The sequence below is a fragment of the Polyodon spathula genome, chromosome 3 (assembly GCF_017654505.1).
Source record: "Polyodon spathula isolate WHYD16114869_AA chromosome 3, ASM1765450v1, whole genome shotgun sequence".
In the NCBI taxonomy this organism is placed as follows: Eukaryota; Metazoa; Chordata; class Actinopteri; order Acipenseriformes; family Polyodontidae; genus Polyodon; species Polyodon spathula.
Window position 1 is genome coordinate 39,646,828 of NC_054536.1, and position 72,089 is coordinate 39,718,916.

At 38.6% G+C, this 72,089-nt stretch overlaps 1 protein-coding gene across 2 annotated transcripts; it reads left to right on the plus strand.

Annotated features, from left to right (window-relative positions):
- The first annotated feature begins 10,350 nt into the window (after positions 1-10,350).
- On the plus strand, positions 10,351-39,690 carry LOC121313082 (V-set and transmembrane domain-containing protein 2A-like). Of its 2 annotated transcripts, none has more exons than XM_041245229.1 (5): positions 10,351-10,712; positions 12,027-12,193; positions 31,832-31,882; positions 32,519-32,858; positions 38,746-39,690. In XM_041245229.1, exons 1-5 carry the CDS (start codon positions 10,634-10,636, stop codon positions 38,820-38,822), a joined length of 714 nt encoding a protein of 237 aa, XP_041101163.1. In that variant the 5' UTR covers positions 10,351-10,633; the 3' UTR covers positions 38,823-39,690. The 2 variants fall into 2 exon arrangements, with proteins under 2 accessions (XP_041101163.1, XP_041101162.1); XM_041245228.1 differs by having other exon boundaries at positions 38,866-39,690.
- The last annotated feature ends 32,399 nt before the right edge of the window (positions 39,691-72,089 follow it).

A 72,089-nucleotide genomic window follows, 5' to 3' on the forward strand; every position in this document is an offset into this window, starting at 1 on the left:
CCATCTGCACCGACCACAAGCCACTGATTTCTCTACTCAATGAGATGAAAGCTGTACCACAGATGGCCTCTCCAAGAATCCAGAGGTGGACAATGACACTCAGAGCCTATGAATACGTCATAGCGTATAAAGCAGGTAAAGGTAACGGAAACGCTCATGCTTTAAGTCGTCTTCCATTACATGGTTTAGCAGTAAAGGATTCCCAAGAGGACCGGGTGCTAATGTTGGACCGCATGAACACCTCTCCTGTGACTGCTGCACAGATCAGGACTTTCAAAGATTCAGTATTATTCAAAGTTTGTGAGTATATTCTAAGGAGGTGGTCAAATAAGATTGCAAAAACTGAGTTCACTCCATTTGCCTAGAAAACATGAGCTCAGTGTACTGGATGGATGTGTTTTATGGGGGGCTTGCACTTTGTAGTGCCAATGCAAGACTTATGTGATAGAACAATTACATTAATCTCACCCGGGCAGCACTTGGATGAACGGGCTTGCAAGAGGCTATATGTGGTGGCCAAAGATGGATGTAGAGATTGAAAAATATGTCCAAGCTTGTGTAACATGCAAAGGAAGGCCCCAGCAGCAGCCCCACTCCATCCTTGGGAGTGGCCAGACAAACCTTGGAGGAGGTTACACTTTGATTATGCTGGACCATTTCTGGGCAAAATGTTTTTTGTAATTGTAGATGCACATTCGAAATGGATGGATGTGTATCCCATGAACACTTCGACTTCCACAGCAACTATAGAAAATCTAAGAATCAGCTTCAGCATCCATGAACTACCAAAGATGATAGTGTCTGACAATGGAACTCCTTTTGTCAGTGTGGAATTCAAAGAGTTAATGAGTCTGAATGGAATCACTCACGAGACTTCTGCTCAATATCATCCATCTTCGAATGGATTAGCTGAATGTGCCGTACAGACATTTAAATAGTGCATGAAGAAGGTATCAGGAGGCACCCTAGAAACAAAATGATATTGTGCCTTGTTTAGCTACAGGATAACACCTCAATCCACTACGTGATTGTCTCCAGCTGAGATGTTGCTGAGTCGGATAGTGAGATCCACACTTGACCAGCTCTATCCTGATCTCAAAGGAAAAATAAAACAGAGACAGTCAAAGCAAAAGGAAGTCCATGATGAGCATGTAAATGAGCAAGTTTTTTGACAGGAGATTCAGTATATACACGAAATTCCAGTCATGGTCCAAAATGGATACCTGCAACTGTGATGGGCCAAGTTTCCTATACACTGTTGTTAAGAGATGGCAGATGGGTGTGCCGTCACATTGATCAAATCCACAAAAGACAGGAAGACCCAGACAGAGCTGTGATGGAAGAGCTAGAAAATCCAGTTGACGAGACACTCAAACATGTACATTCCAGTCTGGTGGGTTTACAAAAGACTCTAAGTGGTGCTGCTGGCACAGATTATGAATAGTGGTGAAATCTATTATTTATTTGCAAGAATGTGCCCCAGAGATCACCGGGAAGTTGATCAGACTGTGCTCTTCCCAAAAATATATAGTGAATAAAAAAAATAAAAAAAAGTAAAATAATAGTAACAGCTTAAGGAGGGAGGGATGTTATGATTGTACTGCAATTGTAATAATTATAAATGACTACTTGGGGGCAACATCTCTGTTAGATACTTTAGCCTTCTTAAGGATGTGGGGAAGGTAGAAGGTTCCAGAAATGGTGATGGCTGCTCTGTTGTGTATGTTGTGGTGTTGCAAATAAAAAGTAGTCTGTCATCAAGAATACGTATTAGTTTTAATCAAAGATGTAACAATATTGTTAATAAAGTTAATGCATAAGACATTTAACAATGCTATAGCATATAATCACTGTATTTCATACACTTCAAGTAAAAAAGACGATCTTACATAGAAAACATTTTTTTTTATACAATTTCATAAATGCTGTATGATTACTGACTCAGGTACAGTATATGATTGTACAGTTCAGCTTTCATCACCAACATCGCTTGTAAGCTCAAAACTGATTGGTCCATCACAATTCATGGTGTCCATGGAAACATAAGCCCAGAAATTAAATGCCCTCAGAGAAGGAGTGTTTCACAATTGTGTCCTCGACAATTACCATTAAAGAAAATACCCATTATAGCTCATAATGCAATTATTAACCATAATAAACACAATACCTCAATCCTAGCAGGAGGAGAACAGTTTACTAAGATCGACATTAGCTACGCTTACCTGCAAACTACGCTGGATGAGTACTCTAAGAAGTTTGTCACTGTGAATAAACACAAGGGTTTGTTCAGATATAATCGATTGCCTTTCGGCGTCTCATCCGCACCTGTCATCTTTCAAAAGACTATGGAAAGCTTGCTACAAGGGATTCCGTATGTGTCAGTGTAGCTGGACGACATCCTAGTGACCGGACTATCATAGAGGGAGCATCTTCGCAACTTGAAAGCAGTGTTAAAAAAGCCTAAAAAAGCAGGACTTTGGCTGAAGAGAAGTAAGTGCACGTTCTTAGGAAAGGAAGTAGTGTTCTTGGGACACAAAAGAGATGCCACAGGGCTACACTCTGTTAAAGAGAAAGTGAAAGCAGTTCAAGAGGCACCTTCTGGCATAGTTATCCCTAGATTCATGATGAAAAAAGATTAACAACTAATATTAAGTATGTTTAAGTATTTCAAATCAATCATAAATGTATATTTGTTATAAGACAAAACAAAACCTAACAATCCAAATTATTATTACATTTATTCATATTCTCAAAGGAAGAAGAATAAAGGTTAGGCTTCATAGTTAAAACCATATGTATAAAGAAGAAACAAAATAAAACATTCAAGGAAAAGTAATGTATTTTTAAATGTTCATAATGAATCCTTGATGTGCTCTCAAGTCATAGAGTTCTGCATTAGTGAAGCAGTCGTAATAGTTCATAATGCATTGTTCGGTTCAATCACGTATTACCTATACATGCGCTAGCTTCCAAGTGGCTAAGTGTGTATGTACAATGTTCCAGCATCTAGTTGAATTACTTATTGTCACGATATCAATAACATGGCTTCAGTTCAGTTACTTGTAAACACACAATATAAGTTTGATACTTATTCTGTTAGTGTGATGTTTAATACAAAGTCTTCTTAACATGGTCTTCCTCTATGTAGAAGTTAGTTGTGCAGCAGCGCAGTGCAGTATCTCCGTGAAGTCTGTAGGCAAAAGCTTTCGTCGTTCAGGAGGTAGCCCATCTTCTCCGGGACAGCTTTGAAGATTACATCACTGCGTCTTTGTTGAAGAACTTCAGAGTTTGATGAGTTGAGAGCAATGAGATGTTTTGAACAAAGAGTGAATCCATTTTGAGTTTAAATAACACGATATATAGGCGTTCCCTTGTACTGTAAAAAAAGTCTTTGTCGGTCCTTCCATTGTTTCACAGTATTTGATAGACAGTTGCGTGTCACACAAAAGGGTGTGTTAAAAATGGAATGTATTCACCTATTTTGTTATCAAAGGATTTTACATTTATCATTTAAACCTCCTATTCAATATAACTTATGTAACAACATAACTGAAGATTACTGCAGTGCAAGTGATGCGACGTGTATCGTTTATTTCAAGACCGCAAAAATAAATAAAATATTTGATCAAAAAAAACCACTGCTCACAGGGCGAAAAATAAAAGTTCAAACACAAATAAAATCACGAACACCAAAACAACCCTTACAGTCTGGCTGGGCCTTCACGGATCCCTTAAGTTTAGTTTTTGTTTACTTTCTTTTTGTTTTCTCCTCGCTCCCTCACGTTCACTCCTCCTCGCTCCCACCCTGACTGCAGAGAGCTGCAGGCTTTTATGCAGGTGACCACCTTCTGCACAATGTTTTTTTTTTTTTATAATTACTGGCAGAAGTCGAGCTGCCAAAACTTAAAATACAATAAATAAAGCATACAACAAAACACACGGTTTTCGCCAACATTTAAATAAATAATAAATCATAATACAAAAATACAAAGTAACACGGGTGGAGGTGGAGACCCTGTTCTAAAAATAAATAACTAAATAACTATACAGGGCTCCTCACCCTGTTACAAGGTGTTTACTTATATAAATATAATTCTGTGTAACAAAGCTGGTGATTGCTAGTGGTTGAATAAAGCAGATATGTAACTCCTAATCAAACAGCTTCTTATTGGAGATTCCGATTTTTGGGGTGGATATATAAACCAATAATGAAGTTGCCCAAGTGTACACTTCTAGGACCTGATGTGTTGACCCATCATAGGTTTGAGTGATATTTGGGGGAAAAAATAAAAATAGATGTGCAGACCTATCAACATTGAGTTTTCAAAATAAGGGAGTTTGTAAACTGCAAATGTAATGGCCTGAATTGAAGTGAATACCAACATAAGACAAAGGCATACTATTCCACAATATTACCTGGTAGAATGTTAGGCTGTGATACCGTGCTCCTTCTAAATTCTTTTAAAAAGGAAACATATCAAACAGTGGCGGAGAAATAGCAAGATGGTCCCCAGTGCAGGACCTTATTGTGGGCCCCCCTCCCCAAATGTTAATTTAACCCTTGTTTATAAACATCAAACCTACCAAATCAAGTGTTCAATATAGAACTATAATTAATTGTCAGAATGTTAGCATACTGTATATGAAACACTACGTAACCATTATTTTTATTTTGCGTGCATCTTAACATCCAACACTACACTATTTTTTAATCATAAACGAACAGGTTTAATCACCATTCCTACCAGGATTCCCCAATTCTGCGATCACAGAAATGATTACAGAATTCACAATTCTGCACAGACATTTGCAGAAATTCTCACATAGGAATAATTTCTTTAATTATTATTATTTTTAAATCAGAAATGCAGGCATGTTGATTTGCTGTAGTTTATTTTGGTGCCCGCAGCAGCACCCAACAGCTACTGACTAAACTGCAGGATGAATTGTGCACACAGAATATAACTGCAAATGCCTGTGCTGAATAGTACCCCGAAACCTTCCATGAAGACGTGCCTCGTACCAGCCTCCGGGGGAAAAATGTTAGCATAATTAAGATAATAGTGATACCTGTTGAAATGAGGGAGAATGCAATCTGAATTACTGGCACCGCACACCGGCAGATACAGTGATAAAATTGTGTAACATCTGCAAATACAAATGCAAAGGATAGTATCATTGTTAAAAAATAAAATCACAACTTTCAAACCTCTCTGGGGGCCTCTGTGTACATGAGTCAGAGTGCAGTTGCACCTGCTGCACCTGCTATTGCTCTGCTACGGTGGCCCTGAAGTGCAAAACACAAACACAAAAAGAAATGCAGAAAAACAAAAAAGAAAAACACAACAACATTAAGGAAAACACAACAACATTAACTTTAAATAGGAATGAGTAGGTACATAGGAAAAGGGGTTCCACATCACTGATTGGAGGAACAACCTGTCAATCATTGTGCTGTGGAACTGTTTGACGAAAACAGTCCATATTAATACAATATAATTTCCCAGCGCTTTGTCCTTAATCTCATGTAAGTTATTTTACATATATATGTGCTATGTCTGCTGTGGACAAGGAGGAATCGATTTGTGTAAGATTTGAGATGCTCACACCCCCTTTTGACACGTCCGGTGGTTCGGTTGCATTTTAATGAATAGTAATAATAATAATAATAATAAATAAATAAATAAATAAATAAATAAGTGCTATGAAGATGGTTCTTGTTTCTAAGCTGGCAAGGAGGAATCGATTGATGCCTGTTTAAAGACCATCGGAGCAAGTTAAATGCTTTTACCCGTTCCCTAGTAGCACAGTGATTGATAAGCTGTTCCTCCAATCAGTGATGTGGAACCCCTTTTCCTATGTAACTACGCATTCCGGTTTAAAGTTAATGTCGTTGTGTTTTCCTTATTTTCGTTACATTTTTCTTAATGTTGTTGTGTTTTCCTTAATTTTGTTATGTTTTCCTTAATTTTGTTGTTTTTTTTCTTTTTGTGCTTGTGTTTTGCACTTCAGGGCCACCTTACTCCACCACTGATATCAAAACAAAAACAACCATGACATGCTTCAAAATCCAATTCTGTCTTGGCTGCTGTGGTTTTTATTGAATTGTAGTTGTAGGTGGCTGATTTGGCAAGAGCAAATACTTTTTAAAAAGATCCACTGTGTAGTTGATTTTGCAGGACAGTAAAGCATACTGTAGCATTTCACAGTCAGCCAGAAAACAGGAGAGATAGACATGTTGGCTTCTCATTCCAAAAGCTTTATTCAGCACTCAGTCACACACAGCTGCTCTGGAACCATGGTAACCATGACATAACAATCACAGCAGGGCGTTATAGCACCTTTTATAACCCCAGCCCCCTGCTACTCATACTAAAACTTACAAATCCCGTTGATCCTCAGCTGCACACTTCGGGACAATGGGAACACACCGAACACATGAACACACAGTGATTTACAGATGGGACAAATCACTGGGGAGACACAGACCACGCACTACACGACAGATACAACGGGAAGGGCCAATCACAGGGGAGACAAAGAACATGTCCCTGTGCGCAGGCTAGGGTCACACAGCAAAACAGACAGAGGTAAACAATGGCGGGAAATACAGAGGGGGAAGGGAACATAATTACAAACAATGGGATCGACAAGACACACACAGCATGTAAACACACATACACAGAAATATATTACAACACAATGCACAGATTGTTACACTGCCCCCACCTCATCTCTTTTCGGGGCTCCTTTCCAAGCATTGGCAATGCTGTCGGTGGCACGCTTGGGCAGCTCGGCAGTGGTGGCGTGGGACTCTCAGACGGCGGCTCTGTGCAGTCAGACGGCAGCTCCGTGCAGTCACGCAGAGGTGCTGGGCATTCAGTGGTACAGTCTCTCACCTCGTGCCCTTTCCAAGAGCCCTTGAAAGGTGGAGGCGCTGGACAGTCAGAAGGTGGTGCTGGGCAATCAGGCGGCAGCTCTGTGCAGTCAGGAGGCGGCTCTGTGCAGTCAGGCGGTGGCAGTGTGCAGTCAGGCGGTGGTTCCGTGCAGTCAGGTGGACAGGGGAATGCACTGGCGGTCGTCGCCACTCCTGCTTCTTGCTCACGCCCTTTGCAGGAGCCCTTGAAAAGGCTGCCGCTTGCAGCAGCTCCTATCTCCCTTGCAGTCAGGCTGGCAGCATCTCCCTCTCTTCTCCCATGTTTACCTTCGGGGATGGCCGACTCTCTTCTGCTTTTGCTTTCAGGCAGGCATCTCCTGTCCCTCTTGCCACTATGTGCCTGAACTCCCCGCAGATTAAGCACCAACCTTGGTCCTCTAGGTCCTCAAAGATGTCCTCCCTCCCGCCATCCCACCGGATCCGGGAAGGGTAGGGATCCCAGCCACTCCACTGCTCCATCTCATTCTCCAGCACATGTGCTGCACTCTCTGGCGCCCAGACAGACAGCACCTCCCTCTCTGATGCTGGAGGTGGCACTGGTTCCATCGCTTGTCGGAGAGAACGGCTGCCTCTCCTCCTCTTTTACTTCGGGGCAGACGTTACCTCCTTGTGCCCAAACTTCCCACAGGCAAGGCACCAGTCTTGATCATCAAGGCCACTGAGGGGGTCTTCCAAGTTGCTATCCCACCGGGTCTGGGATGTGTCAGGGTTGCAGCGGATCCACTGGTCCATCTCTTCTCACTGCACCTGCTTGACGCTGTAGGTTTTGTTCTTATCCCGCTCTGACGCCAATGTAGCGTTTCACAGACAGCCAGAGAACAGGAGAGGCAAACACGTTGGTTTCTCATTTCAAAAGCTTTATTCAGCACTCAGTCACAGACACAGCTCCATGTCAGCTGCTCCAGAACCATGGCAACCACAACACAACAACCACAACAGCACGTCGCAGCGCCTTTTATAACGCCCCCCTCCACAACTCTATTCAAAACGTACACATCTCATTGGTCCTCAGCCGCACACTTCAGATCAATAGGAACACACTAAACATACAGTGAGTTACAGATGGGACCTAATCAGACCACGCACTACACGACTGATACAGCGGGAAGGGCCAATCACAGGGGAGACAAAGAACATGCCCCCCACATGCAGGCTAGGGTCACACAGCAACAGAGACAGTTAAACAATGGTGGGAAATACAGAGGAGGAAGAGAACACAATTACAAACAACGGGGACAAAATAAGACACACACAGCATGTAAACATGCATACACAGAGGTACAGTTCAACACAAATGCACAGACTGTTACAGTACACATTTGGCATTATTACATTCATCACACAACACATGTTAGATTGTACTGCACATTGACCTCAAAAGGACGAGCTATGGCACTTTAATATAACCTATAAAATATAACCTGTGGTGTTCCACAGGGCTCTATCCTTGGTCCTGTTTTATTTTCTCTATATATGTTACCTCTGGGTAAGGTTATTCGTAAACATGATGTTAGCTTCCTCTGCTATGCTGATGATACACAATTGTACATCACTCTGAAACCTGGTGACATATACCTGTACTATTGGACTGCATTTCTGATATCAAAATTTGGATGTCCCAAAATTTCTTACAGTTAAATTCCTACAGGCTGAGGTCTTAGTAGTTGGTTCTCAGAAACAGAGTTGCTAAGAGTCAAATTAGATGACCTGACGCCCCATCTAAAATCTGAAGTGAGAAATCTGGGTGTCGTTTTGGATTCTGAACTAAGTTTTGAGTCTCACATTAAAATAATTACAAAATTATCTTGTTACCATCTTAGAAATATTGTTAAAATCAAATATTTTATCTTGTTTACTGATGCTGAAAAATGAGTCCATGCTTTCATTTCTCCTAGATTAGATTATTGTAATTCCTTCTTTGCCGGACTCACTAGCCATCTGCATCTTGTGCAGAATGCAGCTGCTACAGTTTTAACTGAAACAAAAAAGACAGCCTACATTACTCCTGTGCTGGCATATCTGCATTGGCTCCCAGTAAAACACAGGATTGATTTTAAGATTTGAATGTTAACATGTAAAATTGTAAATGGAATGGCTCCAGATTATTTGACAGAGATGTTGACTCCCTGTGATCCTCAACGGGTATTGAGGTCTGCTAGTTGTGCCCTTCTCTGTGTTCCAAGGATGAGGATAAAGAGGAAGGGGGAAGCAGCCTTTTGTGTTTAAGCCTCTGGACTCTGGAACTCCCTGCCTGAGTCAATAAAAAGAGCTTCCTCCCTGGAAATTTTTAAGTCCAGGCTCAACACAGATCTTTATAGCCTTTAGAGCCTTTTAATTTCCACTTTTTAAATTTATTTGTATTTTATTCAAATTTTTATTGTATTTTGAAAATATACTGCTCTGTTTTTAACTGTCTGTAAAGTGCTTTGAACCATTGTGTATGAAAGGCGCTCTATAAATAACTTATTTATTATTATTATTATTATTATTATTATTATTATTATTATTACAAGAAAAAAAGTTAAGTCCATTATACTTTTCTTAAAGCCAAATGCACAACGTGGTGTTGCAGTGTTATTCATTACACTACACATAATGTGGCAGATCAATATCAAATATCTATAGTATCTATAATATATTGTGTCAAATATCTTTAATTTTAAACGAACACTATTGCTGTATATAAACACATGTTATCAATCAATCTGAATTTCTAAAGCAATGTTGATGCTTTTAGACTTTCCTGCAATATTTTGTAATATGTGGTCTGGGAACAAGTCTGTTACAGATTTGCTGAACTCGTCACAACATGTGAAGGTCTCTGCGTGTGCAGCTTTCTTGATCTCCGTTTTTCCTTTGGCAACGAACGTTTTATTTCATTGAATCACTGGTTTTCTGAGCGTCAGTCGCTGCCTTTTTGGTGTTAAGGTGATCCCTCGTGTTTAAAACAAACATAATTATTGCCCCTGTCCCATGTCCCACCGTTAAAATAAATCAGTCCTGCATATTTTACAGAAAGTATGGCTTTTTACAACGTTGCTTAAGATTGTGTGAAAATATGATGCTGCCCAAGAAGCTTGAAATTTGCATCAATATATCGATTGTCAAGTATGTGAGCTTGCCTCGCGCACTGAATGCATGCCTGCCACAGAGCTCCCCTGGGTCCTAAACCCTCCTCATACATATTGGGATTGTAACCACAGACCGTACATGACTTTTGCACAAATTAAAGGTTTGCTTACATAAATGGGGTTTAACAATAGAGCTATGAGCAAAATACGTGAGAAAATATGTCCGAGAGAAGTGCCCAAATAAGGGAGAGTTGACAGGTCTGCATGATATGTAGTATATGTTGGTTTTCTGTGGGCTGCTCTCTCCAATGTGAAGCTTTTCAGCGCTCGGAGTGGGCAGTGAGCACGCAATAGGGAGCCACAGACTGACGTTTCATCAACAGCCACGTACCGAGAGCAAGGAAGAGAGCCTAGCTTACTATTACGAGATATACTTCACAACACCTAAGGCAGGCAACAGTTGCAAGTCCTGCTTATTGAACCCATATGCTTTAAAAACTTCTGTAGCAGCATGTCACATATTTGGCATTCGGTATCAGTAATCAGCCTTACTGCAACAGTATAATTTGCTTAGCTGTTTTGGAAAACCGATTTTAATACCCGATGTGACATTTTCCCGTTTGGAATGATGTGGACCTTTCACGACTGTATTGGATTTGTTTTCTTTTTCAGTTTCTACATTCAGTTGGGGTTTTCCTCTCAAGGTAGGCAGTCTTTAATACATATGAATCAGTTTTTTCTAAGGAAAGTTGAAAATAGCACAAAGCTGTAAAGACATGTCAGCATAGCATTTGAAAATAGCACAATTATTGCTTATGTATTTATTTGTGTTACTAATTAAAATAAACTACTGTATAATAATAGCTAACGCTAAATCATTCAATAAGTGCATTGGAAAATAACCGAAAGAAAACATATACCAGTAATACAATTACTGTCTCAATTAAAAATGCATTGCATTAACTGCAGGTTGTAGAACCACATATTTTAGTAATATAAAAGGGTTGCCACAACACAAAACCGCTAGTAGATTGACAAAAAAACCAAAAAAAAAAAAAAAAAAAAAAAAAAAAAAAAAAAAAAAAAACCACAATAACTGTTGAATGTAAACTGAAGGATATTATTGTTTCATAAAGTGTGTTTTGAGTTAGTCTGAATCACTATCGTCTACATTTCCTACGTATTTATTTTCTTTTGTTCTTTTGGTTACAAAAGGTTAAATTCTTTCAAGAAACAGTAAGCGCGACTCGCATTCAAAGCAGATCAGCCGAGAGTGGGTTGCTTTGTGCTTTGACTTTTGAGGGCTGCAGTTATTTTTCAGGACGCTGGACAGTGGAGGTGTAAATAAATTGCAGTTTTCTTATAAATGTAAACTTAACACTAAAAAAAATATCACGCTGAAAACTAGCACATACTCCTTTAGTATGTGGTGATGTTCTTTATCTGCAGTCTTCTCATTAAATTGTAAAGCTATTTCTACATTTGCAGGAAGTCTGCGTAACTAACATTTACATGAATTCAACATTCAACTCGATTACTTATGACTTGACCGCAATACTTGTTTCAGCGTTTGCAATCTTATTATCTGGGCTTGCAAAAACGTGCAGTTTAGGGCTGACTAGGAGAGATCGATTTATAACACAAATTACATTTAAAAAAAAAAACGTATTTCTTTGGTAAAATACTGACTTTTCAACTCTGCAGTCATCAAATATACTACAACATACAGCTCACCACAGAGCAGATAGTATTAGGAAGCAGATACGAAAACACACAATTCATCAACTTTAGTATATAGGACGCAATGAATCGTAACCTGTGTCGCAGACTACTTTAAGTGATCACAGCACAAGTGACCAGTAACTGAAAGCTATGACCACAGACTTGTTCAAGAATCACAGAGGCGAACCTGTACAAAATTAGACGTTATTTAGATGTTTTGCTAAATGTATTCAGATCTATGCTATTAAACGGGTAAATGGATATTAAGTCAATATGTTTTGTTTTAATATCTGCAGCAAAGTTCACCGAACTACCAACAAATGTAACAGCAAAAGAAGGTCAAAACATAGAGATGTCGTGTGCTTTCCAAAGTGGATTGTCACCAGTCTATCTGGAGATTCAGTGGTGGTTTATAAGAACTCCAGAGGAACAAATCAACGGTGAAGAGGTTGCTGAGACTCAGGTACCGTAGAAAAAACGCATGTAGTAAATTAATAACCCATACTGCTATCGTTTACCACATCTTTCTAATTGGGTTCTAATTATGGTTAGTGAATGTAAATATTGGTACATACCAGTCGATTATTTCCTTTTTAATATTACAAAACATATACTGTATGGACAGCAATGTTATTATTTTAATGTATCCTAATCTTATACTTCGTAACATCGAATCAATACACACTTCAACTGTCTTTAAAAATTGTGTCACAGTGCAATAGATGTGCCCTATTTGAGGTGTTGTTTCTTTCTATAGGGTTAAAGTCTTTACACATAACATACACATACAGTGTTTGGGTATAATGTGGGTAATCATTTTGCGTCAGGTATCTGTCTACACTGCCTAAAAAAAACACAAATTGTTCCAGGTTCATACTCTGCCATCGCGTTTTTTTTTTTTTTTTACACAATTGACTGGAATGGCTTTCATTTCGCTTTCCTCTCCAGTTTGAGATACGAATGAACGAGCACTACATCAAATGTAACTTTTTTCAAGGTATTCTCAATTCGTGGTTCATAAATGAACATTTCATTACTATTCTGGGTGTTGTCGATTGATTGAACATGAGGCACTTTGTGTTTGAAAGTAGTCTTGGGGTGCCCAGGAGTCAATTATGGGTGAAAGGTGAAGAATATTCGGGAATATGCCATTTTGACGTCACTACTACGCTATTGTGTAAGCTATAAGACACGACAGGGTGTTGGTTGAGCTTGAATAACCGGCATCCCAGGAGCGTAGTAAGGTATGAGGCTGTAGGCCGAATGCCTTTAGCCCCTGGAATTGTAGTGTTTAAAATGAATATAGGTTTATTTTTTCCTAAATATATTAATACGCTAGAAAAATAGTTCCAATAAATGTAATAATTCCAATTTAATAGATAAACGAATTATTTTTTTAATAATAAATTAATTGAAAAATAAATTCAAATAAATGAAATAAATTATCAGAATATTTTCAGTATTTGTCTCATGAGTTGACTGTACCAGGGAATGCAGTTTTCTAAATTAAATGGCTGGTTCTGTAGTTGGACAGATTGTGCAGTAGGTGCCACTGTTTGGTGAGTAGGGGAGTTTGTTTCTGCCTTTTGTTTACGAGTTGACGGCAGTAACCCAGAGAGGATGTAACTCCACAATTTCCTGTCTTTCTCAGCTGGTGCCCAATAGCTTCTTAAACGACCTTATAAAATGGGTTGGGAGATATCTGCGTCCTGAGTACCGATGACTTAAGTTTGTTTAAGTCTGTTTGGGATACAGCAGGGTGATGTTTTGACTTGTCTTTTTGTTGTCCTCTGTAGGGTTTCAGGACAGAAATGAAGACGCTGTGTGTTCTTTTAAAGTGGGTATCTGAAATTAGTTTTATAGATCGTCCCACTGTGGGAGAATTTAAAAAACGACTCAGGTCAGCTCCCAAGCTTGTGTAGCTGCTAACTGAATACTGTGTGCCAGCTGATGTTCTCACCGCTTAAAACGATGTTTATTTCAGTCTTAGATGCAGTTTTCCAGTCCATGATATTTTTTGTTTGTGATGACCAATCATTAAAAACTGACACAGCCCAAGCGGTTACTTTTTTAGTATTCCGCTCTTCTTTATTGTCTTCAACTGTATTAATTTCAGCAGTACTGAGAGAGAGGTGTTTTGTAGTACTCATGGTTTCATTTGTTTCCTGACCTTACCGAACTGGTGCGGTCTAAATCCTCCTAGAATGTGTGGACATCGGAGTCACCAAACAAGTAAAAATTTACATGGAGGAAGTCTGACATTGTATTATTATTATTTTGTTTTATTGGGTGAAAAAATGGCCAATTCAGAATCCGTTTTTTAAACGTTCTTAAACGCTCGGCGCAATATTTGTTTGTAAAAAGTCTTAATTTCTGGGACTTGTTTTTACCCGCTAGTTGTACTAATTAAATGGCTTGAAATACCTATCAGCCAATCAGGACGCAGATATCCCCCAACCCACTATAAGCCTTTTTTTTCAAATGGCTCAGGATGCAAAAATACCCTTCATTCATGTATGTTATATATATAAAAAAAATGATTTCCATTACATGAGAGTAGATGTTGAACTTCATGCTGATTTGAACTCGGCTCTCGCCAAGATAATATATCGCTCAAAGAGCCAGCTGCCCATATGTTGTATTATATATTACATAGACTGCCTATATATATATATATATATATATATATATATATATATATATATATATATATATATATATATATATATAATAATACAATAACAGAACAGTAAAAAAAAAGAAAATGTAATTGAAGCCAGATCAGAATCCTAGATTGTATATGAAGTGTATTAATATAAATAATGATGTTTTGAAATTTCAGCCCCTGCCACTTATGTGTAGTTTATAAGTCTTCACCAAAAAAGAGAGCTAGTGTCCCTGATCATGCTATGGAATACCCAAAACAGTCAGCTGTTTTCAGGAGTGCTGTTTCAAAATAGGTCATATGACAGGGAGCCTCCCCATGTATTTTACAGCACAGCCATGATTACAGCGCTTCAAGCATCTACTATTTTGTAAGAAGTAAAAAGTTAGTAGAGCAGGTTTCCTCATTTGTCCTGATTGTGTTTGTGGGCTGCCCGTATCCTGGGAGTTTGGCATCTATCATTTATTGCAAAGGAAAGAAAAGTATTTTTGTTGAAAGCTTGCGTTTCCTGTTGTTTTATGTGAGGGAGACAAGCCCCCTCTTTTAACACAAATCAAATAGATGTCTATTTTTTGTACCTGAATAACTTATTTTAACTTTCTGTAGCCAGTACAACATAATAAAATAAACATATTAAACATGCCGTCCTTGATATAACGTGGGCACACTGGCATTGTGCTTTAGATTGACCTGGGCATAGCATGTGAAAGAATCTGAATGATACCTTGATTCAGATTGGGTTCTCCTTGATTCTCCTCGATTCAGTCTGTGTTTGCCAGTGCAGTCTGTGTAGTCAGCTCTGTGTCTTTCATGTGTTGGCAATTTTGTATTAGGGGGAAATAGTGTTTGTTTTAATGGCAGTCTAAATTCAAACATATACATCACTTTCCTTTATATCAACTGACTGCTTCGGTTTCACAACGTTTTGTTTCATCATGAGCACCATCTCCTATTGGAGTGTGGTGTAATCTGTTTCACTGGCAAACAATGCACACATTGAAGTGAAGGGGCATACACACTTGTTAAGAGCATTGACTTTGGCCTTGTGTATGGATAATCTAGGTCTGGGGTCTCCAACCCTGGTTCTGGAGAGCTACTGGGGCTTCAGGTTTTCATTTCAGTTACTTAATTGAACCAATTATTGGCTTAATTAGTCAAGATTAACTGTTCCAGGTGTTTAGCCATTGATGGTGTACACCTATAAAACCTGCTGGATAGGGGCTCTCCAGGACCAGGGTTGGAGACCCCTGTTCTAGGCAGACAACCTGCCAACTCCAGAAGGTTCAAAGCGATAACAAGGTATTATGTAGGTTTTGTTTATTTCATTCCTAGGCTAATGTGATGGGGCAGTAAATCAGATGTTTCTGTGGCTGGCAGCCATCTTGTCTCAAACGTACAGCCTGGAGCCAGGATGGCCACCCTTTGCACAGCAACATGGCAATTAAGGTGTCCTTCTGGGGAGGTTGATTGTCTGATTCATTAGCCTGGGAATGCTAGGCATGCACTTCCTGGTTTTCTGATCAGTCAGTCATCTCCAGACTTGCAGAAAAATGGGCAATTGGAAAAACCTTGAAAAATTATCAGATGTATTGTGACAGGCATCTATGCTGGTGCAATGTTAACTACAGCTCTATTTCCTGTCTAAAGGCTTTGATGTTTTTAAATATAAAGAAAACTACCTGTATTTATGGTAGCTGTCAGTTAGAGGGAGCTGCTCAGTCACAGAGACAGGCTCAGGTGAATAGATTTGTCTTTTCTGAGCCAAACGGGTAATAAGCTACAATGTATTAAAGTGTATTGAGGGTAACTGAAAAACGAGAACATTGGTACAAGCACCGAAATGCAAATACACCAGTATATCCTTCTGTACACTTTTTATATCTGGGCAGTTAAAAGATTATGAAACTCCCTTCTGTTGTCATGCTCCTAACAACACTTAATTAGGAACATCCACAACTATGTATTGTTGTAGTCCAAATTTGATTAATGCAAAATGGAGTGTTTGTTAGATCCTGTTCTACAATATGACATGTAGTTGTTTACAGCAGGTTCAGATGTTACAAATAATACCTAATTACAATTAAAGCAATCCATATTCCACAGAGCAATATACAGAAAATTAAGCATTTAGGGTTGTTACAAGACTAGAAAAACATAATGAGAACAGACAGGGTTTATACAGTTTATAAAGGATGGAAGGAGGTAGTGGCTACAGGAAGCCAATTGTTTTGATTGTCTTATGTCTATATTAGGGTTTTATAATATCTGAGATTTCAAGGGCAAAAGTAAAAAAAAAAATAATGCATTTTTATATAGGACGTACAGTCAAGCCATTAATATTCAAAGCCAAGCACTTAACACTCAAAAGCAACTGTGAAAGTAATGTTCCCACAGCCACTTTTTTCATTAGCAGGAGCTGATAGAGCAACAAACCTAATCACTCCTTGGGTACGAATAAAAACTATTGACATGCTTAAAAAGGGAAAGTTTGCATCCCCAAGTGGCTCATGAGGCAGAAGCACAGCCTCATGGTACACAGGGTGTCATACAGTGCAGGTTCGCATCGTGGCTGTGTCTTCGCTGGGGACTCTAAAGTGAGCGTTGCATTGGTTCTGGTGCTAACGTGGGTTAGGGAGTCAAAACCGCTGTGCTACAGTGAACCCTGCTGGCTAGGCGCCCAGTGAGCTCAGAGCGAACACTTGCAGCACTGGCGTTTGTCTTCCAGAGGCCGATAGCTGGCTGAGATTCGCTCAAGTTTCTGAAAAGATTTTCTTTTTAATTAATATTTTTATTGACGTTTGTTTTTAAATTTAAATGTAGCAGCATTGATCAATGGGGTGAAATATGCTTTGCTGAATAATATAATGTGTTTGGGACATTGATTGCCTTTAGCTATAGTTACTACAGTAAATATATAACTATAATAACCACTTTGTAGTATTGATGTGTATCTGAAAAAAAAAATAGAGAAGCAGGATCTGTCGCGATGTGGTAGAATATTGGCTGCTCATGCTCTAGGCACTACTAACACGTTACCTAATAAACTGATTTATGAATTTTTTTAACAACAAAAAAAAGACCTTAAAAAATAAGCCACTACAGTGGACATAACACTTTAAAATGGACATGTAACCTAACTGCAGAGTACATGACTGCCAAAAAATAATTGGGTATAATTTGAATCACAGCCAACGGCTCAGCGCAGTGTTGCATAATTTATCTGCAGCTTCCTAGTAACGTATTGCTGCCAAGAAATGTCACGAGCATTGAGCCAGGTCCACAGGACTTAATGTGGGCATTGCAGTGTCTGCAGTGGTGTAAACATGGTTAAAATTGAAACAAGCAGGGCTTAAATTGTGCTGAAAATTGATTAGTAGCTTAGCAGTTAGCATACAATGCAGGTTTTTTTTTTTCCATTGCCCTGACAAAAGCATATGATGCTCAAATCTCTTTACTCCAAATTGCCACTAGACCTATTTTTTCAGAAAGAAAACAACACTCAATAAAGTTGAATGAAGTAAAAATGGTTCAGATATTAGTTTGGAGTATATAAGTTTGAGAATCTAACTGTTTGACTCATTCTTGTAGTTTAACTTCAGACTTCACGGGGCAGAACAAGGCCATCTGCTGTGATGTTTTAAGACATAAAGTTAGTAACCTATAACATATAAAGAGAAGCTCTGTCCTTCAAAGGCCCTACGCATATAAAGAGGGGTGCCGGTGTCACAGGATATAAGTTAGCCCTGAAATAAGTTAGCGTTTGCCTTTTTTAGAGTTTCTGCGCACACAGGAATTTTAGAAGTTAAAGGCAAAGTTCTGTGGAGATTTATCCAAGATTTTACAGATGCCATTTGTATTTTTTAAGAAACGAAAACAGGTATTGCAGACTGTATTTTTTTGTTTAAAAATGTGACGTTTGACATCATATTAATCGAAGTGTATTGCAGACATTATTTTTCTGTTTAAAAATGTAACATTTGTCGTTTTATTTATCGAAGTGTAAATGTACGTTTAAGTTTTTATAAATACATTTTATTTAAAGTAAAGCGCTCGCTGTGTTTGGATGTGCAGTGTGGTTTTTAGCAAAAATAAATATTTTAAAAACATTATTTTGTTAGTATAACTTATGTTTATGCAGAGTTAAAATCACTACTTTTATTTCCTTTCAAGAATGTTGTGTCATATCATACTGTGGCGTAAGCAAATATAAGCGTTTATTCTGTGTAGGCTCAAGTTTAAGTTATTATTTTCACTGTAAAATGCTTGGTTGTTTTTTTTTTTTTTTTTTTTAATAAATGTTATGGGGAAGTGGGTACAAACACTTTTATTGAGACAGAGAATACTGTTTTTGATGTTTTAATCACGTCTACGCGTTGGAATATGTAAACTTGTTTTAATATATACAGAAAACTTGTACGTTTTTACTGAAAGATGGTGCTTTAAGAGATATATAAATAGATCATCTGAGAAACGCACACAACTATACATACTTTCATACGATCATACGAAGAAACACACGCAAACTTCATATATATGGACGTGTATATATACACCTGTATTATGAATGATAAATTAGAGTACAGTACTTACAGATCGATGCTTGTGATGCGGTCTAGTTTTGTTTTTTGTATGTTTTATAAAAAATAAATTGTTTTAGATTTTGTGCCTTTTTTGGGGTGGGCCTGGGCAGTGTACATTATAGAGGGGAGGGGTTTGTGACTTGATAAATCTAATTGCACATAAAAGTAAATCTTAATGCTTAATTGTTTCTGATATGTCGTAACCAATATAGAGAATATCGTATTTATTTCTCTTTCGGTAATATTTGTACAAAGAACAAACCTGTAATGTAAATATCTGGCGATTACAAACTTAAAATGACAACTCTGATGGTGGATTAAACTGGGAATGTTAAATAGTAGATATTGTCATATTATTAAAAAGTGTTGTTATAACGGTTTAACACAAATATCATGCACATAAAAATAAATCGCAGGCCCACGTCTTTGTATTAGCTTAAAGTTAACCGCTATTATTAAATAAAATACAACATGATACAATAAAAAGTGTTATTAATATTATAACAATGTGTTTTCGATTTTAAACCTATAATGTAGCATTAATAAAGATCCTGACAACTTTAAAAAAAAATAAAACAATTTTCTGAATTAAAGTTTACCGACAGAAAATGGAGACGGCTTAACCTTGCCTTTAAATTCTAATACGCGCGTGCACAGAAAGGCTCAAAAAGACAAAAGCTAACTTATTTCCCGTGACACCGTCATTGAGGAGACCCGACAAAAGGGAAGGGGGACACTGTTTCCTGAGATGACCCGACAAACAAAGAGGGGTCACTTGAGGTTAATAGACTAGCAAGCACTGGCAAATTCGGCTCAGTTTTGTAGGGTGCAAAACCTTTTAACATTCTGTTGTGTTTCTGGACTTTGCGATATATGCATAATGCCTGCATTAATAGTTGTATCTACAACGTATCGATAATAACAATCAATCATTTTGTTACAGACTTACAACGTGTCTGATAAAAACAATTTTACCTGTTACTTAATGAAACCCTTGTTAAAAAAACAACAACACACAAAAATGCATAACATAAAAAAGAACAGTCCTACTAAAGTAGTAGGCAGTTTACAGTGCCTTTCTGATCGCATCATCAATTTCAGATTTTTTAAATCCTTTGATAGAAATGACTTAATTGTTTTCAAGCAAACTGGCTTCATCACTGCCATTCTCATATCCACTTTGATATCTGACACATTATTTCCCTTGTCCATCACTTCTTTAACCTGTTCTGCATAGCAGTCTGCCAGAGGGCTCTACAGGCACTGTATTTAACACTTTGATTGGTGGATGTATTTTTGGCGATCCAATCAAAATAGTCAATAAAGCCCAAATAAAGTATCCACCCATTATACGGTATAGCCTAGGTTAAGTTGTGTGCTGTAATTTAAAATAAATAAATAAATAAATAAATAAATAAAACCAAATACAAAAACACTGAAATTGTATGTATTTGTATATGTATTTGTTTTTATTATTCTATAACTACAGATAAGCAAAACAACACCCTTCACTCCAGTTCTATCACCGCCTTGCAACACAGCAACCAGACAGTAAAGAGATATTGCATGAGAGTAGTGAAGCTTTTTCAAATTCGCATTGTATTTTCCGATCTACATGATGTGGATTTGGGTGTGCTGAAGATGTGGACGAAGAGGAGTACTATATTGGAGATGTACTTCAGGAAACCATATAATACAGAAACAAGCAATCAGCACAATCTGGAAATTTGTATTCAGCATCATCATTTCTAGATTTGCACCATCAAAGTTTCATCGGCTACACTAATTGGTTTGAGAAACTGGATTCTCACTTGGGACAGAATAAACAATACAATGGAAACATTTATCACAGTTTATGAAAAACAGAATCAAATACATGCACATTTACTGGAACAATATATTACAGTCAGATCAAAATGTTATCAGAAAAATGAAATACTGCAAAAATGTGTAAAACTCAGAATAATCTATTAATCCCAAACCAAGATATATGTACACATTTAATTAGCAACTTCTGAATCCATAACAAATTTTGGTGTATTTGGTGAAATAACAGTACATAACATACAATTACAGTATGACATTTTGTCATAGCACCCAAAAAAAAAACTGTCAGTTTTGTACTGTGGAAACTACACATACGAGACCAGTAAGTACTGACTGGCCTGTATTTACACAAGCAATCTCGTGATGTTCAATGGAAAAAAAAACAAAAAAAAAACAAGGGACATAATATAGGCACTTTATATCCAAAGCACCTTATAAGCGAGAGCCTTATACCGAGGGAGCACTTTATTTGCCTTTTATTTTTTAAATAATTATGTTATGATTTTCTTACGACATGAAATAGGTTTACATTAATAAATACTTAAATAAAATTAAGAAAATGCTGGTATTATTAAGTGTGTGCGTATAATGTGTGCTAACTCCTCTCTGTCTAAAGTATGTTTCTGACATATTTGGTTCCTGCGCCTCAGCAAGTTAAATGCCATGTGAAATAGCAATGTTATGTAAGCTACAACATGCTACAAAGACATGACTTTCAGATGGGAATACAATAAAGCACCACCTGACTACCTAAACACCTAAAACAGCTTTTTATTATGCTGAAGGTACGTTCATTTGCACTGCATGGTTTTTAATATGCCTCATTGTAGTTCATTTCAAGCCATGTCTGTAGACATAAAGCAGGTGTCATGAGCCAGCTTTTCCAGTTTCCAGTTGTTGCTGCCTCCGGGGACCAGCTGAAACCTCCTCAGCGCAACTGCATTAACAACCTAAAAAAATCATCATGTTTTCCTTGAAAACAGATTTGAAACTAATACAAACACAATTAAAAAATTTAAAAAACTTCATAAAAATATCTGAACAGTGTTTTTTTTTTTTTCTTCTGTAAAAACAGATTCATACCAAATTAATAAAAACTCTAAAACAATAAAATTCAAAAGAAAATTAAAACTCCTCACTTACTGAGCATATAGCATCTCCCACACACCACCTCTCCTGGAAGTCCTCCAGGTTATTATTCAGTTTAAAAAATTCAACATCCTCTCTAATCCGGCTTACTGCCAACACCCTGAACTGTGCTACATCGGTCAGCCGAACCCCAGAGATATTGTTCTTTCTGGATTTTAAAATAGCTAGTTTTGCCTAACCCACTATACAATTAATTAAAACTGTTTCTCTGTAAGGGAGTTCAAAGATTAATAGCGCTTTCATGACCTCCTCGTCTAGACCCTGCAGGAGCTCTTGTAGAAGATGGAAGAGTCCACCAACTCCTTTAACTGGTTAAAATGTGATGCCTTCACACACAGCTGTTGGACTTTCTTACTCCCTGCTGTGTGAAGAGTTACATTTTTAAATTCATTTATGGTTAGCAGCATTCCCTCATTCCCCCCATCCCTCTCTCCTTCACCTACTGCTGCACACACTAGAAGCCTGGAAAGATGAAGTCTTGTTTCTGCCCTGTGCCGCTGGACTCACTGAGCTCAGGGGAGAGAGAACTTCTCAGCTCACTATTTTCTGTGCCAGCCCAGCCGCCCAGCCTGCTGTGTAGGAGTCAGCCAGCAGGAGAGCACACGATTGATCAGGTGACTCAGTTTTGGCCACTCCTGCCCTCACAAAACTGCCATAGTGCATCACTGACTCAAAGAAATGCACACGGAAGAGCGGTTTGAAAAGTAGAGGGTCTTCCAACAGGACCCCTCTCTCCACCTCCACTGCCCTCCAGACATCTAAAACATTCAAGTAAAAAGAAGGGAAACCTACATGAGCAAGTCTGGTACTCTCAATTAAAAACAGGTGCTCATGTATCCCCAGCCCCCCTACTCTGCTGAGGAAAAAACAAGCCAGCCTCTTCCAATGAGTCTCCTCCCCAGTGTACAGTCCCCTCTGCAGCTGTCTCTAACCCTAACCCTAACCCTAACCCTAACCCTCCCAGTTCTTCTGCATATAGGGCTCCACTCTGAAGAACACTCCAGCACTTTTAATACCTGTTCTGTCCTGTCCTATCTCAACGCCTCAGGCAGGACAGCGGGTGCTCTCATGCCAACTGTTCAACAGGAATGTGCCACACTTTACCCAGTTAAGTGCCGTAAATGCTCTCTGGAGGCTGTAATGCCTTGATTTCTCCGTCACTGCACAAGAACAGGTTCACATTGTCTTCATATGCAGACACCTTCACTGCAACAGTGGAGGATGAGGAGGGCACTTTCCAGCCAACCAGCTGGCCCCTCAGCAGGGCCAAACCCAAAGGCTTCTAGGGTTTTAAATAGGTATGTGTGGTCTACGCTGTCAAAAGCTTTCTCCTGATCTAGAGAGACCAGCCTAACATTGAAAGCACACGTATTGGCTATCGATAAAAAGTCTTGAATTAAAAACAAATTATCAAAAATGGAACATCCCGGTTTGAACCATGTATATTACAGCTCATATGTACATTTTGAAATTATTTTAAAATCAGAACATAAAAGTGAAACAGGTCCCCTGTTTTTGAGTAAACACAGGTGACCTATCTTGGTCAGTAGTGTGATCACTGTCCTGCAGCTGAGGGACAGGTCTTTATCTTGGAGGTACTCTCTCCCAGCACCTGCAGAAAGTCCTCTCCAATCACAGTCCAGAATTTTTTTTTAAATTCAACGGACAGTCCATCAATACCTGGAGCTTTTCCGTTTGACATCTGTGTAACAGCAGTGGTCAGCTCCTGAACCTCTAGTTGATGCTGTTCTTCTTTGTTCAGGCTGTACAGATCCTGGAGCACTTGGTCCATGTCCTGCTGGTCACATGGCTCTTTGTTATACAATTCAGTATAGAACTGTACTGCCTCCTTGCTGATTTCTTCCCGCTGTACAGTTCCCTGCCACAAAGTGCCTGGATGCAGTGCATCTGCCAGTTGTCTACTCTCCTCCTCTCCAAGCCAAAGAAGCTGGAGGTGGTGTCCATATAACTGAGCTCAATGAAGCAACAGCGCCCCCTTCACTGCTCTGCTCCATCAAGGTTTGTAGGGTCTGCTTCTGGTGGCCTGTCTAGGCAGCTCTCTAACTGTACAATTTTAACCTTCAACTCTCTCAATGCTGTGTTCAGTGACCCGGTTGAGATGAGTGTGTACTGCTGGCAAAATAATTTGAATCTGCGTTTTGCCGATGCCCCACCACTGCCTCATATTTTTATAGTGTGGTTTTTCTTTTTTCCATATATTTTATTCAAGCAGGATGCCGACACGATATTCTCATACCTGACTACCGCTTCCAGTGCCAACATGCACTCCTTCACAGACACAACGGCAAGCAGCTAACCCTGTGTCTGAAAGCCCCCAGCCCTCCAGTGTGAGATCTGATAGCGGGCTCTGCACACACACAACGCTAAACAATAATCAGTAATAGACAAACAAAAACGAAAGATATATAAGCAAACTAAAGGATTAACAATATAGAATATTGCAAAAATAGCAGCAAAAAACACACTCCTACCACACCAGCATTCAAACACTACTGCTTCCCTGCAAGCTCCTCCTACAATCCTCAGAGAGAGAGAGAGAGAGAGAGAGAGAGAGAGGTGTTCATAGAGTTATAAATAGGGCTTCTGTTTTTTAGTTTTTATTAATAAATTTTTTCTGTGTTTATTTTTAGCTATTTTCGAGTTTTATGTGAATTTTTATTTTCGTGACTTTCAATTTTTATGTACTGTATAAAATTATTGTCTTTGTTTACTTTCCAAAATGCTTGGACATTTTTTTCTGTTGAAATATGTATAGTAGTAACTCGACAGTACTTGCACACTTAAGTTGTACCATCTTTCCTTTGCTGTCTTCCACAACAAAATTTTTATGGTCACAGGTACATTTTTCTGGGGTTTTTGTGCATTATTTTACGTTGCACCACAATTTGCAATTCTGTTTTAAATCCTCGGTATCTTAATGGTAATACAACTGCACTGGGAAAGGTTTTTTTTTTAGTATTTTTTTTTTTTTTAATCATTGGTGTTTTATCGGTTAAAACCGAAAATCAGAAGCCCTTGTTATAATTAATAATACACTTACCTAAAAATAAACTATTTTGTAAAATATAGTAATGACTGGAGTCTGGAAAATTTGCTACCACATGTATTATTTGACATCGTGCGTCACATGTTACCTGCATGTTCATAGAGTGAAACTGCTTCCTGTTTCTAAAAGAAGCTTCATTCAGTGAAGAGGCTCGCAGTGCACTATGTGTTCAATCAATTGCTCCCAAGACATTAGGCATAGCAGCTAATGCATAAAACTTTTGCTTTGTGTAGTTTATTTCCTGAGGAGTTTCAGGAAATGTCATGTATTTGGCAGAACTTTTAACCACCCAGCTGTGGAGCGTAAGCAAGTCCACCCAGCTGTGGAGCGCAGCAAAGTTTCTCGCGTCTTTTTGACATGCTGCACCAAATCAGTAGGCAGAATTTACGCTACTATAGCCTGCAGTTTTGTTTTTTGCTGGCAGTTTTTGATGAACCCTTGTTTCAGTTGATAATCAGAGACAAACAGATTTGCTGAACAGGACTTGAGAAAAACAGCTGGACGGCCGCATTCGCGGAGTAAAAAATGGGTGCCTACTACAGAGAATGAGATGAACTTATTTATTTCTTTGTTGGTGTTACAAGGGGTTCTAAGGAAACCTTCTCAGGATTCCTTACAAAACAACCTACAATTCACACACCGATATTTGCTAAACTCATGAGTAGAAACTGATGTATTCTGCTGATGAAGTACCTACATTTCAGATAATAATGCATAACAGTGTGTCACAAAGATGGTTAGAGTGGCGTGTGGGGTGACGTCATGGACAAGGAAGAAGTTCAAAACAAAACAAACAGAAGGTACGGGCTAAACGGCTAAACTGTATGGGCTAAAATTAAAACTTATTTAAACAAATTTAAACAAAACACAGAAAACAAAACAGCTCAAGCCAAAACAAACAAACCCAGTACGTAAAATAAACAAGTATGTTCGTATCTTAATATAGAAATAGTCTTTCTGCCTCTAACACTCTACCCTGAGCGCAGAAAGCTGCAGATTTTTACACAGGCGACCATCTCCCGATTAGCAACAATTAATCAATGAAAATGTATTCTTTGCCTAAAATTACGTGGTCTATAAACTCGCCTCCTTGTCCTTGGATTTTCATGTGTTTCTTCAGTGATAGCAGCTGCTACTAACATAGATCCATGTTGAAAGTCAGGGTCACTCGATCTGAAGTGTTGCCACTCTCTTTATACTGGCGGGTAGTTGTATTGACCACACTGAAGCAGACGGAAAGCTAACTGGTGAAAGTTTAAATTATCCACCACTTTTGTCTTTGGAAAATAGACACAGATTCTTAGATCATTATATATTCTGCCAAAAAGAAAGTCAGATTAACTAATTAACTAAACTAGCAGATAGATTTCTGCAATGTTTTCTACTTTAGAAAATTCTCAAATTGGAGGGAAAAACAGAGGTGCAGAAAAAATAGTCGAAATAATGGCATATAGCTCTGTTCTCCTTTGAAAATAACTCCCATAATCTAGACTTATTAAACAATTTCTGAGTGGTGCTAACACAATGTAATAAATCACTCTGCTGTTAACTTGCTGAGCACACTGCTACAGTTTTGTAATTTAACATTTTTTTTTTAATACAATAGCAAAACTAGAACAGCTTGACAGTTTTAGGGGGAAGAATTCCTTCTGGAGCCCCTGCTGCACAACCCCCTTCTAGGTGCATAAGCGTTGGAATCCTCCGTGGTGCGGAGACTTTTGATTTCGGTCAAAATGACCAGAGTCTGGGATCTCCTGGATCGTGAAGGCTCAGAGTGGCTGACTCCCAAGTCGCTGGTTGCCAGATCAGCTTGGGGGACACCCCCCCTCCCCTCCCCTCCCCTCCCCTCTGCATCCTCTGCATCCTCTGCATCGAGGAGAACTCTCCCTGCTAGTCCCAAGAGGAACTGGGGACTTAGGATGAAGAGTTTTGCATGGATCACTCCTGTCAGGAGAGATCCTGTGTCACTTTATCAATTCGGACGCCGCATGCCCTTTCTGCAGTCAGTCCGAGTTGGTATTCCATATTTATTTTTTATGCGCCAGACTGCAGCCATTCTTCCTCCTCTCGAGGAACCGCCTGCTGCGGTTCTGGCTGCAATTTCTCCCCTACCTTGTTTACGTTTGGGCACCCTGTTCATGGCTCCACCAAGAAGAGAGACCTCGTGGTGAATCTGCTCCTTTCTCTTGCATTGGCCATTCAGAAGACCAGGAGATAGCCAGGGAGGGTCTCTTTGACTGCGGAGCCATGTTCAGGGCCCTAGTCCACCCCCGGGTTGTTGTAGAACTTGTTTGCGGAGTCCTTTTGTTTAGGGGGTGCTAAAGTGAATTTTTTCATCAGCTGTCACATCAGTCACACCACCTTGAGTATGCCTGATCTCATCTGATCTCAGAAGTTAAGCAAGGTTGGGCTTGGTTACTACCAGGTGCTGTTTGACAGCTGATGTAGTCCCCCTACTGGACATTAAATAGGACTGTTTCTGACTGGAACAAAAAAAGTAAGGCTGAAAACTGGGCCAATCCCATCTTTCCCGTGCCATCTGGTAATCCTATGTATGATTCTGTGAATTCTAACCCAAGTATACATGGTTTGTATGATATTGATAGTCAATGTAATTCTTAATTTTTTAAGTCAGCATGGGTACCCATTGGGTTTAAAATTCACCGACCCGAACAGGGTCTCTTTTTACTACCCGGATATTGATTATTAATTTGACAATGCGTTTGTAAGCACAGGTCTCTGGTGGGTGTAATAAAGATAACGTTAACGATTAAGTGCACTTCATTAATAATAACTGTGCCGACTATTCTTCTCAGGAACTAAATCGGAAAGAAAACAACATAACCACGTCCTTTATGTCAGTGATAACTCATAATTATCCATTAATAATAATAACCGTGTGGCTTCCAATACAGAATGCTTTCGTTTTGGACTGTTGTGTTTGCCAAAGAGAGACCGGTGAAAAATAAAGTAAAAAAAAAAAAAAAAAAAAAGAGATAAACAGGAAAAGCAAGAGAAAGACCAGTAACTCCTTGCATAATACTTTTGTTTTATGTAAACTACGCTGTGTTCTGATTGAGAAAATAAATAAAACCTCCATTATTGGAAACCTTGCTTCATCCTGAATCAATACAAATACAACATTACATTAAAAACAACAACAGCAGTGACATATGGCCAATAGATATCGCAGAATTCCACAGCGTGATGCAAATTTACATAACTGTATTCAAACTGAGATTTTTCTTCTTCTTCTTCTTCTTCTTTTTCTTATTTGCTTCTTCTTCTTCTTATTATGGATGTTTCCAGTACTGAAAAAGGTTACACAAGTCTACAGAGCTGAATAAACTACATGTATGTGTACTATATAGTGTTTAAATAAGTATCATGCATTTAAAATATTAATATACTGAATGTGTGTTTTTTTTTAATCATTACCTGAAAAAGATCCAGATATTTTTCATGGCTACCTGATTCCGTATTATTTACCCATGCCAACCTCTAATATATACAGCTCTGGAAAAAATTAAGAGACCACTGCAAAATGATCAGTTTCTCTGATTTTACTATTTATAGGTATGTGTTTGGGTAAAATGAACATTTTTGTTTTATTTTATAAACTATTGACAACATTTCTCCCAAATCCCAAATAAAAATATTGTAATTTAGAGCATTTATTTGTCCTGGAAGAAAACTTGCTTCCTTCTGCTCTGACAATGTTCCCCAACTCTGAGGATTGGTTTTTCCAGTAGGACAATGCCACAGGTCAGGTGTGGATGGAGGACCACCAGATCAAGACCCTGTCATGGCCAGCCCAATCTCCAGACCTGAACCCTATTGAATACCTCTGGAATGTGATCAAGAGGAAGATGGATGGTCACAAGCCATCAAACAAAGCCGAGCTGCTTGAATTTTTGTGCCAGGAGTGGCATAAAGTCACCCATCATCAATGTGAAAGACTGGTGGAGAGCATGCCAAGACGCATGAAAGCTGTGCTTGAAAATCAGGGTTATTCCACCAAATATTGATTTCTGAACTCTTCCTAAGTTAAAACATTAGTATTGTGTTGTTTAAAAATGATTATGAACTTATTTTCTTTGCATTATTCGATGTCTGACAACACTGCATCTTTTTTGTTATTTTGACCAGTTGTCATTTTCTGCAAATAAATGGTCTAAATGACAATATTTTTATTTGGAATTTGGGAGAAACGTTGTCAGTAGTTTATAGAATAAAACAAAAATGTTCATTTTCCCCAAACACATACCTATAAATAGTAAAACCAGAGAAACTGATAATTTTGCAGTGGTCTCTTAATTTTTTCCAGAGCTGTGTATATATATATATATATATATATATATATATATATATATATATATATATATATATAGTAGACAGATTAGGAGGAAAAGGAGAGAAATATGTAGTCCAGGAAAGGAATAAGGACTACATCCCCCAGAATGTCATGGGAATGAGCCAAAAAGAGGTTTCCCTGGATCAAGATAATAAACGTCACCTGACTGTGATTAACAGTCAGGTATATAAACAGGCCAAAAAGCTTGTTCGAGGTGATCTCTGTGAAACATGTGGGTATGTAGCCTGTGAAGAGCCGTGTGTGGTCGAACAAAGTACTATGTGAACCTTGTTCAGCAAAAGTGTTTTTGTTTTACCGGTAAATGGTGTCGCCGTCCGGTTTATAGAGAAGGATTTTCGTTAAGATTTTAGTTAGTACTCCAGGTGAGAGTTAGCTTTTTGTTTTGTTTTGGTTTATTTTGTTATTGTAAATAATAAAAAGTGCATTTAAGTGATTAAACCTGCAATTCTGTTTCTGGGTCTGTATTTTAAAAGGGAGAAAACGAGCTGCAGCCACAAGGCTATGTTACAGTAGGTATTTAAGAAAAGAAAAAAAAAAAAAACTTAGACTTTTTTTCTGAACAGTTTTTATTATCTGATATAAACGTCTACGCCTTAACCGCAATGAGAAAGTAAAACTCCAACTCACATGTATAGTCTCTTGCTGCTTGCATCTCCATTCATAAAACAGCACTTTGATATGTAGCATCGCCAGTCATTTATACTGCGCTCTGGTTGAAATAGCAATTTGGTTAGTAGTAAGTGGATGTGTATGCTGCCATATACACTGCAGAAAGTGTCGTTCGCTTCTTCAACGACCTCCCGCAAATATTTTAAATATAAAGCACGTAAAACTAAAGCTAATTAACTGTCTTGCTTGTGTTACCAAAAACTTTTTTTTATTAAAAATAAATTAATGGTAGTAATTATATTTATTTTCTTTGTTAAAAAGATGAATAGAAGGTGGACCAGGTCCGACATTACAATTTTCCCTTTCCAGTCCGATGTCGGACCTTGTCCGACATCATCAAAAAAAGACGTCGAGTACAGGTCTCTAGTCGTTTTTTCACTGGAGAAATCCAAGAAAACCTTTCAATGGCCGAGTGAGACCGATAGGAGCTGAATGAAGCAGAAAAAAGGGGCGTATCTGAGCAATACACATAGCCCCTGCACCACAGAGATAACACGGACACAAGCAAAGAAGATAGCTGCTTCCACATCCAGCGCTCAAAGAAAAAGGAGCTTTTTGAGATTGAGGATTTGTCAGTATGCACGACTATGAAGAGGCATGTGAAGAATACAGCGAATAAGGGATGGGGCTTGGCTGTTGATGCAGTACTGAGTGTCATTTGCTATGCAGTGCCTTTTAAACCTGTTTGCCGCTGAGAAAAAAAAAAAAAAAAATAGCATGTGTAAAATAAACAGCATGTGTGAAAATAAACTGGACCCGATGCGCCTGACAAACGCTGAATAAATGGACCACTAAGGGTTTTAACTGATTAATTATTAAAAATGAAATATATTGCAACATATTTAATATATTTTCTACCTTCAAATATATTGCAAAATATATAAAATATATTACCTGGCTTAACGTATATTTAATACTTATCTCAAAATATATAAATGAGCAGAAACAAGTGTTGAAATTGACAAACCCAGGACTGGAAGGCCCCATAAGCTGTCTAACAAGGATGAGCAATACTTGAAGATAATAGAAAGAAATAGAAAAAAGACAGGCGTTGAATTGGCATGTGTTAGTTACACTGGAATTACAGACACTTATTTTAAAGTGTTACCAAATATTTTTCAACAGCAGTATTCACTTGCTATATAAGCTTCGAGATCATAAGCTGATGGTTTATTGAGTAACCTAAATTCTAGGTGATGCAAAAGCAAACTTTTCATTTATTTCAGCCTTTGTGGTTATGTCCAAATCTTTTCATATATGACACTTTTCCAATTTAATATGAAAATAAACACTGAAATAAGAATAGACGCTGCACATGCAGCAGTTGGTGGATAACTCATGCACGCAGTTTGAAATGACACTAAGTGTGTTTCAAATCAGTCGAATGTCTTATAAGTCTGATTGACTTTCTGACAGATAAGCACTGGCTGATTCAGACTTCCATAAGAGGTTAGCTGATACCAAAGCAAAGACAGAGATTAAAAAACTTTTGTAAGCTTTAAGATATATATTTTTTCTTTGACAGCTAAGAAATGATAGGAGTTAAACCGGTTATCTTATCTAAGTAAATGCAAATTAAATCTAAATAATTGGATAATAAGGAAAGGGATTATGGCCATACATACAAAAGCAAACAACAGCAAAAAAACTGAATAATTTTCAAAAATATACAAACAAAAAGAAAATAACACATTCAATACGAAGTAAACTGATCATTACCTCAAATATGTCTTTCTTGTATTTGACTTAAAATACACTTCTTTTTCTAGATGGAAATTGTACCAGCAAGAGATCCAGACGACGATGGAACTAAAATAAGTGTGAGTGTTATAGTCTAATACTATAGGCTTAAGATATGAAAATCAATATGCTTGTATCGAGTCTATGTCTGTCTTTAACAAATATGTAATAGGAAGGAAGGGTCTTCTTTAATTATTTAAATGACATCCAGATTTAGAACTGTCCCTGTTTAGCTCAATAAATACACCCCAATGCTTCTTATAAAGGCTGCACATAAATATAGTTGATACATTTGAATAATATATTTCTTTATTCCGTGGTGATATGTTTATTAATATACCATCAACATGCTATTTATTAGATGTAATTTAGCTGGTGCCAGGTCAGTGTGGACACCCCTTGTCTTTCTAAACACATTTTAACTCTAATTGTATTTTGTGTTTCTTAAACCCATAATACTAAATTTACAAGCCTTTAGATTTTGTATTTGTCATACTGTTGCCTTGCTTATCAGTTTATACTTTCTCACCCAAATGTTACATTTTTGTCATGTGTTTATGCATTCATAGAATAGGAAAGGAACTATTATGCTGAGTGCATCATTTTAAAATGTACGTTTCTCAACAAACTGTATAACATGTACTGCACGCTCCATACATTGTTTGAATTAGTATATGTAGCAATATTTTAACATGTTTCTTTTTGGATTCTTACAGACAGTAAAGGTACAAGGAAATGACATTTCCCATAAGCTACAAATTTCCAAAGTAGACAAAGATGATGAGGGTCTGTACGAATGTAGGGTGACCGATGCCAACTATGGAGAGCTCCAGGAATACAAAGCTCAGGCTTATCTACAAGTAAACGTCAGCAGTAACTCAAGAAACATGCATGCACTGGAGTCATCGCCTTTGCATCTTCAGGATGGAAAGTCACGCAGAAGCAGTAATGCAGCTGTGGCAAACAGTGGAGGTAACTCTTACAACCATCGTCTTCACTCCACCTCCAGTTCTCAGACAACAAAATCCACAATTCTCAAACACAGCCCTGCTTCAGGTATGAACATTCACTTTAAAACAACTTTCTCGTGCATTGGTATAGCGGATCATAATGCACTAAAATTAATCAGTTAAGTAAATCTTACCTTGAATGCAGTGTTATTTGTTAGGAAATGTAAATACCATCATTTTCAAAATATTTTGTGCACCCTTTGACAGACATTGAAAGCATTGATCACGCTATTCACAGGATGCACATTATATACAAGGCGCTGTATACTTAAGCAAAAGCTGATGTTACAGTCAAGCGTTTATTTAAAAAAACACAATTCTTTATAGTAAGTGTATACCTAATCATTCACCCGTGTCATTCTTGTTTACCTCACTCCTTCCAACAGCAGTTACGTAGACCAGAGCACCAGCATTCTAAAAATGTATGGCACTACGTGCTAGTTACAGTTTCATCTTAGCATGCGGTGAATTACATTACATGTGATTTAACTATTCTGCTATAAAAAATGGATAGGCTTTTATACTTTTGTATAAGACTACAAAGTATATAACTTTGTTATCAACAATATAAAAGCTCCTAACCTTCCTGAACAACCCAGGAACAGAGTACTGACAAGGAGAGTATTTAGGGTCTGCATTACCCTTTCTGATCTCCCAGAGGATGAAATTATAGCTTGATTTTTGGCTATTTCATTTGTAAATTTGGTTTTATCGTCGTATAATAATAATTTAAAGTCAAGACACTTAGTCAACACGGGTCACTGTCTCTCCAAATGACCTGCCTGCTGTTCAGTTGAGGTAGCCCATTTGAAGGGGAGGCGCTATTTTTCAGATTAGTTTGTTATTCTGTGCTACCAGTATCCCATTTTGAGGGTTTCAGAACACCGGCCAAGCAGAATTTTCGCATTTTAATATGCCAGCTAACTCTGTGCCTCGTTCATTTTTTGCCCAGTTAATACATTCGCGATGGGGTAAAATATGTGCTGCAGCAGAGAGCTACTTTACAAATTTAGCACTGCATCGGTCGATCTTGGTACATGTCCCCCTAAGTTTACAATATAGCGTAATGAAATATGATTCATATTAATGTGTAATTTAAAGTTCTTGGTTTCAACAAACATGTTTTCTATCCTCTGCAAGTTTGTTATAATGAGAGTTGACAATATCTCAATCCCATCAGTAATAGATAAGGGAAACTACTGCAGACATTAAACAATGAGTTTTAATGAGTCTTTGCCAATGTCTTTTGTAATCTCTAAGTACAAATATATGTTACCAAAATTAAAAGCGTAGTTTTGTCTTAGTGGATAGAGACAGTTATTTGTCAGATACTGCTTGCAGATCCCCACCATTATGCAGTAAGTGTTTTATTTTTATTTAGAAGAAGGATTTATACAGGCCTTCTGTGTTCATCTATACCAATAGGAGTCAAGCAAGTCTATAGCTACTGTATTGTAGGCATGTATTCTAACTATTTATCAAGTCTAAATTAGTCTAAGTCAAACTTATTCAATAGCTCAGCCTTTGTGTTGCAAATAACCATTTCCTTTTTTTCCAATTCAAAAACTTCTAAATTACAAAACCTATCATAACTTTTTTTGCTAACACATATCAAAACAGTTGTTCCCTTTCAATTCGAAGATGACCACCAACCAATACTTTTGGGATATGCCTGCCTTAGGTAGGTACTCTGTGTGCGCACAGTGCTTTGGTGCCTCGGTGCACTTGGTATTTCATGTTTGCATGTCCTGCAGGGCGAACATGCCCCAGGAGGATGGGTCAGAGGCCATAAAAGCCCTGGTTCCCCCCCTCCTTCAACTGTCCCAGGTATCCCCTACACAGAGGCTCAGCCGCCACCTTCTCGCAGCCACAGGTGGCAAAGCGGGTCAAGTGCTTAAGGCAGACGAGGGACATCGTGGACCTGTAGGCACAAATGGCCCATGTCCTGGAGTTGGCGTAGCAGCACACTGCTGCTGCTCCGACCGCGGCTCCGCCAGCTCCCGTCCCAGTACCAGCTATTGTCTCCCAAGGGGAGTTCAGAGTGAGCTGGACTTGTCTGCACTGGTGGCAGAGGAGGAGGATGCACTCTCGATACAGGACTCTTTCCCCACTGAGATGAGCCCTCTCTACCGAAGCAGAGCCCAGCTCCGAGGTTGCCACGGAAGCTAGTGCGCCTCAGTTTTCAAGCTCCATGTTGGCCCTGATGGGACACGCTGCAAACTTTTTGCAGGTCTGTGGCAAAGTGATGAATACATGCAGGTGAATGCAGTGCAGAGTGGATTAATTATACAGACGAATGATTTACAGGTGCAAGGGTGTTTATTAATGATTATAATGTCCAGATCCTTATGGCAAAACCTGCAAACAATAACAAACACAAAACACTAACACAGACACAGTTCCTACAGTGTGTGAATTAAGTGCTCGTGGTGCAAAGACAGTTCCATAGTGAAAAGTGAATGTTGATGTCCGGGTTAATGCTGGCATGCGACTACAGCTCCGGATTGTGTGAGTACTCTTTGAAAAACAAACAACACAAACAAACAGTGTTACAAGACAGACTAACATTCAGAACACTCATGATTTGTTCACAAATTACAGGCTCCTTCTAGGTTGTTGTTAACCATTTACAAAGGAACAGATCACTGAAGCTACGCCCCATATTTATACCCTCACCCATGACCCCTTGGTTAATGAGCGCATCTGCTCCTCCAATCCTTGGATGCCACACCGTCTACCGTCCGGGTGAGTGAGCTTGTGTGCCATAACTCCGCCTCCTTCCTAAATGGCTGACTTCCACCTACCCTACGGAATAAATAGTTTTGCCATTTGCTTATGGTTACTCCGTTCCTTTTTTCTAGTGCTCTCACAGGTCGGGAAGGAGATCTAACACCAAGCGTCATTCTATTCTCTGTCACAAGGTCCCTTGGGCGACAACGACTGAGCCACGCCAGTCCATGTTCAAGACGCAGGCTGCGGCTCCCCCGCCCTCAGCCCTTCCCAGCATTTCAAGATTTCAAGGAGGAGGTACGCTCTTCCTGGGATCGTCTGGCCTCAGCACTCAGTGTGCTGAAGCAAGTGGCCCCGCTTGCTTCCTTAGAAGGCGCGGACAAGCTAGGCCTCGCAGGTTTCCCCCCCAGTGGACTCCACCATTGTGGTCTTGGTGAAGGCTCTGCCAGTGAGTGGCTTATCCAAGGACCGTGCATGCCCAAATTCGCAATGCAGGGTCATGAAGATGAACTTGAAGCGGGCTTACGCAACGGAAGCACAAGTGACTCACCTAAGCGAATACGATGAGTATCCTGACCGCCTATATGGATGGCATAATAAGGGAAGCCAGTGGCTTCCGAATTACTCCTCCTTTCAGGCACACTGCTCCCAATCTCCGGGTGGTGGCTCGCAGACAGCTATGGCGCTACTTCCTCCCTGTGCTCCGATGCGGGGCAGATCAAGCCTATGGCAATCTCCCCAGACATCCACGATAACCCAGACGGTCCCGATTACCACAGCTCCGCTGGGTGACCTGAGGCACCACCTGCAGGCCACTGCAGCAGCAGGCAACCTGGAACCTTACGCAAGGAAGAGGGAACGCAGTGCATGCTGACCCACGCAGCAGCGCTCCAGAAGGCAGTGCTGCCTCAGCTTGCTCCGCCCCGACATCAGCAGCCCAGCAGGAGCCGTGAAGGCTTGTGGCCTCAGGCCCACCCAACATCAACTGCAATACTGGCGCAATTGCACCTTGGAGTCCTGGGTGCTTACCACAATACACACTGGTTACGCACTGCAGTTCTCAAACAAGCCATCTGACTCATGGAACGCACCTCTCAAGAAGAGGGGTTCTACTTAAGATACTTTCTGGTGCCAAAAATCTTAGACCTGAGACACCTCAATTGGTTCTTGAGGGAGAGGAGGTTTCACATGGTCACGTATCTTCACATCCTCCAATCTGTCCGGCCGGGCGATTGGTTTATAGCTGTGGACTTGAAGAATGCATATTTTCAACAGGAGTCCACAGTGCAACTGGTGTTGTGTCAAAAACTAGTCTAATGGTTGCAGCCTCATCCTCTATCCAACTGGGGTTACTACATATGGGCCCCATTCAAGCGAGGATCAATGCCTTTTGGCTACATCCTAAGTGAGACAGACACCGTCATGCTGGGAAGCCCTGTGCTGGTGGAGACAAGCCATCCACCTGCGTGAAGGTGTAGTGATGGGAGTGATACACAGTCATCAAGTGGTGACGACAGGCCCAAAGCGCTTTTGTGTGCTGTCCTGCCAATACCACTGCTCCCTGCCTTCCTCGAGAAGGAGAGAAAAAGAGAGTTCTCCTGGTGGCCCCCAGATGGTCCAGGAGAATCTGGTTTTCGAACTTTTGCTAGCTGCTGCAGGGCCAGCCCTGGGAGATCCCGCTGCACAATGATTTCCTTAGTCAGTTGCAAGCCACCATCTGGCACCCAGAACCAGGCAGACTCCAGCTGTGGGTCTGGCCACTGAACAGGACCATCTGTCCGCCTTAGGGCTCTCAGCTGCGGTCATTAGTACTATGCTTACAAGTGAAGGAATTTTCAAAAGTGGTGTATGGCCAGAGGTTGTGACCCCATCTACTGCCCCAAGGCAATAATTTTACAATTTCTGCAAGGTTTGCTAGAGGCAGGCAGGTCCACCTCTACGCTGAAAGTGTACCTGGAAGCTATATCTGCATGCCACGTCCCCATTGACTCAGTATCCCCGGGTGCCCATATTCTGGTGACCCGTTTTCTAACGGGTGCTCGGCGGTAGTATTGGAGGCTCTCACTAAGGCCGTGTTTGAGCCTACATTCCATAGAGCTGAAACACCTCTCTATGAAGACAGCCTTTTTATTGACCATCACCTATGCTAAGCGGGTCAGTGAGCTACAGACTCTGGTATTTTTTCCCAAAAGTATTGGTTGATGATCATCTTTGAATTGAATGGGAACATTAGGTTACTTACTGTAACCCTGGTTCCCTGAAAGAGAAGACGACCACCAAACCTTGCGAGGTCGCATCACTCGCATTCGAGGGTTCGATGCAAAAGAGAAAGTGGGCTCCGTGGAGCGACTACTTATTCCCTCAACAGGCGGGACCGAGGACATCACTCCACAGAGGAGTCTATCGGCAGCTCTAACATAAAATGCTCAGCGAATACCTACTTAAGACAGACAGATCCCAAAACTATTGCTTGGTGGTTGTCTTCTCTTTCAGGGAACCAGGGTTATGGTAAGTAACCTAACGTTTGTTTTAGTAATTGGAATTATTAAAAATCTGGTAGAAGTATTGTGTGTGTAATTCTAATGTCGTACTGCTAATACATAATATCTACAAATATTTAAAAAATGCATACATAAATAAAGTTTATTATGTACAGTAATTTATGCATAAAGCACACTTTTTAGGATAAGCTTATTTCTGCGAAATAATTTTTAAATATGTGTGACTATATATATATATTATATATATATATATATATATATATATATATAGATATATATATAGGGTCATATATATTATATAAATAATGAGTTTTCAAAAAGTCAAATGGTAAATGAAAAGAGAAGAAGTAACTATTAAAGATCAATGACTACTCCTAGGAACCATAAAATTGCAAATATATATATATTTTTGTGTTGTAAGGACGGTTACATTCACAAAACAGTCAACAATTAGCAAAAAGACAATTCTTGAATGTAGGACCGTGTCGTACCTAAAATCTTAACTTAAACATCTCTATTTATGAACAAACTTCCACTGGACAGAAAAAGCATGTGTTATTTACAGTGCATGCCAAGGGAATTATGTGCAGCAAAACCAAGATAGCAACAGAATTACAATATATACATATATGTGTTTAAAGACCTAATAAGAAGCATTGGAAATTTGCAAGATGAGCGAATATCTTATAACTTCTTCCACAGGTGCGAGGATAGCCACAAGCTACGGACTTGCTGTCCTGCTTTTTGTTTGTGGCTTTGTGAAGGGTGCTTTGCAATAGTTTAAGTGCTGACTTTTTCCAATATCGCTTTCTCTTCTTAAAGCAAAGAGAAAATTGCCTGCTATTTTCACGGAGCGGACAGCACAGCTGACCATAACTTCCAACCACTCTGCACCCAATGCATTCTAATTATCTACACCAAGAAGTCAAAAGAAGGGGAGAAACTATTATACTGAGCATACATTTTAAGCTCCCACAATTAACGGGAACTGCTGTTGCCTTCTTCAGTATTCATGACCTTTCGCCTACTTTTTTTTTGGCAAAAATTTACAGTCATACCGTGAAAAAAAAAAAAATAAAAAAAAAAATGGTGTATTATATATTTAAATGTGTGATGATTTGGTGATGTAGTTTTCTTTCAAGAAACCTTGAACAGTGTATTGCTTTCATATGCTGTTCCTGTTCAAAAATTATTCTATGATTTTTGCTTTTCTTAGTCTCTGGTAAATAGAAAAAAAAATGTGAATACGTTTTGTAATTCACAGCTTTACTGTGAAATATATTTCAGTACTGGTTTGCAATTTTACAATGATTGATCCATGTCTATATTCTGTGTTTATTCCTTAAATAGCACATCATTATTTGTTTGGGTAACAATATTACATAATACAAATTACTTTTTTCAGTTATCACTGAACTTGTATTAAAGTGTATTTAAAAGTGGTTAATACAGTATTTAAATCATACATATCAAATGATTGCCAAATGTCATATCATGAGTGCTTAAAAAAATGTACATGATAATTTTCATGTTAGAAAAAATCTAAAGAGTTAAGTAAGCATAACATACTTTGTCTTTTTACACAAATTCAGGGGGAACAGTAACAATTGTGCTACTATGTCTTTATAACCTCCAAATAAATATTAGTAAAAATAATATAGCATATAGCTATATATATATATATATATAATATATATATATATATATATATATATAATATATATATTTAAAAAAAACTTGTTGAGTGTTTTACTACACCATGGACAGTGCACTGGGGCAGCTGCCCTTCCACTTTTGATAGGCGGTTTGCAGTCAGAGGCACATATTGTACATCTAAGTTGGCGATTTGCTATTTTAACAAAATAATGCAGCACACGTTCAGTTTTTTATTTGAATTGTGATGTTATTTCAATATAATCATTTTTATAACTCAAAGTTAGTTCAGCACGCACAGTAAATCCATAATGGACTTCTGGCAAAATAGTTTTTGTTTCAGATATCTTTAATTTAAGTTAAAACTGATAAATAAAATGAATTTAGATTTTTTGCTGTTTAAATAAAAAAAATACAAGGGGGGTGAAAGGTGATGTACCGGTGCCCACATTTCTCTTGATCGGTCTGTATGTCATTAAATATCTAATTGCACATCTCTGGATCAGCCAGCAGCATACACTATTAAAAACTCTTTAAAAGTTGAATACTGTAACATTCAGTATGATGCCTGTATCTGCCAGTTTACCAGTTTATTGATGTTATTTTTTAAAGCACAACCTAGTATTAAGTGTTATGGAGCTGCTGTCCTTAAAAAAAAAAAAAAAAAAAAAAAACTAAACCAAAAAAAAAAAACAAAACCTTTTGCTAAAGATTCACACAGTTTTCATGAAAAATCTGCTATAGTGATAGCAGTGCCATAATTTAAATGCAATCCTAGTGATAGTGTAATTGAACTATTATGCAAACAAATGTAATTGGTTTCAAAGTAACTGGAGCAGAAAACACACATAAGAGTTTTTGGTAAACATCTTCACAAACAATAAGCTTAATTATCGACACATTTTAGTTATATTTTGTAGTAGCACATCCTGCTGTGTCTTAGTACATATCTACAGAACCCCTAAAAGGTCATGGTGTGAATTTTAAAAAAAAAGATTAGTATCTCGTGAGCACGAGTTAGTGCTTGATACTTGTAAGAGATTGTGCTAGCCTCATTTGATTTTCTCTTCATTTGTAATTTCTCTCTCAGTCTTTGCAATACTGCCATGTTGGAAGATGTGACGTCATTTTGTGTTACAGTTGCACCCACTTTCTGAGAACAGAAGCAGGGTTGGGCTTGATCATCAGTGTGTTGGTCTTAATAATTACTGCAAATCACTGAAACATGACTCAAATTACTCTTTTCGCATTTGGTTTTGTAACCAGGTAAAATGTTCCAGGCAGTAAGAGAATACAATTGGATGCAATAAATAATGTATTTACGTTAAAATAGCATGAGTCTAAAAGCACACCAGTTTTGCCATGAGCAAAATACAGCGATTGTCTCCTAACCTATCTACCGAGAACACCCGGTGTCTGCTGCAGCCAGCAAGATAATAAGTTGTGTGCACGAGATAGTAACCTTTTTTAATTCACACCATGTCCCAGGGGTTCCATACATATCTTATGCCTTATGAATAAAACATTTTTAACTGATTAAAATGTATTTATTGCAGTGCCACAGGTATTTTGATATTAAGACTTAATCACTAGAACTGAAATATTGCATTTTATTTGCTTAAAAAAACACTAAAGCTGTGAACAAGGGTTATCAATTGAAAATAAGTTGTTTACAATTTCCATTCACAATAGTAAATCCATCCAAAATAGTAACACAGAATCAGAGTTTTCCATTGAGAAAGCCTATTGTCACTGCAATTTTGTGATATGTGATATAATATTAGTACTGTTTGTTTTGAATAGTGCAGTTTTGAGTCTTTGATCTGGTTTTTCAGTTTAACATTAGTAATCTAAATGTTCTCAATTGAGTTGTGGTAGGGTAGCGGCAGAAATAGCAGACATAGAGGTGGAAGACTGTAGTTCAACACGGCTGCGCACTTTTATTAAATAACAAGAACAAACAAACAAATTATCAAATCAAAATACGAATCAAAAACCCACAGCCAAGCAGCACTATCACGGCACCTCAGCAGGGAGCACATCCTGCTGCTTCCAGTCTTTTCCCCAAACTAACCCCAAACAATAAACCATGTGGCTGGGCTTAATTGATCATTAATTAATCAATTAAGATCCAGACACATTCTACACACTGATTTGGCAGGAATGGCATTTTAACCTCATCCCTACCAAACCTACGTTCAAAATATATCAAACATTATTTTCAACAAAATACACAGTGTATACATTTCTACACGCAGGGCCTTAGCCCTGCCACATGCGTATATTGTCTTTATGTGGGACCGATAAATATTGCACTCAGACAGTTGGATTTTAAAACCTTAGGGACTGCAACATTAACCCTTTCTCGATACTATGACCGTATGGTTATAGCTCATTTAGTGTTACACGTATAACAGGCTTAATCAATGCTTGGTACCCCTTCCCCACAGTCCAACAACTTCACACTGTGGTGCTTCTCATCTTCACCCCCTTCCTTAGAGCAGCGAACCACATGCACTCCCTTTGTGGGTGCAGTAAGCACCCCTAATCATTAAGGTGTCTGCAGCTCTCCTCTTGCAAGTCTGTTGATTGTCCCAGGGTGGCTTCCTCTGTCCCCAGGTAAATGTCCCCAGGTGTTCCTTGCAATCCATTTAAGTCACACAATATGTTGGCATAGGGTTTAGTCGTTTCCTTAGCATTACAAAAACATTATTACCAACAAAAAATATATAATTATATAACCTCATTATAACACAGACTCTAAAGGGGCATTTTCTCATGCCAACACATCAGCCAAATGGTGCTGATGTAAAAAAAAAAAAAAAACCTGCTTGCATGGAGCCAACCTCTCCACCTGATGACAGGCCTGATGTTGGCCCTGCCAAAATTCTTGAGCCCCCCATACCCAAGCCCCAAAAACAGCACTCCCTCCTGTTCTCTCATTTACATACTGACAGCCAAAAAGCATTCTTTCTAGCCAGATTGGTGTATCCCTTTTCTTTCAACCTACAACAGAAAGCTGATTGCACTAAAATTTCATCAGCTATGATCGATTCAATATTAACACAGATGCTGTATCTGCTAAAAAAATGGTTATCCACCTCTACCTCTGGTTTACTCGCTACCCATTAGTCACACATTTGCAACATCCTTAGCATTTAAAAAAATATATATATTATCAACAGTTCAGAAAGATTAATATATACTGAGCAGCAAAAGAAAGTTGTCACTAATATAACACATTTATTTAAAAAAAAAGGTATATAAATGATGGATATTGACCAAATGTTTTTGGTTTCTTTTTAATCACTCGATCATTCTTCCTTGACCATGACACGCTTGAGTGACTATGACTGAATATTATGCATATGCTCTTAATCACCTAATTAGTGAGACAGTTGATTGGACACTGGATATGGAGTGATTTCAGTGTTGAATTGCAAGCTTGAATAAAAGCAATAAAGAAAATTACAGGACAACAACAATCTGTCAAGAGAGCAGAGTGCAATCAACATGTTGGAGGCTGGACTAGGGCAGCGTACTGTGGCTCTCCGTCTTGGGTACTCACAGCCAATTTCAAACCTGGCGAGACGGTATAACCAGGCACACTCTGTCAATTACAGGCCATGAACTTGGATACATGTGGCTTCTAGGTCTCAGAGACCACTGAACAGGCAGATGCTTATCCAGGCACTACAAGAGGAATGGGCCAGGATTCCACAAGACAACATCAGAAACCTGGTTCAAAGCATGTGTCTCAGATGTATTACTTGTATAGCTTCCAACATGGCCCCACATTTAAACAAAATAACGAAGAAACTCATTGTCATGGAACAAGTCTCAATGGATGATAACCAGTGCTGTTGGTTTCCAAAGCTAACCAGTAATTCAAAATCAGTATGTTTCTTGCTTGTCTATAAACTTACATCTTATAAAATGTTTTTTTTTTTATGTATTTTTTTTTTTTAAGTTATATTAATCCTGATGGTTTTATAATGGGCTATATGCATGTTATTGTATGTTTATTTTTGCAGCGAATTCACCAACCTTAGCTCTAACCATCATTCCCCTCTTCAGAAAGTGACATGATAAGGGCAAGGTGTTGAATCCAGAAGAATATTCCAACATCCACCAGGAAATACTATACTTCTTCCAGAACCAACCATTGTTCTCTTTTGGCTCCATTGCTATTTTAAGAGCTTTTATTAGGAACACACCTGCCAACTACTATTGACTCAGTCACCAAAGACATCAAACAATATATTATCAAACTACTTGAAAATTAGAATCATTGGCCATGTAATTATATTTGGACTGCATCATCTGATAAGGAGACACACTATTTGAAAAGTAGGATTGGTTAAATTATCCATGGGCCTCAGGATACTTAATGAGCTTTAGTGTTATTCATTGTTAACTTTTGTCCACTATTGATGATCTCCTCTCAGTTTGATGGGCCCTTATTGGACCAGAAAGCAAGAACAGATAACTATTGTTTAAATAAATTACAAATGATAATGTTATTTAAGGTGTGTATATTTCTTCTTAAAATAAATGTTACATAAAATGCCTTTTTATGTAATTTTTGTTTTGCTGTGTATTTACTTATTTCTGCTTTTCTATCTGCAATAGCTATTTTTCAATAAGCCACTGGATTTGTCACCAACGCTGCAGATCCATGCTACATTAAACAGGACAAAGAAATATGTTACCAACTTCCTTGGAGCAACCTACCTATGAACATAGCAGGGCTTCTGTTTTTCGATTTTTATTAATTACATTTTTCTGTGCTTATTTTTATGTTTTATGCAAGTTTTATGCAAACTGTTTTGTTTTGTTTTTTGCCACTCAGTAGTTGGGGTGGGTTTAAAGTATTTAGAACGAATCAATGATAGAGTCAAGTCAGGAAGGAGGGGCATTGCTCAACTGCACTGGGAAACAGTTTGTTTTTATTTATTTTTATTTTTTTTAAATAAAAATAAACGTAAATCAACGTAAATTGATCATTTCCAGTGTTTTTCCAGTGTTCATTGGCTATACACCAATTTCATTATTTTTTTTTTTTTTTTTTATCAGTTAAAACCGAAAATCAGATGCCCTAAACATAACAAAAGAAACAAGCAAAATATGTTTTATGTAGAACTGATTCTCTGTTCTTGTTTAATCGGGCCAAATTAATTTTCTGTGGATAATTCAGTGCCCACAGATTGCAATTGCCTCTGGTTATAATCAGACCTAATTAATAAAACCTGCAGTGGTGATGTAATCTTCCTTCTTCTCATACTCTTTCTCTAAATTGACACTCTTAACTCTTCAGTCCACACAATGTGATGGAGACAGTTTAATTTGTAAGTCGAGGCAAGTGAAGAAAAGTACAGTTAATATTCTTTGTTAGCATTTCTATTGTTGTGTAAGGACAACCTCTGTAGTATATGTTTTGTATATTACATATACTGTATGATATCGTCAAACTGATTATTAGCTCAGAAAGCATACAGACTATTTATTTGACATATTGCTATTTTCATAAGCACACAGACCTATTGGTAGCTATTTCTACCAGGCTGCAACTTTGTAGCTGATTATTAAAATAGTGAGTTTTCAGTTTATCAGTTACTTTTCTTCTATATTAAGTATTTCTAGTGATAAATGAGTATCCTGTTGGATCCTGATTCTCCTTGGAGATAGAGCGGTTTAATTCACTCTCTCTCTCTCTCTCTCTCTCTCTCTCTCTCTCTCTCTCTCTCTCTCTCTCTCTATATATATATATATATATATATATATATATATATATATATATATATATACACACACACACACACACACACACACACACACACATATATATTTATTTATTATATATATATATATATATATATATATATATATATATATATATATATATATATCTATATATATATATAAACATGGCCAAAGGTGTTGCATAAAGTTGAATAAAACCTACAAAATAATATTACGTTAACATATTGAATTACAAACTGCTGTGTAGTTTTCCATATACATAACGAAAAACAGACAAATTGAAAAATGTAAACATTAAATATTGTACTACTATTATGGCTTCCGGTAGACTATCATTTTGTAGTTCATATAGGTTTTTTTTAAATTTTATTTTAATGTCTCGATCATAAAATTCTAGGTGATGCAAAACTTTTGGCCAAAGCTGTATATATATATATATATATATATATATATATATATATATATATATATATATATATATATATATATATATATATATATATATTTTAAAAAATTTTATTAAAATAATTATAATACATGTAACAATTCAAAAAAACAATTTTGTGTAGATATATATATATTTGCAACGTGTATACTGTTATAATGTAATTGTTGAGATCTAGATTATTTATGTTTCATTTATAAAAACTCACACTTTCGTAATAAAACTTCCTTCTTCCACTACACACGTCACTTCACCAACCGCCCAGACTGTTTGGAAAAATTTATAATACATGAAATTAATTCGCACTCTGCAAGTCACCAACACTTTAAAACACAGATATTACAGCAGTCAGTACATTGCTCAGTTTGTTTTTTCTGCTTTTTAAAATGGCTAATTTAGCTTGACCAACAAAGAAATTAGCCAATTTAACTATAGACTTATTCCCCTTAGAAAAATGAACCCCATATATGAAAACAACATTGGAGAAATTCATTCCTAAACAATTGAACAACTTGTCTAGTAAATTTATCAGAGACTGCAGCCTTGGACAGAACAAAAAACAATGAAATACAGTTTCTCTCTGCTGACAAAAAACACACTTATCATCTGCCTCTGATTGGACAATACTAATAAACGAGTTCACAGCAACAATGGTGTGCAGAACTCTCCGCTGGAGATCACCTACTCTTTTCTGGATTCGTTGTTTATACAGGTTATTCCAGACAGGTTTAACAGAACCTTCAACACCCAATCTCTCCCTCCAGTGTGTACCTGGGACATCTTTCAGTAGTTTAAAGTTCCTAATCTTAACACACAGCCTGTACAGTGCTTTCTTTTCTATTGCTCCAAATTGCAGGATGTAGAATGCTCCAAACTGTAAAAGGTGTCCTGGGGAGTCAGCATCCTGATCGACAGCAGGTCTAACACAAAGCTTAAAAACCTCTGGCTCTAAACCCTGAGCACTGTCCCCTTTGAAAAACTGACTCATAGTCGTCATGCCCTCAGTAGACAAGACTGCCCACAGCTGTGTTAAAAAACCCTTTATTATACTAACCGATCTTATTCCCAGCTCAGATGCTAGGACCTCAGTGCTTTTCCAAGCTCGCTCTTTTTATCAACCATTTAGTAGCTAATAAACACTTAAAATTATTTGACTAAAATTGGGCATTGCAAATTAAAATTATATACCAATGGCTCTTCTAAGAGCCAATACAACCCCACACCTAAAATTTCATTTTACTCTAAATAGCATCCAGGCATTCAGCAGCTCCCAGTAAAAATCAGGTAAAACAGACAAGTCCAACTGTGCAGTATTCAATAAAAACACCTGTCTGTCTAAACCCAACTTCCCCACCTGTTGGAGGAAAAAAAAGCCAGCGCTCTCCAGGGGAGAGATTCGGGAGCATAGAGCAACCTCTGTAGAGAAATCAATCTAAACGCTGCCACCCTAATCACAACATCAACCAAGCCCTGCCCTCCTTCAGCAGGCAAAAACAGCACACTGCTTTATCCAGTGCAATCCATCCCAGAAAAAATCTACAATCACTGTCTGGATCTCTTAATAACAACACTGGGGGTCTAAACACATCTTTCTCTGTGCCATAACATGAAGGTTACTAGGTTGTTAATCACTAAAACTCTACCTCTATAGGATAGTTTAGTCAGGAGCCATTGCCAGCTCTGCAATCTACTTTTGACCTTATCTAACACTCCATCCCAGTTCTCTTTAGCCACCCCTTCCCCTCCCAAGAACTCTCCCAGGTATCTAAAACTTGCTTGACTCAATTGTAACCATGAGGGGAGATCTGTAGTCCTACTGCCTTCCCAATCACCGAATAAAAATGCACTGCTTTTTGACCAGTTTTTCTTTGCAGAGGACACTTCTCCAAACAATGTCAAGCAATCATTTAATGTTTGTCTGTACCCGCCTCCGACTGACTAGCGAACACTTCACAAGTTACTGAGGAGTCAGAATCGCTCTCACTCACATCATTATCAGCGTCTCCGCTGTCTTCCACTTCCAATATACTCTGAGTTTCTAAGATATTGGCAGCACTGCTAACACTAACAGAGACCACATCTCTTTTCACAGCTAAACTATTCCCAGAGTCATCACAATGAGAGACTATAGTTTCCGAGCACACACTGTGTTTCGTTGAATTAATCTCCTTAGTTTTTATTTTACTCTTTTTCCGAGGCATTTTAAAATCAATATGTGCATTAAACACCTGCCCACCCTCTTCCACCTCTTCCTCTGATTGTATCTCTGCACTGTTACTATCCCTTTTCAGATTTCTTTCTATTTTCTCAGTGTCTGTATTTTTAACCATTCTGGTACGTGTTTTGGAAACATTCAAATCAATAGCAGCCTCATTAAGAGACCCCAATTCTTCCACAACATTATCAGTTTCTTGAACTCTTTGAACTGTCGGCTCCCTTTTTCAGTGACAGACTCTACAGCTGCAAATACAGCTCCCCCAGTCTCTCCCACACTGGGCACGTCTGCAGTATTTTGAGCTGCAGCGTCGAACGCCTTACTCACAGGCACCTCTCTACTCTCACTCTGTTCACTAGTTTCTCCCCTTTCATTATCATGGTCCTCATTGGTTTTAAGTTTTTTGCAGCGTGCCCCTCACGCCCGCAAGTGAAACATTTAATTAATTCTGTTGAGGCAAAGATTACATAATTGGCGCCATCAACACGAAACCTGAAAGCTACGTTTAATTCATCGTTACTATTATTTAGAAGTATATAGACCTGTCTCCTGAAAGAAACAACATGTTTTAATTCTGGTTCTTTACAGCCCAAAGGAATCATGGACATACCTAACATTATCTGTCAGTGCCAGCTTATTTCTTTTAATATCAGATCATTTTTCCAAGAGGGAACATTGGAAATAGTTTAGCAGGGTCCGGAAGAGGCAAAACAGAAACTAACACTCCACTAATTATTAATCCCTGCTGCACTACCTTTTGAACTAATTCCTCATTACTGAGGAAAACCACTACAGCTTTATTCATCCTTGAAGCCGACTTAATGTTTACTTCACAAAACTACTTTTCCAAGTTCAAAAACACATTTTTGCACAGGTACTGTAGCAACGATTTTAAAGCCGTGCCTTCTAGTTAAATCTTCAAATAAAAATAGTCAATGCGGGAAAATGTTTTGTGTCGATGAGAAAAGAAGGAAAAATCTTTAACATTCAGTTTTCTCACTCTCCATACATTCAACTCCTGTGCAAAACCCTGAAAATACCTGGAAGTGGGGGGGAAGGGAGACTGCTGTGCCCTGTGCCGTATCAAGTGATGGATTAAAAGCTAAATTAAAGTCTCCCCCCAAGGATAACTACACTATCAGGGAATTGCAACATTTTTAAAGAACTGGGGATCGACTACATTGAGTGCATATAATGATGCAAGACACGATTTTATGCCATCTACAGTCAGTCGGCTACAATCAGTACTCCTTTTCATTAGTTCAAGACTCAAGAGTAGGCAATAATTGTATAATGTTTATTTTGGAATCTGTGTGCATTGGTAGATTTAAGATGGGTCTGCTGAATGAGTGCAATAGTAACAAGCTTAGGGTGGAGGAAATCAAGTCATGTAGCTCTCTTAATGGGTGTATTTAAACCACAAACGTTCCAAGATAAAATATAATGGATAGTCATTAAGAAGGTTTGAAGAATTCAGTTGAAAATAACCCATTCCCCAGATCCTTAGTATCTCTACAATATATCGTATAGATAGCCAACAGAAAGAAATAAAGGTGATCCAGTTTGTACACTGCACAAGTCATATATATAAAAAAAGCTAAATGTAGTCCCCTTTTTTAGGCACTAATATTATTGCTCCCCTGCAACTCAGAGACAATGCTCCTTTCTTCAAGCTTTCACTATAGACTATATACTGGTCATTTCTTAACAGGGTCCAGGGCTTCTCAAACTCGTGTCTGCTGGTTTTCATTCCAACCGAGCTCTCAATTACTTAACTATACCCTTAATTGAACTGACAATTTGCTTAATTAGACCTTTTTACTTTCAGCTCTTAAACAGTTACATAGTTCAAGTTAGCTATAACATTTGATAAGTAATTATCATCCTGGAAACCTTGGTTCTCTTCACAAACTTTACAGATTTTTTCTTTCTTTTTACTGGCACTCATTGACAGTGTTGTTTGATTGCCTTCTCTAGAATTACTGGTGTCAGAAGCTGCTTTAGGTTGTCTCAAACTAATTCTGGTAACAAATGTATCCATCTCGAAATACTGTACTCAAAAAAACATTAGTAGGCCTTATAAAAATACTTCTGAAAGTAGAACTGATTCTGATTCGGCACGTATTTGAATGTTGTTGATGCCCACTGGGAGAGTCCAAATAGAAGCCATAAAAGGGGGGTTTTGAGGAAGACTCATTTCCAATGCGTGTGGGGGGATCCTGTTTGATAAAATCACCCCTGTGTGTGTTCCTGGATGTTCATTCTCATAAGTGGCTCTGTCAAGGAAATTCATGGTTCAATTCATTTTAATATAAGCATTTTCCAGATGTTTAATTCAGACGGTTGTCTGTGTGGCATGCTGTGGGGAATGGGTTGGTACTTCAAAGCTGATTAGATAAGGCACAGGACACAAACTGTGTTAACACTTTGAAGCTCGCCTTCCAAAATGCTATCTGATTGATTGTCTCCGAAGGTGTCATAAAACTTGTCAAGTGCCAATACAGTTATAGTTACAATATTATTGTGTTAAAAATTAGTTAAAATGCTTTAAGAATCATTTTTCATTACATAACTTGTGGACACAAGTTTAATAGTTGTTTTAAGTAACTTTCCCAATAAACCTGAAGGGTTTATTGTGTTTTAAATGAATATACTTTTATATATTATCCTTTGACTGTATTATGATGTGTTTTATATGCTTGTAATCGTAATTTTGTATAGAAAATGAAACAGAAATGTGTATGCTCCTCCAATGAATGTAACTAAAGTTATATTGAATAGGAGGTTTAAATGATAAATGTAAAATCCTTTGATAACAAAATAGGGGGATACATTCCATATCTAACACATTGTTTTGTATGACACACAACTGTCTATCAAATACTGTGAACCAATGGAAGGACTGACAAGGATTTGTTTACAGTACAAGGGAATGCCTATACATACATCTTGTTATTTAAATTCAAAACAAGGATTTCCACTCTACTTTCTGGGCTCTCTCTGGATTCACTCTTTCTTCAAAACATCTCATCACTCTCAACTCATCAAACTCTGTTCTTCAATGAAGATGCAATGATGTAATCTTCAAAGCTGTCCCGGAGAAGATAGGCTCCCTCCGGAACGACGAAAGCTTTTGCCTACAGCCTTCACAGAGATACTGCACTGCGCTGCTGCACAGCTAACTTCTACAGAGAGGACGACCATGTTAAGAAGACTTCGTTTTAAACATTGCACCAAAAGAATAAGTATCAAGCTTATATTGTGTGTTTACAAGTAACTGATCTGAATCAATGATAGTGATATCGTCACAATACGTAATGTGCGTCTATCCAACTAGATGCTGAACACTGTACATGCATACTTAGCCATGTGGAAGCTGGTGCATGTATATGTAAAATGTAATGCATGACTGAACCAAACAATGCATGATGAACTATTAAGACTGCTTCACTAATGCAGAACTCTATGACCAGAGAGCACATCAAGGATTTATTATGAAAATTTAACAATGCATTACTTTTCCTTGAATGCTTTAATTTGTTTCTTCTTTATACATGTTTTTTTCTATAATAATATATAATAATAAATAATAATAATAATAATAATAATAATAATAATAATAATAATATAAGTAATACAGTAATTTGGATTGTTAGGTTTATTTTTGTCTTATAACAAATATACATTTATGATTGATTTGAAATACTTAAACATACATACTATTAATTGGGAATCTAGGGATTATTAAGGCAGAATCATTAGTTCTTATTGAGGTATTGTGTTTATTATGGTTAATAAGTACATTATGAGCTATAATGGGTATTTACTTTAAAGGTAATTGCGGTGGACACAGTTGTGACATAAACCCTAGAGATACAATGTAAATCTGCACGACAGCTCTGAGAAGTATGTGTGGGCTGCGGTTTGAGAACCCTGGCTCTAACATTTTTTTAAAAGCTGAATATTAAAATGTCAGTAGGACTGTCCTGTCTAGTTAGGGAAATAAAACACCTTTTGACCAAACTAAAATGCTATTTAAAAGTATAAAATCCATCTAACCTGGCCAGAGACACATCATTATTGCAAAATTTTACCCATGAATATTGTTCGTTTGAGCCATTAAAAGTTTTCCACCCATCAGTCAAATCATGCTTGTTTAAAATCAATGAAAGCTCTATGGCAGACTGAGGGTGTGGCTCGGTATGGTTGTGATTTTCCAAGTGATTTGCAGTACAGTTAAAATCACGTGCTAAAAACAACCTATCCTCACCATTACAGCCATCTAAAACTTGATCAAAAATCTTAACCTGCTTGCTGCAATAATTAGGGGCATACATATTAATAAAAACAAACACGTTTTCCTGAAATTTTCACATTAAGCGGCATCCTTTCACCACCTCAATAACATCAAAAGAATCTTGATTAAAATCTTCCGAAATATGCCACCCCAGCACTTACATTGGACCCGTCACTAAAAACATTTTCCCACTTCCAATCTCTAGCCCAAGGTACTTGATTTTTTAATACCAGTGTGTGTTTCTTGCAAAAAAATAAAAAAAAATAAAAAATAAGTTTTTCTGAATAGATGCATACACAAAGTAGCTCTCATCTCTACACCCATTAAAGTTAAGGACACAATTGTAACAGAATTCATGTTAGGTAGAGAAAGAGATAAACAGGAAAAAGAAACAGCAAGCACACAGACATAAAAAAAGAAAATTTATATTTTCCACTTCATTTAAAAAACATACATTTTGTAACTGTTTACTGACTTTTGTAATGACATTTTTCATGCGCCAATGCTCCTATTCAGTGAGGTTGCAATCTGACACTTTTTGTAAACTGAAACACGCTGATAATAAAAGCATTACAAGAATGCCCCTCAACATTAACTCCTCTTCTGCCTTTTGTAATTTCTAAAAACAGTTTTTGAATTTAAGTGCTACATTTAGTTCTCCATTTATATAATTTAAAATCATATTTACTTGACTGAAAAGAAGCAACATGTTTAAGCATTGGAGATTTGCAACCAAGCGGGATTCTTTTGGGACTAGACACAATCTGACGATAATGAGAAAGTGCATTCTCTATTGGTCTTTTTTTTTTTTATAAAACAAAGGAACATTTGAAAGAATTACCTTTCTGGACAGTACAAGTTATCATGTACCACAACTCCCTTCACCACAACCTTTGAAACAAGATCAATCTCACTCAAAAAAGCTACAATTGGTCAGTTCATTCTACATGCAGATTTAATATTCTCACTCCCAACAGCGTCACCTAATGCTAAAACACACTGCAATAAAGAAATAAAGCCCTCCATCACTATGTTTACCCCTTGACAGTGGCATAACTTTTCAAAAGCAAAGTTTGAGGGAGCGCCCCTCCCCCTTGAACTGGCGTTTAGATGCCTCACAAAAAACACTAGATTTTAACATAAGTACCACAAATATAATATATATATATCATATATATATATATATATATATATATATATATATATATATATATATATATATATATATATATATATATATACACACACATATATAATAGAAAAAAATACACTTACCTAATCGCACTAAACACCTCTTCACTCTCACAGCAGCACACACTCACTCCTAACACTCTCAGCATGCACCACTACTAGACAGAACAGATAGATAGATATATGTATAGACAGGTACAGAATATACATAGACAGTTAGAGAGATAGGTGGATAAATAGATTAAGCAGTAAAGGAGAGTTCACACCAGAACTACTGCGCGGCAGTAGCAATTGTTTGGAGCAATGGAGGAAAAGCTTGTGGTTCTGATTTCTGTAGGTTTGAAATCTGTCTTTGTCAGACCGGCGCTCCTGTATGAGCCGATGATATTCGCCGTACCTTTTTCTTTTCTTGAGGATGTCATGAACCACAGTGATCTTACATTTTTTTTCTTTCTCCGGTCTCTACCGGCAATGGTCTTTTTTTGTTTGCTGTTCATTGTTCCAGGTATTGTGTTGTTAGATGCACAGTACCATTAATTGTTGCCTCATTTACCCCCCCCCCCCCCCCCCTCCCCAAAAAAAAAGTTTGATATGATTGGATGGCAGTAGTTTAATTTTGTAATCATGTGTTTAATGCCCATTAATATCAATGCATAATGATGCCTTTAACTCACACTGTATTTGCCTATATCTAGCAAACCAGGCAAAACTCAAAAAGAAAGAAAATACCTACATTTTTAAAAGCAACATGTTTTAATTTTATTTTAAATAACACAATTGCCTGATATTTTGAGTAATTGTGGGAGGATTATGATGGTATGTGTGTTTAGTTAAAATTAAGTTTTAAAATATATAATGTTTAGCTCCTCATTACTTGATTTTTTATTTTTTTTTACTAAGTTTTGTGTCTTCTGTATAAAAACAGTTTTCCTTTCCTGCTGACATTTACTGTTTGTTGCTTGTACATGCAGCCGTGACGCAATACTAGACCGTCCACTGACTTTTCCCTGCTGCGTTCGGTGTGAACAGTGGTCTGCAGCGACTGCAGATCGACGCCCAAGGAGGCGGGACATGTGCCGGTTCTGTGCTTAATTAAAGGACTAACTATAGTCTATGTAGTATAGTCATAAACATTGTTTTTAAAACATGCCTTGTGATTTGTTATAACACCATCATAGGACATAGTATGGTTTGCAGTTTAGCCTCAGAAGTCCATAACAACGATAAATATTCATAGCTACCATTTATAGGCACGGTACATATTCAAATCAACAGCTCTGACATTTGACATGCTCATGCCTTTGCTTTAGCAATATTTCCACTCCAAAAATACACTTAGAAGCCATGAAGAAATACAAGCACACTACCTTGAAGCACCTTCTGTGAGAGTTCTACATGGCTGTCTGAACAAGAAATTAAAGGTCTGAGACAGGTTGTACATTTTAATATGCTTCTCCTGGTACTCAGCCATGACCGCAGCTGTTTTTGCTAGCCGAAAGCTAATGAATATCATTGGTGAAGGGGATATAACCCCACCTTCATACATTCATAAATAAATACATATATACATATATTCATCATTTGTTTTCATTGCATCTGAGTCTGGTGATATATCTTGACTTGAATCAATTTTTAACCTTATAGGCCACTAAATCTTTAAGCAGTGGTCTGAAATGCATTCTAAAACAAAATGTACTGTAAAAGGAAGAATGATAGAGTGAGCAATAACTTAAATGTTGCAAGGCAAGTAAAACTGTATCACTGTTGGTGCTTCCATTTATTATGAAAGTTCCATGTTATATTAATGTTTCCTTTCCCTCTGTAAATTGTAGCAGTTGCCCTCAAGGGGTTTCAAGCATATTGCTTGGGTTTCTCAAACGTAGCCTAGACCTACTGTATATTCATATTATGTGTATGTATAGCCACATTGTTAATACAATAACCCAACTAAACATAGTTATTCTTTCACATAGAAAAAAAATACAAGACACAATAATAGTTTGGGGATAATTGTCAGCAACTGTTGATAATAAAAAACATTTCTTAATTGAAAAAAAATGTTAAAAGCCCTGTTCACACTTGCATTTTGATACTGGTATCGCAGCAGAACACTACTGTACCGTGATAGTACTATCAATACAAACCCCAGACAACAGCAAGTTTTGCAATGGTAGAGTTGCGATATAACTCAGAAAAGTTAGAGTGTGGACTGGTGGCTTGGTACGACAAAGGAATGGATGAGTCTGAGACAGGCGCACACTATGTCCATGGTATTACCATACTTAAATAGTATGTGAAATACCTTAAACAATTAGCTTAATTGATTTCGGAATTCACGAGGTAAAGTAGTAGATTAAAGGTTCTACATTAATGGGGAGGCAATACCAATAGTGTCCAAGAAGCCGGTGAAAAGTCTAGGGAGATGGCACGACGGGGATCGAAAGGACACAGTTTGTGTGGGAGAAGTTATACAATAAGCAGTGGAAGGGTTGAAGAGCATAGACAACAATGCTTTACAGGACAAACTGAAACTCTGATGCTTTCAGTTTGGTCTACTGGCAAGACTGCTGTGACCACTGACTGTGTACGAGGTTTCCTTGACAACAGTTGTGAAGCTGGAAGCTTTAATCAGTTCATACATCAGGAAATGGTTGGGAGTTCCTTGCTGCCTCAACAGAGTTGGACTTTATGGTAAAGAAATACTGCAGCTACCAGTCTCTGCTCTAACCGAGGAGTTTAAGTGCGCCAAAGTCCAACTGGAAATGACATTAGTAGATTCACACGACAAATGCGTAAGGGAGGCAGCATCTGTGTTGAAAATTGGAAGAAAATGGTTGGCAAAGAAAGCTGTGGAAGATGCTAAGGCTGCCTGAATCGGAGATATAATGGAGCAAGTTCAGCATGGAAAAGGATGAGGTGTGTAAAGGCAGTTTCACAGGCCAAGCAGGGAGAATGGATGAGAAGGGAAAGTGTGGAACAACGCAAGATCGACTGGCAAGACCTATAGACAATGGAACAGAGCAGGATCAGTTTCCTCATCAGATCAGCATATGATGTTCTCCCATCACAACAGAACCTAAACCTCTGGGTGGGTGAGGATCCCTCATGTCCTTTGTGTTCATCACCTGCAACATTAAGGCACATTTTGACAGGATGTAAGGTGGGTCTTCGCCAAGGATGGTTTACTTGGTGCCATGACCAGGAGCTGTGATGTTTGGCCTTAGCATTGGAAAACAAGCGTAACCTGACCAATAAGTTGCCACCAGTTCCATCAAAGCATTACACACAAAAGACAATATTCCTCCGTCTAGGAGAGCAACCACCAAGAAAAGATGTTAAAACCAAGCCTCGCCCAGGACAAATGGAAGCTTCTAGAGACTGGAAGATGCTGGCAGATGTTGGTCAACAGCTTGTTTTGCCACCACTAACCTTCGACCAGGCATTGTCTTGTGGTCTGGATCAGCACACCTTGTTCATCTGGTAGAGTTAACTTTGCCATGGGAAAATGCTGTGGATGAGGCGTATGAGAGGAAGAAACTTCGGTATGCTCAACTAACTGCTGAAGTGGAACAGCGAGGATGGAGACTCTGAGTTTACCCAGTGGAGGTGGGTTGTCGAGGATTTGTGGTACACTCTTGTGGCAAAGTGCCCTTCTTGTGTGTATTTTGTGTTATGTGTTGTGTTTTAATGTTGGTGTATAGTCATTGGTACACAGGGTATAAATGGGTCTGTGTAACACGAGTGTTTAAAATGTATATTTGTATTTAGACACGAGGATTGCACAGCACTTCATGTGCAAGTAAAATGTAATATGTGAGCACAGGGAATTGCACTTTATTAATTCATGTGCAGTTGTACCGAATTGAATGATTGATTAGCAGTTGAGTCTAGGTACAGCTGCATAAAAGCAGCATGTTTTCACATATTCGGGGCTGTGTGTTCGGTGAGTGGAGAATGGGATTGGAGATGGAGGTAATAATTGCAATAATAATCGTTAGTTAAAATATCTGCTCACTGTGTTTTGTCTGTATAGTCCGTTTTGTTTATCCCTTTTGTTTTGGCGAATGTGCCGTGTCCTGTTATTTTGTTTGTTACAACTTTTTTATTTTCTGTTCTGTTTATTAAATGCTGAGTTAAAGCATTCGCTCAGCTCCACCAAACTCCACCTCTCTCTGTCATTTATTTCCTGGCTCAGCTCCGACGCCACCCACTCTGGCTGTTTTTGTGACACGTGGTGTCTGGGATTACCAGCGCCCCCTATACGCAGACCAGAGCAGGAACCGGAAACATTCATTTAAAAAACACAAAAACAACAATAACAACAAAATAAAAGCAAAAAAAGAAAGAAATGGAAGGCTGGAGCTGGAGAGATGGCTGCCAGGATTTGGAGGACCTCCTCAGTGGTCTAGAGGACCAAGGCTGGTGCCTTGCCTGTGGGGAGTTTGGGCACCTGGTGGTGCACTGCCCCTACCAAGAGGGAGAGGAGGGGTTGCCTGTCGCTCCGCATCACCTGGGGTTGCCTGTCGCTCCGCATCGCCTGGGGTTGCCAGCCACTCCGCATCGCCTGGGGTTGCCAGCCTCTCCGCATCGCCTGGGATCGCTGGATGTATATTTGTATTTTGGCACAAGGATTGCACAGCACTTCACGTGCAAGTAAAATGTAATATGTGAGCACGGGGAATTGCACTTTTATTAATTCGTGTGCAGTTGTACCGCGACTCCAATTGAATGATTGACTAGCAGTCGAGTCTCGGTACAGCTGAATAAAAGCAACATGTTTTTACATACTTGGGGTTGTGTGTTCGGTGAGTGGAGAACAGGATTGGAGATGGAGGTAATAACTGTAATAATAATTGTTAGTTAAAATATCTGCTCACCGTGTTTTGTCTCTATAGTCCATTTTGTTTGTGACAACTCAACATCCCGGTTTCTCAGAGATGTATGGTTCAGTGGCCAAGAGTTGTGTCGCAGAACTTATCTGAAGCAGCAGAAAGGAGCAGCAACTGGCTGTGGTTGAGACGAAAAGATTCTGGATGGGGATCTCAAGCACAATAGAAAGAAAGCAACGCTGATGTACAGGTAAGTAAGCTGGGCTGAGCTGAGTGGGGGATAGAGGGCGGTGATGCTGGAACGCCAGAATCGCTGTTGAGCCCTCTTGAGGTGTCGTGGGTTAGTCAATGAAACACCGAGGACAGAAGGTGCCCACTTGAAGACCTCAGAGATGTACCCTACTTAGCTCAATCCAAATAGTTGTCATGCTGATGAGCTGGGGAGACCGCACTGTGGTTGAACCCCGGAGCCAGCATAGCAGCTGTTGTGTGTGCTAATGTGCTGGGGAGGCAAAATGAACTGATCCCTGGAGCCAGCATTATACTTCAGCAATCAATATCAGACAGAAGGATATCTACATCATCAGATGGAAAGAAACGCAAATGGATGGAGATGTAGATGGATCACATTAGTTTACTGCAAAGCTACGTCTTAGTTGGTGCTTATCTTGGCGAGAGCCGAGTTCAAATGAGCATGAAGTTTAACATCTACTCTCATGTAACAGAAATCAGTATAGTATTTCTAAACAACATAAATTATATGAGAGACACTTTCCCTTTATTATTTAAGGGCCCTAGTTCTGTGAAAGGAATAATGAAAAACAGATTGCAACCTACCAAACAAGTGCAAGTTTAATTTAGCATGATGGTGCCTCTTGGTTTGTATAAAAGGTTCAGTAAGATCACCCCATGACCAAATGACAAAATGGCTGTGGTTGAGGAAGAGAGAAGAAGGAGACCTCCACATCCTTACACCTTCAGACAACTTCAGAGATCTGCCCGATCACCTCTTGGTAAGATGTTTTATATTGCTTACATTTCTTATTTCTTCATTCAATAACAGTCGCTATGACTATCGGTATGTATCTCTTTCTTAGCAATAAAAGCTAGTGGTAACACTGACATTTTTCTTCCAAGGATGGTAAGCAATAAAACAAAAACATGTTTGGGGCCACCTTTCTTTTTAGAAATGTTTTATGTTTTATGGCTGACAATATGTAATTATTTTAACCTGTCCTCATAGCTAATGACAGTATGTCCTAGATGCCTTTCACTCTATCTTGTGAAGTGCAGTAGCCTTTTTTGTAGTGGCCACAATTCCTGACAACTTTTTTGTTCATATTAACATGAGTTAACTGTAGTAGGTTTGGTGCATCAGAAAATATGTACCTTCCTGGCAAACTGTATTCTTTATACTCTTCAAGCCTTCAGCTATACTCTCTTTCTAGCTAAAAACTATTTTGAACATAATCCAGTGTTCCAATATGTCTACAAATATCACTGCTGGATATGGATAACATTTTTCTAAATGTATATTCTCTTGATTCCTGTCTACTGGTCCATTTTCAGCTGAGCCAACAGTGGTGCAAAATAAAATGTATACACACTGTACAATGACACTACAACATACTAGACTTTGGTGGCTAGTATATATATAGGAGCATATTGTTATTATCTATAATTTATATAATATGCTTTAAAAAAAAGGCCACACTGAAAAGCACTTCATTCTGTCTATGTGGGCAGAGCTGCAAGCAATGTAAAAATAAAAGGAAAATAACACCTTTGTATTTAGTTCCCACACAGAGTGGCCACCCACCTACATCTCCATTTTGATTAAAGTAAAAAAAACAAATGTACATTTAGTTAAAGGTAATCAATCCTCTCAGAGTGGTTTTGTATGATATATATATATATATATATATATATATAATATATTGCCTTATATAATATATAGTCAGGAATTACAAAAGTATTGGGACCCTGACTAATTCTAGAATCTTACCGAATTATAATGTTGTACATTGAAGAATCAAGTTCTATCAATCTTTTATTTTAAAACAATGAAACTCTGAATCAATTATTGTAAGGTGACATTGGTTTTATGTTGGGAAATATTTTTAAGAAAAATAAAAAACTGAAATATCTTGCTTGCATAAGTATTCAACCCCCACACATTAATATTGGTAGAGTCACCTTTCGCTGCAATAACAGCTTTAAGTCTTTTGGGGTAAGTATGTACCAGCTTTGCACACAGATTTTGATCCAACTGTGCTCACTGAGATATCCAAACACTTGGATATTATTTTGTACCCTTTCCCTAATCTATGCATTTGTATTACTTTATCTCTAACTTTTGTAGAATGCTCTTTGGTCTTCATTTTCGTTCAGATTCACAGCCTTACCAATGATCCTTCAACAGTGGGGTTTTTATCCAGAAAATGTGATAAATAATGTGAACTTTAATGGTTCACAGGTGGAAGCCAAGGGTAAAGTAATTGTGTCCTCGTTAGGGCAATTTCTTTCATCGGTGCAAACTGGGAGCTTCCACAGCACAGGGGTTGAATACTTATGCAAGCAAGATATTTCAGTTTTTTTTTTTTTTCTTAAAAATATTTCCCAACATAAAACCAATGTCACCTTACAATAATTGATTCAGAGTTTTAGTGTTTAAAAATAAAATATCAAACAGAACTTTATTTCAATGTACCATTTGTAATTCGGTAAGATGAGAGAATTAGTCAGGGGTCTGAATACTTTTGTAAGGCACTGTATATATATATATAGTGCCTCCCCTTTACAACACTGTAGTCAGGAGTCATAGTTAATTAATTAATAGTTAATTATTAAGTCATAGGCTGTGCTATTTGTGTTCCACCTTATAACAAGAATACTACCGTTAGTGTAATGGCATTATGGGGAAAATGGGAACCATGACCATACCAGCTTATACAGTAACCTGTTCTGCAGTATAACGGGCCGCCTTATAAAGGGGGAGCACTGTATATAAAACTAATATGAGCAGTATTTAACAATTATTTGACACTAGTCGTACTATTCAACAGTCGTGTACTTCCACTATACTTTTTTTTTTTTTAAACAAATAGTTTACAGCATTTAAATTGGTATAAAGGGTTTAGAGCATAATTTAATCTGGAACAGAGGTTTTCTGGAAATAACACGCATGTCCTATACCTATCATAACAAAGCACACACACAACCAAAAAACAAAGGCTGAAGTTAATGAGGGCCAAGTACTAAATAGTTGCCTGCACTAAATACACCTATATAGGTAAAAAAAAAAAAAAAGCTGAATCTGTATCTTTCTTTCTACTGATGCTATCTGTATTCAAAGGCAGCTCAGCTGTTTAGTTCAATTGTGGGAGGACTGATCATCACAGCACAAGGCTTCAGGTTAAACAAAAGTTAAACAATGCTAGGAGCTGCCATTAAAATACGTTCAAAATAAAGTTTTTATCAGTAATTATCCTAGAGAAATTGGTCCATTCCTGGCTCTTTACCACTTTATCTTGTGGCATTAACATAAAAGGATATTTAGAGGGGATTATTCCTTTTTTAAACTGAAAATGAATCATTTTAAATCTTTTAATGTGCCATTTATTTTTAACCATCTTGGGAATTACAGTTTAATTAGTAGGGCTTTTATACTGACAAACAAAACAAATAAAAAGTTATTTGTCATAAAAGGATATCTACAAAAAAGGCTGAATGTATATAATGTGCTGTTCTTGGTTTTATTTATTAACTTTCATATGTCAGTGTGATCGAGTGGTTTGCAGTGCTCAGGTGTACAGGTGATGCATGGGCTCCGACAACGACAGACACAAAGTTTACAGTCTGCTTGAGACCATTAAATAATAATGCTAGCTCTACACAATGATCTGTATTGCCAGCATATAAACCACAGGGTTCAGTAATACATAGAACATCACACAACACAGACACAGTCACGTCTCCTGACAGTGAGTGCTCTTAGTGCAGGTGCAGTGCAAGGGAATTATAGTGACAGTAGTGAAGTGTAGTATGGGCTTGATGCTGGCCTGTAGTGACAGCTCCTGGTTCGTGTTAGCTGGTGTAACCATCAATTACGTTACAGGCTGCCCTGTGCCCATGGCAGAGTTTACCCTGTACAGTAATTGCCCCTTAATAATGAAGTGCGGATATACTAGCACACCCATACTATAACAGCCTTACCTTCAATAGACTGGACCTGTCCCCAAGCATGCACCAGTGTGGGGTCATTTTTCTGGCCCTGCACTAGGTCTGCGCTTTCATCCCACATGACAGGTATATTGAGAGGAGCCTGAGTAACATCTGCCCTGGATAGCCCATTAAGCTCACCCTTGCGGTCACACAGCGAACCAACTCCCTTTGAGTGGCGTTTGATACCATCCTTGCTCTCTTCCACCAGACCCTAGCCTTCTTTCAGTGATGCTTTTTCCCATTTTTCTATCCGTCTTGCTTTCTTTGTTTTTCTAGGATGAAAAAGGGAAGAAAACAAGTCAGCTTGCAGGGGGAAAATCTCACCACAACGATGTGTATTGCCAGGGTATAAACCACCAGGTTCAGTCTTGAAATAATAATACAAAGAACAACACAACACAGCATAATTATGTGTCCTGACAGTGTAGTCCGGGCTTCATGCTGGCCTTTAGTGACAGCTCCAGGTTCATTTTAGCCATCTAACAGTGACAAACACAGACAGTTAGTTTCCACAAACAAACAAAACACTAACACTCACGATTCGCTTATCACAGTCTGTTTCCTTTCTCGGTCATTCTCATAATCACATCAAAGGAACAGATTACATTGTCACATCCCAAATTATACACTTAGTCATGCCCTCTGCGATAACTAGTTCAGTCGCGTCTTCTCCAATCCATGACTGAAACATCTGGATTGTTGGCTTCTGACTGACCCTGGAATGAAATGCCAAACCAACCAGTATGAGGCAGTCTATTCCTGTTACACGGCACCCTCACAGATAGGGAGGAAGATTGTTGACTAGGATTCATTCACTCTCTGTCACCCTGCAATGTAGTAATGCACAGGCCACTGTCGTAACAATTCACCTCTGTTTTTACAGCTCTTATTATCATGCATGTCATTATAATAGGGTCTATGGATTTTAGATCAGTTTGGACCATTAACTATCAGACAACAGATAGCTCCAGCATTTGTAATACTGTTTATTGGTTTATCTATAGTATGGGTGACAAGTAGAGGCAGGGCTTGTCAGAAAATGCATCCTGGTAACATTTTCTGATATTGTTGTATATCAAATTTTGCACCACCGTAAGAAAATGCATCCCCCGCGCTATTATGTGGGTTTGCACAAAATCGCACAGGATGTTGAGGCAGATTTCCTGTGGGATTTTCTGCAGGAATTTCCTGCACTGGTAAAATGTGCATGTAAAGGAAATGTCCTATGTCCACATATCACCAGTCAATCAATCAAGCAATTAATTAATTAATTAATCTATTTTACAGGATTGCCTTTTTTTGGTGCACAGTATCTCAAAGTACATTACAAAGCCAGACAAAAGAAATGCAGTGGAAATATAAAGAATCATAATAATAATAATAATAATAATAATAATAATAATAATAATAATAATAATAATAATAATAATTGGTAAAGTAAAAAATCTCTCTTTTTTAGCCTGTGCTCAGGAATTAAAATGAGAAAGCATTCGTAGTATATATATATATATATATATATATATATATATATATTATATATATATATATATATATATATATACGAGCGCTCAGTGTTTTGCTGACGACTAGCGTTATCGGTCGTAGTTGCTTTAAGGAAATGAGCTGTACTCCACAGTGTGGTGTACACCTCAAATGGGGCTTTTGAAAACATTTCCCGAAGGTGGTGGTCAAGGTGTCACGAGGGGAAGCTAGATGGTCCGCTATTGGAAAGATACGTACACACTGTCCTAGGCGACGATCGATGTGGAATGTGTGACAATCAGACCTATGGCTGACAGGTACACCTTCAAAGTGAAAGGGGACATACTGTCATCTAATTAGTTTCTGGAGAACATGTAAGATACACGGTCTGTGGCAGGACCTTATTGGACGTGATATGACAGGGGCAGGTAACTGGGTACTTGCCTGACACCGGTCCATAAACTGTAACTGTGTACAATAGGGGAACTGTGACCGTGGTTGGAGGACACCGGGTGATACCTTCCAGCCGTGGTTGGAGGCGTCTGTGGTGATTACTTCCCTCTGAAAGATGGGACTCATGGTTGTCCCCTGACAAAGGTTGGAGGGGATCCTCCACCAGCGCAGGGTTCTCCAGCAGGACTGGGATATCACCAGCCTGTGATGTCTGTTTCATTGAGGGTAAAGTACAAACGAGTTGAACCAGGCCTGGAAAGGCCTTTGGTGGAAAAGGCCCAAAGGAAGGGCCTGCGAGGCAGCAGCCATCAACCCCAGCATGCGCTGACACAGCACCATGCTTACTATCTCTCTCAATCTGAATAGGAAGAGGCAAGACTCTATTGCTGTAACTCTCTGAGTTGTTAATGTGGCCTTCATAGACACCGAGTCCAGGTGGATGCCCAGAAAACCCGATTGCTGGCTTGGTGTGAGGTTGCACTTCTGCAGGTTCACCCTGACACCGAGCCGCTGGAAGTGGTCTCTGACCAATGCAGTATGTGCCAGGGCTTGCTCCTGTGACTGAGCGCAGATGAGCCAGTCGTCTAGGTAATTTATCAGTCGAACGCCCTGAACCAACAGGGGGGCCAGAATGGTGTCCATGCACTTGGAAAAGGAGCAAGGAGCAGGCCGAAGGAGAGAACGCAATACACAGTTTTAATTGAAACTGAAGGCTGTAACTAGCCTGCATAGTCTAGAGCACCCAACTATCATTGGTGCTGGTTTGCCAGTATAGTAACTGGTCTCTCCTTGGAGACACCTGTCTCTAGGAGGTCCCAGAGTTGATTAGTACATTTCCTAACAAAAACTACATCATGAAGACGAAGGAACATTCAAAGCAAATCCGGAATAAGGTTATACAAGAGCACCAATAAGGGGTAGGATATAAGAACATTTCCAAGGCACTGAATATCCCCAGGAGCACAGTAAAGTCCATTATCAAGAAATGGAGAGAATATGGCAGAACTATGAATCTGTCTAGAACAGGCTGTCCTCAAAAACGGAGTATCCGGGTGAGAAGGGCACTAGTCATGGAGGCCACCAAGAGGCCTATGGCAACTCTAAAGGAGTTAGTCTTCCATGTAACACTAAGCGCTGTGCTTGGCGCAAGCCTAACACCGCACATCATCCTGAGAACACCATCCCTAACATGAAGCAGGGTGGTGGCAACATCATGCTATGGGGATGCTTCTCTGCGTCAGGGCCTGGAAAGCTTGTGAAGCTAGAGGGAAAATGGATGCAGCAAAGTACAGAGAAATCCTGGAGGAAAACCTGCTGAAGTCTGCAAGAGACCTGGGACTTGTGAGAAGATTAATCTTCCAGCAAGACAATGACCCTAAACATACAGCCAAAGCCACACTGGAGTGGCTTAAAAACAAAAAGGTCAATGTCCTGGAGTGGCCCAGTCAAAACCCGGACCTCAATCCAATTGAGAATATGTGGAAAGAGTTGAAAATTGCTGTTCACCAAAGGTCGCAATCCAACTTGACAGAGATTGAGAAACTTGGCAAAGAAGAATGGGCAAAAATTGTAGTATCCAGATGTGCAAAGCTGATAGAGACTTATCCAAATAGACTCATGGCTGTAAAGGTGCCTCTACCAAATATTGACTCAAGGGGGTGAATACTTATGCAATCAATTATTTTCTGTTTTGTATTTGTAATTAATTTAGAACAATTTGTAGATTTTATTTTTCACTTTGACATTATGGACTTTTTTTGCATTGATCAGTGGCAAAAACCCCTAATTAAATCCATTTTGTTTCCATGTTGTAACACAAAAAATGTGGAAAAGTCCAACTGGGGTGAATGCTTTTGAGAGCCAATGTACAGTTGCCAACACTTACACTGTACAGGGTTATTTCAGGCAGGCCTTTATATCAGACAAATAGCATTTGCCATTCTCATTGATTTCAATAACAAAGGCATCGTTTATACCATGTTAAGCACGCCGTATATTTTGTGCAAACTCAGCTCTTTGGATCTCATTATGTGCCATTCACACAGATTTAAATAACAAACGCATTGCTTTATACTGTAGTAATCGCTCTTACCAATCCACCAATCAGTTGTTTTCACCTTGTTACATTGCCATTCACATAGATTTCAATCAATGACATTTCCATGGTAACCTGAGTTATCATGTGAGTTGGGCAGGAAATACTACTGATTTTCCCCAGAAATAATTGCGATTTAAAGGTCAAGACTTGAATTCGCTGCAGACGGTATTGCTGTCAAATTGTCAATGACTTAAAAGATAAATCCATCTAGATATTCTTTCACATTTGTTTCACACAGTATATGTACCTCTGGCAGACTGGTATGCAGAACAGGGAAATAATGTGTCAGATGCCAAAGTGGATATGAGAATTTACTTGAAAACATTCAAATTAGACTGGACATTTCCATCAAACGATTTACAAATTGTATTTATTTAATTTTTTTTACAAGGGTTTAATTAAGTAACAGCCACAATAGTTTATGCCAGACGTGTTAGAAAGTCGGTAACAAAATGTTTGATTGTTACTGTCAATACAATGAAAATTACTGAAGATAGTACTCACCGTGCAGGAAACGCAAAGTCCATAAACAAAACGTTAAAATAAAAGAGTTCTGCACAGTATAAAATAGAGCTGACTTTGCCAGTGCTTGCTATTCTATTAACCAATTGGAAATAATTTTGAAGCAAAATAAATAATTTTCGTTTTGGCTTTATTGTTAACGTTTTCACGTGGAAATACTGTCCTGCAATTATTACATGATACTTATCATTCCACCATTTTACCTTAATACTAAGAGCCATATAAGAATGATAAATACTGTAAAGAAGGCTTTCTTTGTTGTGCTCCAAGTTGCTGCAGTGACAGATGCTATAACGAGTTACTGTAAATGAGATACTGTTTTAGCATACAGATTTCATTAAGTAAATATGTATGCTAATTGAATGTTTTTGTTGACATTTACTGATTTAATTTCCTCCGAGCCCAAATTGAGACTTTAGAATTCAGGCAAGCCTGAGAAGTGAAATCAGACAAGATAATTTGGGCTCCCGTCCAAATTAAGAGTCAACTCGAATAATTTAAAAACACAGGGCAACTCTGTATTAGATGCTATGTGCTTGCTAAAGCATGCTTGGAAATCTGTCAGTCAGTAAACAATGCAACACTGCTTCAAAAAGCTGTGGGAATGGACCTGATTATGGACTGGGGAAGGGGATGGGAGTACTCTGTAAATAATGTGTGTTTGTAAACTGTGTTATTCTTTTTCAGAGATGTTAGCATTCTCTGATTGTTTTGGTGCTTGTGTGACTAGAGCCTGTGTGAGTGCGTCACTGAGGGGGGTAGGAGCAGGTCTGACACGAGCAGTTAGAGAGAGGGAGAGATTTTTCAAATAGTGTCCTGTAGTGAGACAGGGCTGCAGTTTGAGTCCATCACTGTTCAATATTTACATCAGTGAATTAGTAATGGTGCTGGAGCAGTCTGCAGCCCCTGGTCTCACTCTACACGACAATTAAATTCCTGCTCTACGCAGATGACCTGGTCCTGCTGTCACCCACTGAACAGGGGCAACAGCAGAGCTTGGCACTGCTACAGCAGTACTGTCAGACCTGGGCCCTAACAGTAAACACCAAAATTATGATTTTCTAAAAAAAGGCCAGATCACAAAGAAGCAGGTACAACTTCACTCTACATAACACCACCCTATAACAATCCACACAATATACATACCTACATCTGACCATCAGTGGGTCAGGAAGCTTTAACCTGTCAGTGAATGTACTAAAAGAAAAAGCCCACAGATCATTTATGCCATCAAAAGGAGGCTTTATGAAATATACCTGTCACAATCTGGCTAAAAATATTTGACAATGTTATCCAGCCCATTGTGCTATATGGAAGTGAGGTATGGGGTACACTCAGTCAACAAGACTGCACAAAATGGGATAAACGTCCAATAGAAACCCTGTGTGCTGAATTCTACAAAGGCATTTTACAGGTACAATGGAAAACACCAAACCATGCATGCAGGGTTGAATTAGTCCACTATCTACTGCTCACCAACATACAAAAAAACATTAAAATTCTGGAAACAAAAGTGAGCCAGACTCCCTTCAGTACAAGACCTTGCTAACCCAAGAGCTCAGCCCAGAAAAGAGCCCTCAGCCAGCTGGTCCTGAAGCTCACTACACTAACACGCACTAACACTAACCAGCTGCCAATTAGAGTCGACCAAATTGTAAAACAAATCAAAAGCTTCTATTTGGAATATTTGGACAAAAAAACAAAAACCCAAAATAAACTTGATTGCTATAGTCCCTAAAAAGAGACTTTACTCTAGCAGAATATCTCTTCACTGCCAGAGATACAAAGCAGATGCAGATCCTGACTGAGTACAGACTCAGTGACCACAGCCTGGTCGACACAAACAGACCTGGCTGACCAGAGAGAACAGGCTCTGTGGCCAGGGATGCACTTTCTCCTACACTGTGAGAAATATTCTTAAACAATTACTATTTCCCTCCCAGACTTCCCACTGACCCAGAAAAACTGGCAGTCCTACTGGGAGAGGGACACACAGCACCACTGGCTACTCAATATGTAGCAGCTTGCCACAACCTGAAGCACAGACAATGAACACTCTACATGGGGACATTTTGACAAAATGCACTAACCAAACAGACACTAACAAACGGAACGAACACTAAACAAACACATATCGTGCTGATCTAATTCAGAACATATGGCAATTGTAATTTTATTATTATTTTAAAGCTTACTCCTGACTTTCTCTCCCATTCTCTCGCCCTGAACACCCAACCCAGAGTGAGTGAAACACTGCATCTTTTATGCAGGTGTACTGAGACTCGACTGACTTTTCTACATTTCACCTAAGAGTGTTGGGAACTACAAATTAATAGTGAAATAGTGCTTTCGGCCTATTTACTTTTGCTGCGCCAATGCCCTGAAAACACGTAAACTATCCTTGCTGTATAGAGAATCTGGCAGTTCTTGTGCTTTGCTGATAACTTGGTGCAAGGAACTACTGTTCCTCTCAATTGTGCAATACACAAACTACAACAAACACATTACACAGCTTCAGAGGACTTCACTGTAGTGTTCCACTGAGCGATCAACACATCTGAAATGCATTTTCAGTATTTCAAATGTACACTCAGTGGCATTTCGAGCAAGGGTGATACCTCTGTTATACCTCAGCAGTAGTGGGATGTGAAATAGGTATCATGAGCCACCATTTAAGTGGGCATTGTGAAAGAGATCGAATGATTCTTGGTGTTAGATCTCCCTGCCGACCTGCGAAGCAGCTGAATAAAGAGAACAGAATATCCTGGATTAAACGGCACGACAATTTATTCCCAGGGTTAGGTGAAAGTCATCCATCTAGAAAGGGAGCAAAGCTATGGTATACAAACACATGACCCGGACAGGAAATAGCATGACATCCGTCGATTGGAGGAGCGGATGCACTCGTTGACCAAGGGGTCATGGGTGACGTTATAAAAAGGGGATGTAGTAATGTGATCTGTTCCTTTGTGAATGGTTACTTTAAATGACTAGGAGAAACTGTGCTGTGAAACACAAGTGTTTTGTTTGTTTTTGTTTGTCGTCAATAACACTGTTTGTAATTATTTGGATGGCTAACATGATCCTGAGCTGTCACCAAAGGCCAGCACTAAACCCAGATCAACAACCGTGCACTTTTTTTGTCACAAAATAACTGTGTTCACCATGAGCACTAGAGCACACACTGTAGATTGATGTTTGTGTATGTATTACATGTGAGCGAACTGAAATGGGACTGTTATTATTTTGGTCAGCAGTGGAATAGCCTGGTCATGAACCAGTGACCTCCAGGCTATAGGGCACATGCTGCACTCCATGTGGAGTGCCTTTACTGGATGCACCACTTGGGAGCCCCTTGAGGATATATTTTTTTTAATTCATATATTTGTTTATTATTAACCCTAAGGTCCATTTATTCAGAGCTTGTCAGGCGTGTCAGGTCCAATCTATTTTCACATGCAATCTTTTTATATTACATGCGCTGTTTTAAATTTTTTTTTTTCCCCAGAGTAAAACAGCTTTAAAAGGCACTGAATCGATAAAAGGACCCTCATTACATCATCTCCAGCAAAGCCCCACCACTTGTTCGTTGTATTTTTCACATACATCTTTATAGACGTGCATAATTATAAGTCCTCTCCTGATCACTAGTTTTATCTCCAAACTCCTCAATAATGCAATCTGAGTCATTATTTTATTGCTATAGCATCTCAAAAAAACTCTGTAATATCTGTGATATTCTTTGTGCTGGATGTGGAAGCAGCTACCTCTTTTGTTATGTGTCCATGTTATCTCTGTGGTGCATATGGCTATCAGATACTCCCTTTTTTTCGGCTTCATTAGGTTCCTTTCGGTCACACTCGGCCAATGAAAGGTTTTCTCGTCTTTCTCCAGAGGAAAAAAAAAACTAATATAGACCTGTGCTTTACGTCTTTTTGATGATATTGGACAGGAAAGGGAAAGTAATGTTGGACCCGGTTCGACATAGCACCGCAAAGGGTAAATTTACAAATAATATTGTTTCATTTCTTACATTTTGTCATTTGTTCGTCTTAGGTTCTTTTTTCTTTTCTTTTACTTTGCTTTCTTCTTTCAATGTCAGTCCAAACGCGTGCAGTTGCTACATAGGACTACTTTGTTTTTTATAGCGTGTTCAATTTTTAAGGTTCCTGATTGCACCACTAAATAAACCTGGTTTCAGAGGATCTTAACACAGTGTTCAGTTATCTATCTGGGACCCCACTGCACTGCCATCAGAATCGCTTCAGCACATAGGTTAATGATACCATGCCACAACATTTTTGCCAATCCATGGCAATGGGGCAGGTGCTCTATAACGATGCAAGACATGTCTTCAAAATACCATTTCAGCAGTGTTTTTTTTTGTTGTTGTTGTCTCTCCATTTATACGCCACATAATCGGGGGCAAGCGCCATTTGCGCAATGCAGAGTAACAGGCAATCCCAGGCGATTATACGCAGGCATCCTGGGGAGAAGCGAGGCAGGCATCCTTTGGCTATGCAAGGCAGGCATCCCTGAGAGATGACGTGAAGGCATCCTTGGGCGGTGTAGTGCAGGCATCTCCGAGCAATGATGTGCGGGGAGTCAGGACAAGCTGGGGTGCGGGTTTTGGCCCTCTTCTCAGACACTGCAGCCTGCTGAGGACCGCCAGCATCTAGACCTGGTCCTTCTGGTGAAGGGAGAGGCAGCTCCTGCCCCTCTCCCCCTGATGGTGATGGAGGCAGAGGCAGCTCCAGCTCCTTTCCTCGTGATGGTGGGGGAAGTGATACCAGCAGGCATTCATCTTCTGCAGGTGGAAATGGACCTAGCAGACATTTACCCTCTGCTGGTGGAAAGGAACCCAGCAGGCATTC

What these genes read in the sequence shown, in the direction of transcription:
- LOC121313082 (XM_041245228.1), top strand. Translation starts at nt 10,634, where the DNA reads ATGATGTGGACCTTTCACGACTGTATTGGATTTGTTTTCTTTTTCAGT. An exon ending in AAGAGGTTGCTGAGACTCAG is followed by an intron (nt 12,194 to 31,831) that starts GTACCGTAGAAA and finishes TTCTTTTTCTAG; the next exon opens with ATGGAAATTGTACCAGCAAG. An exon ending in CAAACACAGCCCTGCTTCAG is followed by an intron (nt 32,859 to 38,865) that starts GTATGAACATTC and finishes CTCTTCTTAAAG; the next exon opens with CAAAGAGAAAATTGCCTGCT.